This window comes from Phacochoerus africanus, chromosome 11 (genome assembly GCF_016906955.1).
Source record: "Phacochoerus africanus isolate WHEZ1 chromosome 11, ROS_Pafr_v1, whole genome shotgun sequence".
Classification (NCBI taxonomy): Eukaryota; Metazoa; Chordata; class Mammalia; order Artiodactyla; family Suidae; genus Phacochoerus; species Phacochoerus africanus.
Genome location: NC_062554.1, coordinates 44,807,133 through 44,872,579, shown reverse-complemented (window position 1 = coordinate 44,872,579; position 65,447 = coordinate 44,807,133). Strand labels below are relative to the sequence as shown.

At 52.4% G+C, this 65,447-nt stretch overlaps 2 protein-coding genes across 4 annotated transcripts; both read left to right on the top strand.

Moving 5' to 3' along the window:
* Positions 1-4,898: 4,898 nt before the first annotated feature.
* On the top strand, positions 4,899-39,329 carry FXYD6 (FXYD domain containing ion transport regulator 6). Of its 2 annotated transcripts, none has more exons than XM_047752524.1 (8): positions 4,899-5,210; positions 33,185-33,247; positions 33,823-33,861; positions 33,983-34,057; positions 34,617-34,653; positions 35,374-35,423; positions 35,950-36,000; positions 38,120-39,329. In XM_047752524.1, the coding sequence occupies exons 2-7, from the start codon at positions 33,190-33,192 to the stop codon at positions 35,976-35,978; spliced, it is 288 nt and encodes a 95-aa protein (XP_047608480.1). In that variant the 5' UTR covers positions 4,899-5,210; positions 33,185-33,189; the 3' UTR covers positions 35,979-36,000; positions 38,120-39,329. The 2 variants fall into 2 exon arrangements, with proteins under 2 accessions (XP_047608480.1, XP_047608479.1); XM_047752523.1 differs by having other exon boundaries at positions 5,086-5,210; positions 33,826-33,861.
* Positions 39,330-49,436: 10,107 nt separating this feature from the next.
* Positions 49,437-56,456, top strand: FXYD2 (FXYD domain containing ion transport regulator 2). 2 transcript variants are annotated; one of them, XM_047752522.1, is made up of 6 exons: positions 49,437-49,587; positions 54,017-54,055; positions 54,224-54,298; positions 55,773-55,806; positions 55,974-56,004; positions 56,265-56,456. In XM_047752522.1, the coding sequence occupies exons 1-5, from the start codon at positions 49,569-49,571 to the stop codon at positions 55,996-55,998; spliced, it is 192 nt and encodes a 63-aa protein (XP_047608478.1). In that variant the 5' UTR covers positions 49,437-49,568; the 3' UTR covers positions 55,999-56,004; positions 56,265-56,456. The 2 variants fall into 2 exon arrangements, with proteins under 2 accessions (XP_047608478.1, XP_047608477.1); XM_047752521.1 differs by lacking the exon at positions 49,437-49,587 and adding an exon at positions 51,943-52,076.
* Positions 56,457-65,447: the final 8,991 nt, after the last annotated feature.

The following is a 65,447-nucleotide window of genomic DNA, read 5'->3' as shown; positions in this document are numbered from 1 at the left end:
CCTCCTGAGTCTGTCTAGTTCAGGGCTCCACACACAGAAAGCTCTCAGGCCCTGTTTCTCAGGACTCAACCTTTCTGAGGCTGTTTGATCTCTCTTGCCCTGGGTGTCACAGCTTGGATCCACTGAGTTGGTGAGTCGTGGGGGAAGCAGCCATGGGGGTGGCGGTGGGGAGGGGAGACCCAACTCCCCTGAGTGCCAGGGAGGGCCTGTTGACAGGGCAATGCCCAGATTATTCCTGGAGAATCTGCTTCGTGGGCCTGGGGTGGGGCCAGTCACCTTGTGTGGCCACCAAACAAAATGCTCTCAAATCTTCTGTTGGAAACAACAACCCTTTCATTGACTCATGACCCGAGGAGCAGGAATTTGGGCAGGGCCCCACTGGGCAGCTTGTGGTCAGGGTGGCTCAAGGGGCTGCCCTCAGTTTGGAGCTCGGCTGGGCTGGGAGTGTCCATGGTCCCCCTCTCTCTCCAGGGCGGTCTGACTTCTTCCAAGGCAGCTGGCCTCCAAGAGCTGGCCTTTCCAAACATCTCAGGCAGGCGTTGCGGATCTTCTTAAGGCCCAGTCTGGAAAGTTCACAATGATAGTTCTGCCTCTTTTGTGGCTCAAAATAAGCCACAGAGCCAGCCCTGATTGAAAGGGAAAGAAAATAAATCCCGTCCTTCGGTGGGAGGAGTGGAAAATTTCACTGCTCAGGAGACCTTGCTGTGGTCCTGGCGTCTGTGGGATGGGACATATTACTGAGGCCCTCTTGGGAAATATGACTTACCATCATTTAAAAAACAGTCACCAGATGAGTCTGCCGTGCCCTGTGTCTGCAAACAGTGTCTCAGGGAGCCTGCTTCCCATCTCTCCCTTTCTCCTTTCTGTCAGACAAGGCTCAGCTTCAGATGACCTCATAGCGCTGATATGGGGACTAATTATTGATGCGTTGTGGTTTTCTCAGTCAATAGCATTTCTATTTTTTGCATTCAGCAAATACTGATTATATACCAATTATATCAGTAAGTGGGGCAGACACCCATCCCATCTTCAAAGTACTCACCCTGTAAGAGTAAACAACTTGGGGAGTTCCCTGGCGGCTTAGGGGGTTAAGGATCAAGCACTGTCACTGCAGTGGCTTGGGTCACTGCTGTGGCGTGGGTTTGACCCCTGGCCGGGGAACTTCCATGTGCTGCAGACATGGCAAAAAAAAAAGTAAACAACCCAGTCTATTCCCAGGGTGAAATCATTGTGAAGGAACTGTGTGCCGAGAGCTATAGCTGTCAGATGAATGGACAGAGTAGTGAGTGTTTACACTCATCACCTCCCTACAGCTACATTTAAGTTTCTATCTAAGGCCTGAAAATGAAAATCAATGGAGATAATGCTTTCAATGGCGGACATCCAGTATGCTCTGGTCTGAGAGGCACTTACGCCAACAGCACCATCAGAGAGACAACTGAACTACAGGAGGTCTGAGAGGGATGGAGAAGTCAGTGGACCCCAGCGTCCATTGTAAACAGAGAGGCAGCACCTCTGTGACCACAAGTGGACTGCTGACTGCCCCCCACCCCAGGATGCCAGGCCTCTGGCTACTGCCATGTTCCCCTTGGGAGAAATGCAGGTTAGTTTATAAGCCCCTGAGTTTGCCCTGGAATAACCTCATGGCGCTTCATCGGCAGGCTTCATGGGACTTCCTGATACAGAAGGTCAACACTTTCTCAGTCCTGAATCATTTTAATTTTTTTTCCTCATCTCCACCTTAGACTTTAGGGTCGGGGTGGGACCTGGGGATGCAAAAATTGTAAGTGAATTCAGATCAGTCATCCTTGCCCAGCAAACGTGCCTGGGCTAGTGGGTTATTGTCTAGTTGCGAAGCTGGTTTATAGACTGAATGGAGGTTCCTGCTGGGTCCCTATGGTTCTTCCTGGCCCCAAACTCAGCTACAGTCTCTGTTCTGAGCTTGGAACCAGTGGGTTAGAAGAAAGTGTATGAGGATAAACAGGTGCCTCTCTCCATGAATGCTGGCTCCAGGCACTCAGGGCAGGCTGGGGAGTTCAGACGCCTGCTTATGCTAACAGGCTGTCAGCTTCTCTGTGCATGAGGAAAACAGAATGCGAAGCTATTCTGGTCTTGTCTGGAGAGCCATTATATATTGAATTTCCAATGTCATTATCTCCAAAGGGCAACATCACTCAGTTTTCTCCCATTTGCATTCATTGGGAAGAGACAAATGGGTGCCTATTTGTAGAGTGGAAAGGCTGGGGGGAGAAGTGGTCACATGCTTCAATTTGGATAACCAGCAGCTCTGGAAGAAACGTGCTCATAATTAGAGATCAGCACCTTAAGGTGACGTTTCATGCTTACAAGTTTAAGTTAGTCAGACAGCAATTGGTTTTTAAAGATTAATGGGACTAGGGTGAATTTTCCACCTAGAAACAAATCTCACCCGTGCTTTGATTTCATGTCTTGTTTCCTGACATACATTATAGTTTTCCAGTGGGAAGACAGAGAGAAATTTTATTTCAGACTTCTCCCACCCTGACTGCCTTTGCTTTCTTCCTTCCCCCAAATCAAGACCTGGATATGAAGATAGCTAAGGAAAGGAACCATGTGGACCCACTCCAAGAAAAGAGGTGCTGGGATTTGTGTTTTTGATGTGCTGGCACGTGTCCAGTGTGTGCCAATGGGGCCGTCAGTGGCACATTGAGGCCTTTGGGGGTAGGAAGACCTGTGCCAAATTTCTTCTTCCTCATGATGAAAGGCTGCCCTCCCCACTTGTATCCATTAGGATTGTGTTGGCTGCATGGAACAGAAAATCAACTACAGCAAATTTATGTAATAGGAGTTGAGTTTTCTCATGTAACAAGAACACTGAAATAAGGTCATTCAGTGTTGTTGACAGCTCTTTCTAGCTTTCTGCTCTGAAATCATTTGTTGGAGACCTCTTTCTTCATGGTTGCAAGATTGCTGCTTCACCTCCAGGCATTGCATCCATGTTTCTGACCAAAAAAAAAAAAAAAAAAAAGAAGGATAAGATATAGAAAACAAACTTACCAAAGGGGAAAGGGGTGGGGGGAGGGATAAATTAGGAATTTGGGATTAGCAGATACAAACTACTATACATGAAATAGAGAGGCAGAGCTTCTGTGCCTGCCTGCTTGCATCTCTCACAAGCGTCCTATCTTAATAAATCTATTTCTTGCCTATCAAAAAAAAAAAAAAAAAGGAAACAGAGAATCAAGAATGTCCTGCTGTATAGAACAGGGGACAACATTCAATTTCCTGTAATATACTACAATGGAAAAGAATCTAAAAAAGAATATATATGTATGTGTGTGTATAGATGTATGTGTATAACTGAATCACTTTGCTGTACACCAGCAACTAACACATCATTGTAAATCGACTATGCTTTGATTAAAAAAAAAAGAAGGAGGACAAGGGGGAGGAAGAGGGGAAGTAGTGGAAAGAAGGGGAAGAAGAAGAAAAGGACAAAGGGCAAAAGGTACGTATTACTGTGTCTTAGTATTTTTCCTCAGTACCTGGGATGCCTTTTTAAATTAAATATTTTTTACTATTTAAAAATATTTAAGAATATTTAATATTCTGTTCCCATCTCCTTGGCCAGAGCTGGGTCATATGGATGCTCCTAGTTGCTGGGAAATCTGAACACAATGATTTCTCTGTAAGGATGAGGGTTCGATCCCTGGCCTGGCTCAGTAGGTTAAGGATCTTGCGTTGCTGTAAGCTGAACACAATGATTTCTCCGTAAGGATGCGGGTTCGATCCCTGGCCTGGCTCAGTGGGTTAAGGATCTAGCGTTGGGCCATGTGTTACAATAATTCAAGCACCTAGGGCTTGAGCTTGGAAGCAGGCTCTGGCTTACCTAGTTGTCTCCTTTACTTCACAAAGGAGAAAACTGAAGGCCAGGGCTGAGTCTCTTCCTGGCAGTACCCATGGTCCCAGGGTTCGGGGTCAGTGTGGAAGTCCCTGCAGCCCCTCTCAGGCTTGGACAGTTACAGTCTTGCTCAGGAACCCCCCACCCCTCATCCTACTGCTCTCCATCGCGGCTCAGGCTAGAAGCCTCACGGCCGACAGCAGGGCTTCCTGGCTACAACCGAGGGGCCAGCCCTTGCCGTGTCCATGTCCGTGCTTTCTGCCAGTGCCTGGCCCAGGGCCCTTCCTACAGGCCCCGCTCCCGCCACTTGCTCCGTAGAGATGCCTGCTTACCCAGCACTCCCTCTGAGAGCTGGGCTCAGCCTCCCGGTGGGGTGGGGGCTGGTCAGTGTTCTCACAGCCCTTTCACAAGGGAGGAAACTGAGGCTTAAGAGCTTCGCTCCATGATGTGCTCAAGGTCACATCACAGGTAGAGACACACAGCTAGCATTTAAATCTTCTAATTCAGTTTGTCGCCTGGAATTTGGACCTGAGGAGGGGACTGGGGAGGGGGAGGTACTGTGAGCCGGCAGGGACAGGATGAGGGGCCCTGATAAGGGGGATCTGGGCAGCGAATCTGTGGTTCCGGCAAGCCCCCGCCCCCAGCACCCCTCCTGGCTCTCGCTGAAAATGACAACTCCAACCAGAACCGCCTCGCGCCCACGACACAGCCATTCGTGCCTTAGGTGCACTTCCCCGTTAATTGCCAGGCCTCCCAATTAACGTGGGTTGCTGTGTCTGGTGCTGGGTTATTTTCTCGTATTTTTCTGTTCCCCCCAGTTTACTATCTGGGAGAGAAACTAGCTCTGCCACCGTGTTTGTCTCGCTCCCTCCCCACCCTCAGCCGAGGAAAAGCACGGAGCAACAGCTGGCGGCGGGTGCGCGCCGGGGCTGGCCCGCCCCCTCGCCGACGCTCTCCTGTTGCTTCCCGGAGCCCGCCCGCCCTTTGAAAAAGAATCCCTCCCGCACCCGGGAGCCGCGGCGGCGCGCTCGGAGCGGCGGGCGACGGGCAGCGCGGCGACGGGGAGAGGGTCCGCGTGCAAACGCTCCCCGGAGGCCAGCGGACGGTGACACCGTGGTCGCCGGAGCCCAGCTGGGCCGAGACCCCGCCCACCACTCCCCACCCCTGCAGGACGCGCCACTCCAGCCCGCTCCAGCCCTTCCTGGGAGGGGAGGCGGGAAAAAAGGGAAAGCCTCGCCCATCGCCCTGCCCCCAGCCCCGCCACTCCCAGGCTCCTCCGGACTCGGCACGTCCTCCTGGGATTGTCTCCGGAGGGGACCGCGTTGTGCAGGTAAGCGGCTGCAAAGGTGCCAAAGTTGGGTTCTTCCGAGGAGGGAGAGAGGCTGGGGTGGGGACGGGTCGTAGGGCGCCGGCATGCTGCTAGGTTTTGTTTGTTTCGGTGGGTGTGAGTGGTCCTCCCGGGGCCGCTGCCGCTTGGGCGGCGGAAACCGGGTGGTGGATGGAGACCAGGAGGTGGGCGTCGGAAGAGAAGAGGGGCGGAGGGGAGGCAGGCGGTGTCGGTGGGGACGAAGCTGTACTGGAAAGGCACTTGCTGCTGCCTGGAGCTTGTGGCACTGGTTTTGGGAGAAGGGGAAAGAGGTGTTGCCCTCTACATCCAGGGGTAGTTTTCCCTTTGTTACTTGGAAGCTCTGGACACTTGAGTGGCGTGTGCAGATGTGAAGACGGAAGGTGGCTGGCTGTGAGTGTGAACACAGGAGCCGTGCAAAATGGGCTCAGAGCTTTGGGGGGACAAGGGGAGCTGGGGCTGGGCAGTAGGCACAAGCGAGGGCGGGGGCGGCAGGTAAAGAAGGGCTGAAATTCCAGGGCGCGGGATTGATGAGAGTGTTTGCATCAATTTTTTTCCCCCCTTGTCTAACCAGCCCCAGCTTCTTCCAGGGGGCCCTGTCCCCTCCTCTCCTTTCCTAGTGCCCAGCCCTCTTTCCCCAGCGGTGCTGCCCCTGGCAGAGCCTTCCCCATTGTGTCTCTTGGGCGTCAGTGCAGAGATGGAAGGGCAGCCTGGGGCTCCAGGCACTTGCTTCTGGGCTCTTACAAGTGGTGGCTGGTAGAGGAAGCTCCCCAGGGTGGGAGCAGGGAGCAGCCACGGTGCAGAAATGGGCCTGGCCAGGCCCCTGCTGCCCACCTCCGGACTCAGGGGCCTGTGGCTGTTGGGGCTTCTCCCCATGAACGTGGCCTCTGTCTCCACTTCCTTTGTCTCCTTGGCGGAGGGCGCCCCCCAGATTTCCAGGTTTGGAGATGGATCAGTGGGCAGCCCCTGTCCTCTGTGGAAGGACCCCCCCACTCTGGGGGCCCAGCGCCCTCATTTTTTGTATGTGTGGATGTGTTTCCGCAACTTGGCCTTTTTCACGTGACCTGCCCAGTAGTTGCCATGGAAACTCCAATTCTCAGCCTCCCTCCTTTTCCTGCCCATGCTTTACCTCCATTTCCCCTCCCCTCCCCCCAACATGGTTGCCTAGATACTGGTTATCCCCGACCTCACTGGGTAGGAGACCCTGAGGAGCTAGCTCCCACCTCAAACTGATGTGGCCCCCACCCACTCCAGCTGCCCCCCCATACACAGCACACCTCAAACATGTACACACTTGCCACACCATGCACATACACACACACCGCAATCCTATTTGCCACACACACTACACAAACACATGTATCGACCACATATATACCACATACACACCTAATACGCCATACATACACCACACCACAACACACCACCCACAATGCTAAGTGTCCACCCTACCATTGCACTGTGTGTGCTTTCACAGACACCCAGAATGTCATATACCATTGCTTCCTCCAACACACACACACACACACACACACACACACACACACTCACACACACACGAGTACTTCTGAAGAGGTCTCCAGCTGAAAGAGAGAGGGCAGTTTCCTGCCTTATCTAGCTCTGTGCCCAGGTGCCTGTAGGGGAGACTCAGAAGGCCAGGAGGAAACATCTCCCCAGGAACCTCCCAGAGGAAGATGGAGAGAAATTCCAGATTCTCACAGAGGGCGCCTCTCCTAGGTGCTAGATGTAAGAGCCTGGGCATGGACCAGATTTTAAATCTCTCCACAGCTGCTTTCTACCTGCCTTGACCCTAAGAAAGCCTGAGGCTCCTGGCCCGGCCCAGGGGTCTTAGCTCTGCCCCTAGATCTTCCTGCTTATAACAGAGTGTCAGGCAGCTCCGGGACCAGCCGGAGGCTCTGCGCCTCCACTAGGGACTGCCAGGAGAGCAAGGGAGACAGGGAGAGGAGACAAAGCCTGGTGGGGGCTGGGAGGAGAGGGAAGCCAGAAGGACCGTGAAAGAGAGGGGCCAGGTGAGTTTAGAAAGTGTAGGTATGGTGATGGGCAGGAAGAGGGCCAGGCTATCCTGTCTCTCCCAGGCGTGCTTTCTTCATTTCTCCTTGGCTTCATCTGTGTGTCTAGGAGAGGAAGCAGGTTTGCAAAGGGCTCCTGGATGCCCAGAGCTTTTCCATGATCTGTAGCCTCTCTAGGGGTCTGGTGGCAGACACTGGAGGCCAGGGTCTCCTTCCTGGCCACCTGAGGACCCATTTCACCCAATCATTCAATGAATTGTTCCAAGTACCTACTCTGTGTTCATTGCTAGGGTCATGAGCGTGAGGGGGAAGGCAGAGTCCCTGACCTCAGAATCCTAGATTTCTCAGAGCTGGAAGGCCATGGTGTCGAGGTGGAAATGGTGTCAGAGGTCACACACCCAGCAGTGGCTGAGGCTGCCGACTCTTCCGCCAGGGTCTGTGACCCCACACTCCCCACCCCACATGTCTTGCTTTCTTTTCTCTAGTGCCCGCCATCTTCTGGGGCCTAGGCTGTCCCTTCCAAAGTGTGGGTGCCCTAGTGGTTGGGGATCCTGCTCTCTTCTGTTTTCTTGGAGGATGTGACCTGGGGTGGAGGGAGGAGGAACAGTTCCCTAGACCCAGGAAATGCCCCATAGGCACAGGGAAGCCAGCCCCCTAGATCCCCCATAAGTCAGAGCCCCACCCCGTTGGACCTAGCTGGCTGCCATCTGAATGGCATTCTGTGCCAGGCAGCCCCTAGGTCTCACTGTCTAACAAATCACCCACCAGCTTCTGCCTGGGTGCCCTGGAGGAAGCACACCAGTCCTGACAGGCCCGGCCCCTGGAGGCAGAGAGCCTGGAGCATAAAGGCGATGAACCTGGAGGCGCAGACACAGGCTCTAGTCCAGTCCAGGCTGCACTCCAAGGGACGTGCATTTATCCCACAGATAGCCTGTTGGATGCAAACTGTGTTTATGGTGAAAGTTGGAAAGGGTTCAGACTGATCTCCAGCAACTGAAAGCCTCCATGACCTGAGACGTCTGTTTCCACATCTGTGAGCAGAGGGGTTAAATCCCGTGATTGCTAAGGTGTCCCTTCTCCACATTTTTGTAGATGATACAATCTTGAAAGAGATCCCTTCGCCCTCCAGGTGCCAAATGGTACTCGGTATTTCATCACATAGGGTTGCAGCTGAGCCGAGTGGGAAGGGGCTTGCTGGCCGGTTCCTCTGGAGAAGGCCTCCCCCTGTCACCCTGTGGGATGGGATATGCTTAGGAAACCAAGAACCGTGCTGTCCTTTGTGGCCACAGGCCCCTCCCAGGCACCGTGTCTGCCTGGTCTCTTCTGCCAGGATGAAAACCAGGGCCGGGTGGAGTCTTGGGAGATGTGGCCTCTGGGAGCACAAGGTCCAGGGCCATCCTTTGGTGGGTCTCTGAAGTCCTCTGGACAGAGAGCCTGGGGCCAGCTGGAGAGCGTGATGGGAGATGCTGGTTGCTGGCGCTGATGAGAAGAAGGATCTCTCCCGGCCAAGACCAAAGCTCAGAACCAATTTGGCAGCATCTTCACCGCTCAGAATGGGAAGGAGGAGGGGAAACTCTGACCTGGGAAAGTAGGAAGTCAGCCTGGAGCCCACACAGGCACATGCTTGTTACGAAGATCCTCTGGGGAGCGGGAGGCTCTGAAGGAGGGCTGGGGGCCTTGGGGACCAGGCTGGGGCCGTGGGAATGTGGCTGCTGCAGTTCAGAATATCAGTTTGGGGCCAGGGAAGATGGAGGATCTGGTTGGAATGACAGTGACCCCCACACGGCTGGAGGGCAAAGCCAGGCGTTGGAAGGACCCAGAGGCAAGGTCTTAAATTCACGGACACCCCTTTAACTAGTGTTAATGGGGTCCCTCCCTCACACCAGCCTCCGTGGGCTTCTCCGGACCCACAGAGCTGGGAGATGATGGTTTCATTCACTGGAGCCTTCCTGCCCAGGTAGATCCATTGCTTTGCCCCGTCCCTTCCCCTCTCCCCTGCTGACCCCACCCGTACCTCCATGGGGAAGGCTCTGCAACTTCCTTCTTCAACAGGCAGGGCCCCACGCTCCCTGGCACGTGGCTTGTGCTGCACACACTCTCCGTTTCTCACACACACATCGTCTCCATCCCTGACACACAGGCACGCACTCACAGCTTCCTGCGCGCCCGATCACCTGCTCACCTCGCCTGTTGCAGTCTCTCACCCAGACCATGGTGACGGCCTCGGCCCCTCCGTGTTCTCAGCTCCCTCCTTCCACCCCGATCCTAGGGCCCGGTGTCTCTGGCCTCTCCATTGCCTGTTAATCAGGATGGGTGCCTGGCACTGGGCCTCGAGGCTCTCTGGAACCCTGCCGCAGCTACCTCTCCAGGCACCCTCTCCAGATGGTTGCTTCAGTTCTGTACTGCCCTCTACCTCCACTCAGGCCCTCCCAGGAGTGATCTATCTCATTCCAACCTGCTGAGTAGGCCTTTGGAGACGCACAGACTTGGGGGTCTCATCTGGGTGCTGGCACTTCTTAGTTTTCTTAACTCTTCTAAGCCTCAGTTTCCTTATCTGTCTAATGGGTATGAGGATTGAGTGAGGATAGGCTGTGTCCAGTGCTTCTTGTGGTGTCTAGCACATAGTAAACACTCAGTAGGTATTAGCTGCTATAATAATAATAATAGGAGTTCCTGTTGTGGCGCAGTGGTTAATGAATCCCTAATGTTAGGGAACATGAGGTTGCGGGTTCAATCCCTGGCCTCCCTCAGTGGGTTAAACGATCCGGGGTTGCCGTGAGCTGTGGTGTGGGTCACAGACGTGGCTCAGATCCTGCGTTGCTGTGATTCTGGCATGGGCCGGTGGCTACAGCTCCGATTAGACCCCTAGCCATATGCCACGGGAGTGGCCCTAGAAAAGGCAAAAAGACAAAATAATAATAATAATAGTAATAGTATGACATAGTTATTGTTATTTGAATGACATTGTTGTTGTTTAGCGTCCCCTGAGGCTCCTCTCCAGTGCTCCTTCTTTCAAAGAGCATTTTCTAATTCCCAGACAAGCTTTATGCCTGAAATGCTCTGTGGATTCTTCCCTTAGAAGACACGTCCACTGGGCCTGCTTTTAGCAACTCACGTCCATGCCTGCTGCTCACTCCCACTCGTACCTCTTCAAAGTTAAGGTCTGTTTGTCCCCCAGACAGGGCCCGGCACAGTGTCAGACATGGAGAAAACCTAGGAAGTATCTGTGAACTGAACATATGTGGGAAAAATCCTCACCCATCAGGAGATGCCAAGAGTACACCTGTCCCTGTAAGCTGGCTCCTACCTGTCACTCGTCCCCAGGTGCATACCACATACCTGGTATACTCCTTTATACTCGGGTTTCCTCTCAGTCTGCCTGGTCCTTTGGTAGAGTCTGAAAACAGAATCCCCATCAGAGGTCCGGGAGGTGCTTAAGGGCTGAAGTCAACGGCAGGAAGCAGATTCCTCATAGCGCTTTGGTGACTGGGATTTTGATGGACACCTGGAGAGCCGGCAGGAGAAAGTCAGGGAGGGAGGCCCTGAGAAAGTGTTAAAATTTACAAATTCCGGACTGATCCTCGGGTTGTCCTGAGCTTCGTTTGGATTATGACTTAAAGGGATAGTGCCAAAGCATCCATTCATTGTCATCAGCATTTATTGAGCGGCTATTATGCAGAGTGTCGGAGAGTCAGAGATGCCTAGAATATGCCTCTGCTTCCAGGAGTTCATAGTCTGATGGGGGAGACACACATGCTAGTGCCGGTGGTTCCCGGAGAGAGGTGTGGGCCGTGGCTCTGTGGGATGGGGGCAGTGAGGTGTGAGGCAGGAGGGAGGGGACAGCGCATTTTGGGAAGCAGAGATAAACGGGGTTGGGTGAACCTCCATATGTGCATGTGACCAGATAGGGCAGTTTTCCAGGTAGGCAGGCCCAGGGGTCCAGGTTCATCCCCAGGCCATTTCCACCCCAAAGCAAGATACTGTGAACACAGACAAAGCGCTTTGTAGGCTGCACTATGCTGGCCAGAGCTGGGCTTTTAAGGAGGTGGACTGTTGGGCAGAGAGAGTGGGAGGGGTCGGTCAAGCTGCCAGGTAGTGTGGTCTGGCTGCGGGCGGGGTTGCATGGGCCTGGCCCCTGGGCTTCTGGCCTGAGCAGCTGCTCCAGGCTTCTCTTTCTGCTGCTGGGACTGTTCGTCTGGCCTCTCTTGAATGGGCCTTTGTCAGCAGGCGTGGGAGGGGACTGATCCTGCTGCTGGCGCAACTCACTCACGTCCGCCCAGCCTGCTGGGGCCCTGGCCTGGGCTTCTGTGTGGTGCTGCCCACCACCCAGAACTCCTGGAAGTGGACCGAGATCCCCTGGGGACAGGCAGGGCTGGTCCCGCTCCCTGACTCACTCTAGGCAACTCGTGTCAACAGCCTGCGCTGGAGTTGGCCACACAACGCTGCCCCTTGTGCCTGCCTCTCAGGGCTGTTAGGAGAGGCCCCGGGGGTGATGGCTGGGATGGCCCTGCAAAGACTGTCACAGTCGGCAGTGATGGGAGGAGAGTGGCAGCAAGGCCCTGTGACCCTGCTGGTGGGCCAGCTTGGGGTCTTTGCGGGGAATCTTTTTTAGAAACCAGGCCTGTGTTTATGATTTGTGAATTCGCTGTGTCCGCGTTTAAGGAAACGGCCTTAATTCTTTTCGTGGTCAGTTCTTTTCTTCCTCTTCCCTGTAAGTCAGTCCACATTAAAGGCACCTCTGAGTTGAAATGGCAAGTTCTCTGCTACATGTAGAGGAGTTTTGTCCCCCTACCCTTCCAGCCAGGTTGGATTGAGCCTGGGCTCTAGAGAAACAGCTTTAAGTCCTGGGGACCAGTGGGCCTGTCTTCCAGCCTCCCAACTGATGGGGGGCCTTCCTCCCAGATGTGGGGTGCCCTCCTCCCAGCTGATGGGGGGTTCCCCCTCCCAGCTGGGGGGGTGCCCTCCTCCCAGCGTGGGGTACCCTCCTCCATGAATGAAGGATGGTGAGGCAGACCCAGAGATGAGGCTGCTCAGGGAAGCCTGGCCAGGCCTGAGGGCCCTGTAATGAGAGGGACCAGGTAGGACAGGGCCACCCTGGAGGGTGTCAAGAGTGATGATCTGGGCCAGAGGCCGCTGCCTTGCTTGCAGGCTGTCAGCTGCCTTGGGGCAATGCAGGGAATTTGGTAAAGTGACTGCAGCCACTGTGAGCTCCTGGAATGTCACCACCCTTTGTTCTCTCCTCAGTCCCAGGCCTTGAGTTCTCTTGGTTCTAAAGCCCTTCTCTGGAATTTTGAAAGGGGTGCCAATAATTTCAGCGCAGGCTATTAAACAGAATAATTGATGTTTAATGCTTATTTGATGGGCACTTAACTTGCAAATCGGGGAAACTGGTTGCATTTTCCTCTGAAGGCCACAGATCCATTGGTGACCTCTAGTTGGACCCAGAGCATTTGTATTAAAAGGCAGCTTTAAAAGCCTTTGCTAGATTTTGGCTCTGTGATCCTGAATCAAAGAAACCCAGCCCCTATGACAGAAGCATTGGACACCATCCACAGGGCACAGGACTCCACCCTACTTGCCAGGAAGGTGAGCAGATGTGGGAGTGATGGGATGGGTTTGGGAAGCTGTTTTAACTGAATTAAAATTTTTAAAAATTGTTTTTACTAGACTTTTTAAAGTCCAACTTTAGATTTACAGAAAAACTGAACAGCTAGGACAGAGAATTCCAGTATAACCTTCCTGCACACAGTTTCCCATATTGTTATTATTTTTATTTTTATAGCCACACCTGCAGTGTGTGGAAGTTCCTGGGCTGGGGGTTGAATCAGAGCTGCAGCTGCTGTTCTACACCACAGCCACAGTAACACTGGATCTGAGCCACATCTGTGACCTACACCACAGCTTTTGGCAACGAGGGATCCTTAACCCACTGAGCAAGGCCAGGGATCAGACCCTCATCCTCAGAGAGACAGCATTGGGTGCTTAACCTGCCGGGCCACAATAGGAACTCCAGCTTCCTATGTTATTATCTTCCATTAGGGTGGTACATTTGTGACAATTGATGAACCAATATTAATATGTTGTTATTGACTGAAGATAATGTTTTATTCAGATTTCTTTAGTTTTTCTTTCATGTCCTTTTTCTGGGCCAGGATCCCACCCGGATAGCCACATTACTTTCTGTTATTTCTCCTTAGGCTTTTCTTGGCTGTGACAGTTTCTCAGACTTGCTTTATTTTTGATGAGCTTGACAGTTTCGAGGAGGACTGTGTCCTCTGTGGTAGGATGCCCCTCAGTGGGGGTTTGTCTGATGTTTCCTTGTGATTAGACCGGGCTTCGGACTTTGGTGGAGGAAGATCCCAGAGACAAAGCATGATTTTCATCCCATCCGTTCGAGGGTACGTCCCATCAGCGTGATTCCTCACTGTTGATGTTGATGGGACTGGGTTTCCAGTCCGTCTTATGCCCTCGCATTCAGCACAGTTCCGAGGCCTGGCGATGGGAGCTGTGGTCCTTCCACTCCTTGAGATGAACATCGGCCTGTCAACCAGCTCTGCCCGGCTGTCAGCACTGCCCCAGCTGTCGCAAGTCATGGGTAGCACTGAGACTTTGCAGCCAGGAGAGCCTTATTAAAGAGCATAAACAGAATGTGCCACATGCCACAGGTGCTCTTTGAGTCTGGAGAAAGGCTGCAGGTCAGCCCCTGGGCGGGAGTGGGAGATGGTCAAAGACAGCATTTCTCAACCATGGCTGCGCGTTAGAATGAGGGGGGAGATTCTAAAAATTACTGATGGCTGGGTCACACCCCCTGAGTTTGGAATTTATGAAACTGAGTTGATTCCTAGGCATTATTATTACTTTTTTTTTTTTGCTTTTTTTAGGGCCGCACCTGCAGCATATGGAAGTTCCCAGGTTAGGGGTCGAATCGGAGCTGTAGCCGCTGGCCTACACCACAGCCACAGCAACACGGGGTCCAAGCCGCATCTGCGACCTACACCACAGCTCACGGCAACGCTGGATCCTTAACCCACTGAGCAAGGCCAAGGGTTGAACCTGCAACCTCATGGTTCCTAGTGGGATTTGTTAACCACTGAGCCATGATAGGAACTCCCTATTACTATTAAAATCCTCAGGTGCAGCCATGGTTGAGAACTGGAATGAACAGGGAAGGGGAAGGGCATTCTAAGCAGAGGGAACAGAATATACAGTGGCCTGGAGATCAGTACACACATGGCAGGGGACAGAAGTATACCATCTTAGCTGTAAGTAATGGGAGAAAATACTAGAAGGGTAGAAAAGGAATAGACTTAGAGGTATTTATATGCCAGAATAAAAAGTTTTGATTTTTAGAAAATAAATGGAATACGGAAGCACCAGGAATACATTTGAGTTTGGAAGAGAAGTAATCTGAATACATGTTGGGTAGATTAAATCATGCAGTAATCCATGTCCAGGACAGATAGGAGGAGGTTAAACATGGAATCAGCTGCTGCAACAGCCCAGGGACATGATAGTGAGGGTCTGAACTTGAGTGAGCAGTGGAAGAGGCGATGATAGAGGTACTGCAGGCATAAGCGTGCCTTGGACTTGGCCATGGATACGATATGGAGATTGGGAGGGAGGAAGCCCTGTGAACTCAGTTAGACTGTAAGCTCCATGAGGCAGGACCGTGTGGCTCTTGCATCCCTGGTCATGGCTGAGTTTCCGGGCCACCGTAGGCCAACAATAAATGTTTGTGACTTTGGTTATGGAAAGGATAATGATGCCGCTCTTTCCAAAATGACACCTTGTTCCAAAATGACTCTCCTTTTCTCTACCTAATTGCAGGCAGATCTCAGCTGTTTGGGAAGCTGTCTGATTGATTAACTCAGGCCAAGGCATAACTGACTGTTAGAGTTGGATGAATTTACCTTTTAAGAGAAGAAATGGTAGAATGAAGAACTCTGTCCTTGGGAGAATGTGGGTGTGGATGTGTTTTTGAGTAGAGGTGGTCTCTATTTCAGTTCTACACCCGAATCTAATTCTGAGCCATACTGGGGGAAAAAAAGGGGGCTTGGCAGCCCCCACTGAAGGGCGGCTGAAGTTAAATAAAGCTATTTACCTTGGGTTATTCGCTCACCTTGATTTTTTTCCCCTCGCCTGGGTACGAACACTCCAGACCAGGGAGCCTGCTTGGTCTTGCGTCAAGGTCAGCATGTTCATTTCCCTTAGTTCCCACGCGTTGCTCCACTTGCCAGGGAGGCAGCAAGGAGGAGCGGGCAGAGCCTCGTGTGTGGCATCCACAGAATTAGGAACTAATGCCAGGTGTGCCAGTGTTAGCTGCGGGACCCCGGGCCAGTGACGTCACCCTGAGCCTCACCTTCTCTAATCTGTAAAATGGCAGTGCTCCCCAGCATCGCCAGCCGTTGTGCTTGATGCTGATGCGCGTGACGTTGTTGGGTGAGCAAGGGGTCCTCCAGGTGTTGAGTGTTATCAGCATCACCATCACCACCGTCATCCCCTTCAGCCGCCCTGGGCAGGGAGCAGGAGCAGGCTGGGGTGCAAGTTGGTCCCCCGGTGCCTTACAACAGCCACAGGTAACTCTCAGGGTCTGGGGCTGAAGAGTCTCTGATGACTTATGAGAGTCCTGGGGACTTAAGAGTCCTGGTGTATCTTACAACATCCTCCCTTAAACCCAAGAGGTAGGGGCCCAGCTTCCCAGTCGGGCAGAAGTCCACCTGGCCTGTCTAGGAGTCTCAGGGCCTGGCCCTCCTAGGGAGACACACTGAAGGGGCTCCTTGAGGGAGACAGTGGCTTCTCCAGGAAGGACTCTGGGTTAGGAAGGAGGCTGGGTGTGCTGGCCAAGGGGTGGGACGCTTGAGGCCCTCCAGGTCCAGGCCTCGGGCTCTTGGATCCTGTCCAGCAGGTGCCTTGGACAGCAGAGACCCTGTGTCTTCCGTGGGGCAGCCTCCCCACAGCCAGGCAGGGCGTGAGATGTTTTTTCCCAGGAGTGGCAGCTGCCTGTCGACTCTCCTCCCCACAGTCCTGGTGCATGTTCCTTTCTTTGTTCTCCAGAGCCGCCAGCCTGAGTGGGGCAGGCGGGGTACCGTAGACGCGCTCAGGCGGCGAGGACAGAGGCCCAGCTACTGCCTCACAGGAGGACAGCAGCGAGGAGGGTTGCTTGACGCTCTTCCAAAGCAGATTTCTTTTTTCTTTTTTTCTTTTTTGCCTTTTCTAGGGCTGCACCCACGGCATATGGAGGTTCCCAGGTTAGGGGTCCAATTGGAGCTGCAGCCCCCAGCCTACGCCAGAGCCACAGCAACGCAGGATCCGAGCCGCGTCTGCGACCTACACCACAGCTCAAGGCAACGCCAGATCTTTAACCCACTGAGTGAGGCCAGGGATCGAACCTGCAACCTCATGGTTCCTAGTTGGATTCGTTAACCACTGAGCCACGACGGGATCACCCCAAAGCAGATTTCTTTTCTTAGCAGTCTCCACCTCTCCTCGCTTTGTCCATCTGTTGCTCAGTTTCTGCCGAGAACACCTCCCCTCCACCAGCCTCCCTTATGACCTGTTGCCTCTTCCTTTCTCTTCCCTTTGCCTGCCTCTCCTGCACTGTCTTTGGGCCCCTGCCCCATGCAGTTTCTCCTCCTCTGGGATCTTTTTCCTATTTTGCTGGCTTCTCGGGTTCTCTCTGTCCCTTTCTGTGTCTCTTGGCTTTTGTTAGGGAGGTTGTGTCCGGTCAGGGCTGCCTGTTGCCAATCTGTGCTCTTCATGCTGCCCCCTGTCTGCTGCCCTGGGTGATGCAGCCTGTTTTCTGGAGGCAGGCAAGGGCAGTCGCCCTGGGAAGCCTTTTGCATCTGTGAAGCCCACCTCTGCCTGCTTCCCCATGGGCCAAGGCCTGACCCTGCGTGTGTACAGGGGCACTGAGGCCTTCCAGAGGTGAGAGAAAGTGAAAGGAGAGGAAAGGGAAGAGTAGGGAAGCAACTGGGGCCTTTCCTCACCTGCATTTCTGTTTCTCTTCCCTGTTTCCCAAGAGAAGCTAAAAAAGGAAGGCAGAAACTGAGGAAGGAGTTGGGGGAATGATAATAGTATCAGCAGTTGATGCTTAAAAAGCAGTCGCAGAATTCCTGCTGTGGCACAGTGGGTTAAGGGACTGGCAGTGTCTCTGAGGCAGCTCAGGTCACTGCTGAGACGCTGGTTGGATCCCCGGCCCAGCGCAGTGGGTTAAGTTTCTGTTGCAGCCGCAGCTGTGACGTAGGTTGCAGCTGTGGCTTAGATTCGATCTCTGGCCAGGAACTTCTGTATGCCGTGGGTGCAGCTGAAAAAAAGAAAAAGAAAGAAAAAGTAGTTGCTGTTCACCAGGCAAAGTGCTCAGCTCTGAAGTGATATCTCTTTATTGCAAATGACCCAGGCGGAACTGCCTGTGGTTGGGCCCAGGCAGGGATGTCTGGTTCCTAGAGGCAGCCTGGGAGATGGGCAGGGTCCCGCTGGGCTGGGACCAGCCAGGACCCTCTTCCCGGCTCTCCTCCCTGCTTCTCCCTCCCCCGCCAGCTCTTCACCTGTGAGCTGCTACCTGACTTCTCGCCAGATCCACCCACCTCCTCATTTCACATCATGGCTGCTTTGACCTTTCTTCCCTTGCATCCAGACGATGTGACAACTCCGGAGGGAGGGGGCGCCGGGGAGACACTGACATCTCAAACCCAGTCCTTTTAGCAACAGGGAAGGGGCTGTGATTGGCCGCCCCCAGGAGACCTACAGGATTGGAGGGGAGAAGCCGTCTTCCTTCTGAAAGGAGGTGCGGAAGAGGTAGAGGTGGGCAAATGATGACTTCCGTGCACAGAGGCTATTTTGTCTGGTCCTCATGGCTCCTGAGGTACCTGTTACTCCCACTTACAGATTCAGAAGCAAAGCCTCTGAGAGGTGGAGTGATTTGTTCAAGACCCCAAAGCCCTCGAGTGGCAGAGAGGCAGGATGGTGGAGTGGTTTAGAGCACGGTCTCTGGAGCTGGATTGCTTGGGTTTAAATCCAGGATCTGCTACTTTCTGGCTCGGACGTGAATCAAGTTGCTTAACCTTTCTGGTCTCAGTTTCTCCATCTGTAAAATGGGAACGAGCATAATCAGAGCCACTTCCTAGAACTGCTGTAAGGACTGAACATGTTAGTATAGGTAAACCACTTAGAATTCGCCATGCCATGAAGACCTAATAAATGTTAGTATTGTTATCACAGCGCTTTACAGTTTACAAAGAACTTTCCCATGTATTCTCTCACTCAACTTTTATACTAGACTTGGTAAAGTGGTCGGGGAAGTTGGCTGACCCCCCCGCCCTTGCCACTCCCCTCTGCCATGCTCTCATCTCTGGCCTAATCAGCTGTACAAGTTCCATAATCTGATAATACAAAATCAGCCTCTGGAGTGAACAGCTCTCTGTCCAACAAGGGAATAGAAATTCTCTTGGAGTGAGTTGGCAGGCACTGTGCATTCCACTGTCTCTTTATCTTGTGAGTGTGTAGGAAGCTAGCAGTGTTAGGGGCTTAGTTGGTAAATGTTCGCCCAGAGGCAGGAGCCCCCCCCCCCCCCCCCCCGTTTGCAGAGGTCATTTGACTCTTGGGTGGCTGAGCCTTGCAGCCTAAGCCCCCAGACTGGGACAGGAGCAAGGAACGGGATGGCAGCTGCCTGGAAGGTGAGCCTTCTGGGAGCAATGCCGGTGCCATGTCATGGCCCTTTGCTCCTGAGTGGGTGTGAGCCCTCCCCTGGGATGGGGGGCCCAGGCCTGGAGTCCAGGGCTCCCAGCAGGAAGCCTGCCCCTCCTCCCCCAGCAGGGAGGCAGGCTCAGCTGGGCAGAAGCATGGAACCCAGCTCTCACCTGCCAGGGCCCTGCTCTTCTTCTGCCTCGATCGCTTTCCCTTTAAAATGGGTTCGATGGTAACACATATTTCATAGGCTCTTTTTAAAGATTAAATGAGAATGGATATGTAAAGTAGTAAGAATAGCACCTGATCTGTGTGCTGTTTGTCTGTGATTGCTATTATCATCTCATAGGCAATCCAGGCCCCAACCTGCTCTTCAGATCTGGGCTTCCCATCCCAGAATTTTCATTTCTTCTCCTTCCTTTCTCTCTAGTCCATAGAGCGATTCCAGTGCTCCGGCAGAGCTCTGTCCCTGTCCCCAGACTCCCCGTCACCAATACTTTGCGTATTCCTACTGCCCCCAGGCTCCTGGGAGTCTCACCTAGAAAACTCACCTGTCTTGGCTCCACTTCCCTTTCACACTCTGCTCAAGGTCACTGCCCCCTGAAGTGTGCACTGTGAGTGGGGCTGGGCTTGTGTACCTGCAGGAGCTCCAGCCCTGCACATCCTCTAGCTATTGGCTCCAGGGTCCTGCCTCACATGGATGAGCCTGGGGTCACGGGCACACTGGCCTGGGCAATGGCATTGCACTGAGGCTTTTACAGTCAAGGAGGCTGCGGCTGCATCTTGCAGCTGTGTGACGAAAGCTTTCTAGAGCTCCATCACTTGCCTTCCCAGAAGCCAGCACCGCCTCCGCTACCTCTGACCAACCATGGGGGGTCTTCTGATGGAGAACCCCCTGTCCTCACCCTGGCCGCCCTCACTCCTCTAGTTGCTGTGTCCTCTTTCCTGGCCCTCCAAGTGGCCCAGGGACTCTCAGGCATGGTGCAGCCTTCTCTGCAGCCCTCAGGGTCACCCGCTCCTCCCACCCTGGCCTGCCCAGCCCCCGATCCTGGCACACCAGAGCAGCAGACAGAAGACAGAGGCCTGGGTTCTGGGCCCGGCTCTGCCCCTGACTAGCTGGATGAATTGGCTACATTACTTCTCTGTTAGGGCCTCAGTCTCCTCAAATAAAAAGTAAGAGCTTTCATCTCAGTCATTCAAACTTCCTGGCATTCTGTGATTCGAACTCCATCTGGTAAACCTCACGTCTTGGTTATATCCTATTTATACACGGCAGAATCTTCTTTGAACAAGCTGCTTTGTTGCAAAGATTTGGATACATCATAGGCTAAATCATGTCCCCTGGCATATGATCACAGTCCCTGGTAACCAGTTAGCCTAAGCAATGTGGCCCAGGCATCCTGTGACCCCATAAAAGCTTCCCTTGCAGTATGTCCTGTGTGCAGAGGGGGGCCTCATCTGTCTTTGGAGATCCTGCCAGGACCCAGGCCCTGGTGATCCCTCTGGGCTCGTTTTTGATGGGCTGAACGTGAAGGAGCCAAGCAGGTGGGGTGCAGGGGAAGGGAAGCGAGGCATTGGGGGCTGAGTGGCAGAGAGGAGGGTCAGGGAATGAGATTCCACTGTAATTCGGAGCCTGTGCCTTTTCAAGGGAGGTCGTTTCTGAGTTCTTTTCACAATAGAACTGGGTATTCTGATCTACCTCACTGCTGCATGGCATCAAAAATAATATAGCGTGAGGCTGTATCCTCAACCAGTGGCTCCTCTCTCTGAGCAGCTTTTACCCAGCAATTATGTGAAATTATGTGACTCAGTATAGAAAGATAATCACCAGAGAAACTCTTCTGATTGCTTTCTCCGCACATGCCGAAAGCAGCCTCGCAAACAGCAGGAAGATTGGGGAGGAAAATTAGCATGGACGTGCGGCTGCCCCCCTCCCCCCCCCCCGAAGTGTCAGCTGTTTACCAATGTAGAGATAGATGAGAACATGGAAAAGGAGCAGAAAAACGAGTGGAAACTGAATTCTTTCTCAGAAGATGCTGCAGAGGAAGCAAAATGTGGCTGATACCATTTTCCAGATGGGGACGATGATCTAGAGGTTCAGAGAGCCCCATCTCGCAGTGATGACTTGGCCAGAGCACCCTCTGAGGGAGCCAGGAGTCCAGGGCCTCTCGTGCATGGGTGGCTAATGTTCCTGAGCCCCCCTGCCAGCTCCATCCAACCCGGCCTTGCTTTTTCCCTCTGACAAAGATCCCTCTCTCCTCTCTTCCATCTGCTAGACTCTGGCCTGGAAAAGAGACCACTTCCCCCACCTGTTAACCCCCCACCCCCCAGGCAGCCCCAGGCAGCCCCAGGCAGCCCGGCTTCCTTTCTGGGAGAGAGGAATGAGTGGTACCTGGCAGGGTGTAGGACCCGGAGGGACCGTCTCGTGTCGGGGGAGGGGAAGCAGAGATGGCGTTTCTTGGTGCAGCAGGGAGAGAAAGACATTGTGTGCCCCTTCAGAGGCTCTGTATGTGTACTTGACCCCTCGACTTGGGGCAGTGCCAGTGGTACCAAGGGGATTTTTAAAAACGGCTGCAGGGGCCAAGAGGCCCCCTGAGGAGGCTTGTGATGAGGTGTGGCTGGTGTAGCCCAGGCGGCAGCTTGAAGGAGGGAAGTTGGTCCCCCTCCAGATCTCTCTAACAGTATTTCTTTCAGCTCACTGTAACTTGATCAGAAATGTTTTCTTTAGAAGACAAAGACCAGTCTTTACTCTGCAGCCTGGCATTCAAGATCCTCTAGAGACTGACTCCAGTCTTATCAGAATTCTCACCACCCACACCCTCCTGCTTTCCACAACTAGATTATACACTGTTTGGGAAGGTATCTTACTCTAGAAATGGCAAATACTTGGCAGATGGCTGTCACAGCCCCCTCCTGTGCTATGCAGACATTTCTAATGGATGGAGGCCCTCTCTCCTGCCAGACCTCATTCAGAATCCTTCTGAGGCAGCTGCTTCAGGTGGCCCCTATTGAATGAAGTACCTTGAAGTTCAACTCGAACTGAACTTGAATACTCTTTGTTACCCCTGCTTCCCATTTTCCATCTCACTGCCTTCGCTCATGCTGTTTCCTCTGCCTGGATGCCCTTCCTTTTCTCTCTTCTTACCCTCTCCATCAAAATCCCATCCTGCTTTCAGGGTCCAGCTGAAAGGTCAGCTCTTCCATGGAAACGTCCCAGGTCCCCTGTTATAGTCCCTGTTTCCTTTTTCCATGCCTTGCTGGATGCCTCTTGAATATAGTCTCTACCTCTTGTGATGCTCTCTTCACCTTTGATGATAGATCAGAGCCCTCTGCTTTCAAACCCTGCCTCCCTGTCCTCTTCACTTGTGTATCCCATGTGGATCTCGGAATTGTATGGCCCCGACTAGGAATTCATTGGGTGTTTGTAGGATTGACTTGAACTTGAGCATCTATGGAGGTGACTCGGGGGAACAGCAGGGTAGGTGTAGCAGTGCCTTGTGGCCTGGAGCCTTTGACACATGCCCTCCCTACTCCCACGAGGGCGATGCTTGCTCTCCTGGTTAGAAGCACTTCCCAGCCGCTGACCCCGTTCAAGGGGAGGTGATTACACAAAGGCTTGAAGACTAGAAGGTTGGAATGATTGGGAATCACGTTGGAGTCTGTGCACCAGACGGGTGAAATGCTCAACAAAAACTGAGTTTATAGCTAATAGATCGCCATTAAAGAACATTCCAAAAGATGTCCTCCAGGAAGAAAGACAATGGCTTGATGGATGTCTGAGTTTCAAAAGGAATTATGGACAAATCAGTTAGTAAATGCATTGTATTAGTTATGTGTTGCTACATAGCAAATCACCCCCAAACTCAGTAGCTTAAAAACAGCAGTTATGTTCTCAGGCAGTTTTTGAGGGTCAGGACTCAGGAAGCAGCACAGCTGGGTGGTTCTGCTCAGGGGTTTTGATGACAGTGCAGTCAAGCTGGCAGCTGGGTTGGCAGTCAGTGAAGGCAGGAAGACCTGCTTCCAAACTCACTTATTTACATGGTTCAAGGCAGCCTTATTTTCTAGTTGGCTTTTGAACTGAGACCCTCAGTTCTTTGCCATGAGGACCTCTTCCCAGGGATGCCTGAGAATCCTTAAGACGAGGCAGTTAACCATGTCTTGTTCTCTCAGAGAGGAAAAGCAGTCTGGGGGGGTGGGGAGGAAGAGAGAGAGGGAGAGGAAGAGGGAGGGAGGCGGGGAGGGGAGAGGGAGAAACAGAGGAAGAAAAGAAAGCTGTGATGCCTTTTATAATCTAATACTGGAAGTGACCGACCAGTTCTGCCATATTTTATTGGTCACACAGATTAGCCCTGGTATGTGTGGAAGGGGGGCCGACAAGGCTGTGACTACCAGGAGGTGTTGGGGGCTGTCTCGAAGGCTGGATGCTGTACACAAGAGTAAATCTAACAGATGCTACTTCCAAGACATACAAATACCAATATCTATTTCATAGGATTAAGAAAAGAGCTGTAATTTTGTACAATAATAACATATAAATCAGGAAGGGGGTGATGTGTCATTTTCAAGAAGAATATTTTATCTAATAACTATTATATGTTTTAACTTCAGACTTTTAAAATCTTTTTTAAATCGACTGCTATCTGGGTCTGTTCAGAGGCTGTTGTAACAGAACACCATAGACCAGGTGGCTTATAAACAACAGATATTTCTCACAGATCTGGAGGCTGTGAAGTTCAAGATCAAGGTGCCAGCAGATTGTGTGTCTGATGCGGCCCTGCTTCCTCCTTCATAGACACAGCCATCTCCTCACTAAGCACTCACATGGCAGAAGGGGCAAGAGGGTTCTTTGGGGCTTCTTTTCCAAGAGCATTAATCCCATCATGAGGGCTTCCCCACCTCCCATTGGCCCACCTCCAAGCACCATCATTTGGTATTTGGATTAATCATTAAGGATTAGTTTTCAGTGTTTGAATTTTGGGGACACAACATTCAGTCTATAGCAAATATAAATGGTAAAATTTCAAGGGTAACCGCTCAATAACTAGAAATAGCTTGTATAATTTCTCAGCCAGTAGAAGGAGAAAAACAGTAAGAAAAAGTCAATTAAAAGTCAAAAGAGAGATATGTTCAAGAAAACCAGGGGAAAAGCAGATGGTAGAAATTATACCAAATATGTCAATAGTCACAATAAAGTTAAACAGAGGAAACTTGATAGTTAATAAGTTAAATTTTTAAAAAATTCAATTCATTACTGCCTGTAAGATACAATGCATAAAGACACAAGAAAGGTAGAAAGTAAAATAGGATTTACGACAATTTTAAACTTTCTGTTACAATATTGTAAGAAACACAAGGATGAATTTATAAATCTTTCCTCACAGTGATAGATTTTAAGGTACCTATCCCAATTTTTCATAATTTATACAGTCAAAAAAAAGAGAAAATATATAGAAATGTAAATAATAGGAGTTCCTGTCGTGGTGCAGTGGAAACGAGTCCAACTAGGAACCATGGATTGTGGGTTCGATCCCTGGCCTCCCTCAGTGGGTTAAGGATCCGGCATTGCCATGAGCTTTGGTGTAGGTCGCAGACATGGCTCAGATCTGGCATTGCTGTGGCTCTGGCATAGGCCGGTGGCTACAGCCCTGATTAGATCCCTAGCCTGGGCATCTCCATATGCCCCGGGTGCAGCCCTAAAAAGCCAAAAAAAAAAAAAAGAAGAAATGTAAATAACACCATTAATAATATAAAGGACATATAGAACTTTCTTCCTAATAATGAAGGAATTCATAACCTAATACATAGAATATAATTTTTTAAATAAATAGCCACACTAGGTCATAGAGCAAATCTCAATAAATTTCAAGGCATTGGTATCTTATAGACAACATTCCCTGACCATAATTTACTTACATTGGAACTCAATAACAAGAATAAGCTAAAAATCATTATACTTTTGGACATTTAAAAAACATATTTCTTAATGAACATGTCAAATAATTTCTAAGTAAATAATTTACAAGTTTAAAGTACTACGAACTAAACAATAATCAAAAAGCCACATTTCAAAGCTTCTATTTGGAATGAAAGTGGCACTCGAGAGGGTTATAGTCTTAACTGCTGATATTAGAAAACAAGAAAGGCTAAATGTTAATAAACTAGGCATCCAACATAAGAAGATAAATCTAAAGAAAATACAACAGAATAAACCCAAAGAATATAAAAGAGCAGAATTAAGACTAATTTAAAACACACAGGCGTTCCCGCTGTGTCTCAGTGGTTGGCGTATCTGACTAGGAACCATGAGGTTGCGGGTTCGATTCCGGGCCTTGCTCAGTGGGTTGAGGATCCGGTGTTGCCGTGAGCTGTGGTGTGGGTCGCTGACGCGGCTCGGATCCCTGCGCTGCTGTGGCTCTCGCATAGGCCAGTGGCTACAGTTCCGATTGGACCCCTAGCCTGGGACCCTCCATATGCCATGGGAGCAACCCAAGGAATGGCAGAATGAAAAAAACAAACAAACAAACAAAAAACAAAAAAAACCACACAGAGAGGATTAATAAAACCAAGAGTTGGCTCTTTGAAATGACTAATAAAGTAGTTAAATCTCTAGTGAGACTGATCAAAAAAAAAAAAAATGGAGTTGTCACAAATAAACGCTATTAATAAAAAACATAACTACGAATCCAACAGAAATTAATGATTTTTAATGATGACTAGAAAATACTGTACAAGTTCATGGCAATAGACTTAAAAGCAGGAAAGGGCAAATTTTATAAAAATGGTAACTCTAAATGTACTCAAGAAGAAACCTAAATCTTAAGAGTATCATAGCCATTAACTAATTGAATAGGCTATTTAAAATTATCTGACAGGAGTTCCTGTCTTGGTGTAGTGGAAACAAATTCGACTAGGAACCATGAGGTTGTGGGTTTGATCCCTGGCCTCACCCAGCAGGGTTAAGGATCTGGCATTGCTGTGAGCTGTGGTGTAGGTTGCAGACGTGACTCAGATCCGGCGTTGCTGTGGCTCTGGCGTAGGCTAGAGGCTGTAGAGTAGGCCAGCGGCTGTAGCTCCAATTAGACCCCTAGCCTGGGAACCTCCATATGCCGTGGGTGCAGCCCTAAAAAAGACCCCAAAAAAGACAAAAAATAAAAATTAAAAAAATAAAATTATCTGATAAAGAAAATACTAAGTAAGATGATATTTACAGTTTAGTTCTACCAACAGTCAAAGAATAGATTTCCAGTCTTCTGCAAACTTTTACAGGTCACGACAATAGATTTGTTCTGTGAGGCTGATACTACCATGATGCCAAAACCAGGCAAGGCCAATATAACAAAATAAAAATCACAGGCCAATCTCACTCATGCACATAAATGCAAAAATCCTAGACAAAATATCAGCAAACCAAATCCATAATGTGGTTTATTTAAAAGATAATACAGGAGTTCCCATCGTGGCTCAGTGGTTAACGAATCCGACTAGGAACCATGAGGTTGTGGGTTCGATCCCTGGCCTTGCTCAGTGGGTTGGGGATCCAGCATTGCCGTGAGCTGTGATGTAGGTCACAGACGCGGCTTGGATCCTGCGTTGCTGGGGCTCTGGTGTAGGCCAGTGGCTACAGCTCCAATTAGACCCCTAGCCTGGGAACCTCCATATGCCCGGGAGCGGCCCTAGAAATGGCAAAAAGACAAAAAATAAAATAAAATAAAAGATAATACATTGATTTTACCCCAAAATGTAAGGATGATTTAACATTAGATAATCCATACATACAATTTATGTTATTTATAGATTAAAGGTTAGAAACCATAGATATAGAATACTCAATCATAATTAATATAAAACAGAAACATCTTAGAAAACCAGGATTAGAGGGAAATTTCTAGAACATTAGAAGAAATCTATTTAAAATCAGTAATTTCTTTTTTTTATGGCTGAATCTCTCCCTCCCTCTCTCTCTCTCTCTCTCTCTCTCTCTCTCTCTCTCTATATATATATATATATATATACACAAACGCCACATTTTCTTTATCCATTCTTACCATACGCAAACAAAAGATAATTACATAAGGTGATGGACGTGTAAACTAACCTTGATGTGGTAATATTTTGCAATATACATGTATCAAATTGTCACACTGTACAACTTAAACTTATACAATGTTATGTCATTGTATCCCCCCAGTAAAGCTGGGGGGATTAAAAGTTAACACAAAAATAAAATTGATCACGACTGTATGAGTGTATTATCTATTACAGGCTGTTACCTATTATCACTGCTCTGTTGCACATCTTACTTTCGGGCCTAGCAGTACAGTATGACAAGAAATAGAAATAAACAGTGTAAAAACTAGAAAAGAAGAAGAAGCAATTCTGGATCATTTACAGATGATATCTCCATAGAGAAAACCCAAAGGAACCTATAGGTAAATTATTAGAAGTAGTAAGAGAATTTAGCAAGATTATTGGGTTTAATTAAGATCAACATATACAAGTCATTTGCCTTTCTCTATACAAGCAAAAATTAGAAAACCCACATAAGAGCATTAAAAAATAGCAATAAAAATTTTAAGGCACTTAGCTATTGCTTAATCTAACAGAATATGTGCAAGACCTGTATGAAAGCATTTATAACACTTTAGTGAAAGTGAAAAGGACCTAAACAAATGATTTATTTATAGATAGAAAACTCAAAATCACAAATGTGTCAGTTCTCCCCAAGTTGTTCTATAGATAGATGCGTTGCAATTCCAATGAAATTCTCAACTGCTTCAGATGAATTCGACAGGCTGATCCTAAAATTTATACATACGAGCAAAGACCAAGAATAGCAAAGATATTCCTGAAGTAGAAGGCAGGAGAGGCAGAGAAGAGAGGAGACCAAGAAGAGGAAGCTTCTCCCAGCGCAGGGGAAGATTACCATATGGAAAGATTACCATAAAGCCTTAGTAATTGAGATGCTGATTTTGATGCAGGTATAGACAAACCAATCAGTAGGTCCAAAGAGAAAGCCCAGAAGCATACCCACACGTGAGCAGAAATCAGATACGCAACACAGCAGCCCTGCATGTCGGGAGGAAGAGGTTGACAGATGGTGGCCAGGACCAACGGTTGTCAGATGATGGAAGAAGCAAGAATTAGATCCTGATCTCATGCCTTTCATAAACATCACTTCTGGATGGAACAAATATTTAAACATAAAACACAGAACGTGAAGATGTTTGAAGAAAATTCTTTCTGACTCAGGGTGACAAGGAACATCTTTAAACAAGACACAAAGATCATTGCTTTCAGTTACATTAGAATTAAGAAATTCTGTTCACTGAAAGACAATAAAAAAGTAAAAAGAAAAGGCATTAGTTGGGAAGAGATATTTGCAATACTTCGTGACAAAGATTTCACTTCAGTAATAATGATAACGTCAACCCATTTGAAAAATGAGCAGAAGGCATGAAAGGCACATGACTGCTGAAGAAACAGCAGGAATGGCAAATAATCAGAAGCCCAATTTCATTGCTAGGTAATAAGATTAAGACTGTATTTTTTACCTCCAGATTGGCAGAAATTAAGCAGTCTGATAATAGGCAGTGGGGTTTTTTTTTGTTTGTTTGTTTTGTTTTTTTGAGGTCCGGGTGTTTATTAAATGCCTTCGAGGTGCCTGGTGTTCTCATTGTCACTAACAGAGTGGAAGGAAAAATAGTCCGCAGGGAGAAAAGCAGTGCAGAAAAGCTGTACAGAAGCCAACTGCAGGCTGACCTGATGGGTGAAGGAGTGTACGCTCCCTGGGGTGGCCTTGTGACCCAAGGGCAGGGACCTCATTTCAAAGCTGGTTTTCTCTGAGGCCTTTTTCGGGCTTGAACCCCCCCCCCCCCAGCGCCCCGCCCCGCCCCCCGGCTGCCCTTCCCAGGCTGAACTAAAGTGATGCTGGCAGAAGGCAGACACCACGTCAAGCATGGAGCGCAGGGTGCCCCGGGGCCTTGGGGAGGTGCCCCAGTGCTCTGTCCCCACGGTCATGTGACCCAGTGTGGTGGTTCCACGTGGCTCTGGACAGCAGCCTGACCTGGGGACTTGTTAGTGCAGATGCTGGCTTCTGGCCCAGGCCCCCTGGGTCGAAGGGAGGCGGCTCTCAGGGACTTCCTGACGCAGGCGGGAGTTTGGGGGCGCCAGCCCTGAGGTACACTGACCTGAGCTGGTCACAAGTTCTGTGCATCAACCCACTCTGTGGTTGGCGTGGATGAAGGCCACCTGCACCTCTCCTCTGTCCTGCGGAGAGACGCGGGGCCATGGGTGGCCACAGAATTGATGAGCTCCCTCACTGCCCACCCACCCCGGCCTCCTGACCCCCGCCTCTGTCCTCTAGCCTCTGCTCCCCTGTCCCGTCCTCAGACCACCGGGTGCTCTCGACCTGAGCCTTGAAGATCACACACTGCTCCCTAGAGTCCTGCTGTCTGTCCAGCCACTTCATCCCAATGCCACATCCGCAGCTGCTGTTGTGATTTGTTCAAGAAATTGTAATGTGGCATTTCCGTTGTGGCTCAGCGGTAACAAACCCAAAGAGTATCATGAGGACGCCGGTTCGATCCCTGTCCTCCATCAGCAGGTTAAGGATCCGGTGTTGCTGTGGACTGTCGTGTAGGTCAAAGGCGCAGCTTGGATCCCACATTGCTATGACTGTGGTGTAGGCTGGAAGCTACAGCTCCGATTCAACCTGTAGCCTGGAAACTCTCATATGCCCCAGCTGTGGGTATAAAAAAGTGATAGAATCAAATTTTTAAAAACCAAAGCAGGAGTTCCCGTCGTGGCACAGCAGAAAGGAATCTGACTAGGAACCATGAGGTTGCAGGTTTGATCCCTGCCTCGCTCAGTGGGTTAAGGATCTGGCGTTGCCACTAGCTGTGGTGTAGGTCATAGACACAGCTCAGATCCCACGGGTTGCTCTGGCTATGGCATCAGCCGGCAGCTACAGCTCTGATTTGACCCCTAGCCTGGGAACCTCCATGTGCCTGGGGTGTGGCCCTAAAAAGCCAAAAAAAAAAAAAAAGCAATTGTAATGACTATGTTTGGCTCTGTGATGACCTAAATCAATGGTTGCCGATCTGGGCTGCTTGTTAGGGGTTTAAAAACCTGAGCTTTAAAGAAATCAGATGCCTGGGCATTGGGAATATCCAGTGTTGATAAGAGTAATGGGAACAGTCCTATGCAACTGGTGGGATTTTAAAGCGGGGGTGGCCACTTTGGAAAACAGTTTGAAATTTTTCTGCAAAGGTGACAATTTGTATACTATACAACTCAGCAACTTCACACCTAGACTTATCTCTAGAATATAATTTTTCCAAATGTGGCATGTGACCCATTAATTAATGGGCCTAGCTATTAATTGGCCTAGCCTTTTTTTTTTTTTTTTTTTTTGTCATTTCTTGGGCCGCTCCCAAGGCATATGGAGTTTCCCAGGCTAGGGGTCTAATCAGAGCTGTAGCTGCCGGCCTACACCAGAGCCACAGCACCTCAGGATCCGAGCTGCATCTGCGACCTACACCACAGCTCACGGCAATGCCGGATCCTTAACCCACTGAGCGAGGCCAGGGATGGAACCCTCAACCTCATGGTTCCTAGTCTGATTCGTTAACCACTGTGCCATAACGGGACCTCCTAGCCTTTTATTTTTAAAGAAACAAAGTAAAATAGAAAATATCAGAGAGCATCTTTCTTTTTAAGGCTAAGTATCGTTTAGTGATATTATTGTTTCTGGTTTACAAGAATGTGTATTTGTATTGGGTTCTAATGTAAAAAATATTTCATATGAAAATGGTAGTCAAAAGATTTGGAAAAAAGTACCCTTGGAACTCTTGCATATGTACACTGCCTGACAAGCAGAAATATATTTAAAAATGGCATTATTTATAATAGCATGAAATGGGGTGGGGGAAGATAGCCATTGATAGGAGAATGGGCCAATACAAGACAATTTACCTGCACCATGAAATACTACACAACACTGAAAGTGAATGAACTATATTTGTGAATGAATCTTAAAAATGTAGAACAACAAAAGAGCCAGTCCCAGAAGACTATACAATGTGATATCATAATTTTAAAGCTGAAAAAAGCTCCACTGAGCATTATCTTATTTAGATATATGTAGGTGAGAAATGTATTTTTAAAAAGAAGACCAAGGTACATATCCATACAATGGAATATTATTCAGTCATAAAAAGTCCTGGTACATGCTATGGTATGGATGAACTTTGAAACCTTTATGCTAAGGGAAAGAAACCAGATACAAAAGTCCATTTTTTTTAATGATATTTTTTATAGGAAATGTCCGGAATAAGCAACTCCATAGAGACAGAAAGTAGATTAGTGGTTGTCAGGGGCTGGGAGGAGGGGAGAGTGGGGAATGACTGCTAATGGGTACCGGCTTTCTTTTTGGGATGAGAAAATGTTTCTTAATGGTGACGGTTGCACAGATTTGTGAATATACTAAAACCCATTGAACACTTTTGTGATGTGTGAATTATATCTTAAACATCTTTTTGAAGAAGAGCAAGGGACTGATGAAAATATGTATATTTAGGATACTGACTACCTCTGGGAGTGAGGCAGGGGGATGGGTTGGAGGAAAATGTAGCTAAATTTAGCAGTACTTGTAAAATTCTATCTTTAGTTACTTCTTACAGGTATTTCCTTAGTACTATGCTTCCTTATATGGGTGTTACATATGTTTTTAGACGTATAAAATGCAATGTAAAATGTAAAAGAAATAAGAGTATTAAATGAGGTAGCATTAAAAGCAAATGACTGCCTTTTGTTAAATGCTCCTTGAATCACCGAAGTCCAAGTCCTGACTCTGGATGGAGCTGTTCTGCCCTCTGCTGGCTGAGAGGTGAAGGGCAGCTGGAGGCTGCTGGCAGCTACCAGAAAGGAATAGGGTGGGAACCCTCAGAGCAAGCGAGGTCCTGGCCGCTGGACAGTGGTCAGGTTGCTGCCAGTCTCACCTCAGTGAGAACCAGAAAGCAGCTTTGGGCTTCCTTGGTTCAGGTTTCTTTCCCCTTTTCATCTCTGGCTCTATTTTTTTGTCTTTTTCACGCAGCACCCATAGCATATGGAAGTTCCCAGGCTAGGGGTCTGATCAGAGTTGTTGCCACTGGCCTACACCACAGCCACAGCAACGCCAGATCTGAGCCGTATCTGCAACCTACACCACAGTTCACGGCAATGCCAGATCCTTAACCTACTGAGCAAGGCCAGGGATTGAACCCGCAACCTCATGATTCCTAGTGGGATTCATTTCCACTGCACCACAACGGGAACTCCCTCTCTCTGGCTCTTTTTACCACACTCCTTTAAGCCCAGGAATGGGGTATAATGCCACTGAAATCCATTCCTGGGAGGGCTCAACTGGCCCTGTCCTCTGCCTCCATCCAGATGGCCCATCCAGGGGCCACTGACCCCAGACACCAGGGGCATGAGCTCATGAGCAGAAATCTCGGGCAGCTGGGCAAGGAGAGGCCAGGGCGCTGATGCTCAGAGAACCCGTCTCCACATTCCCTTTGTTGAATCAGACCACGTTTCTGGAGGATCATGAACCAAAGTCTATGGGAAGGGTTGACGTGGGCACTTTAGAGGTGGGGGCCTCCTTGAGGGAGGGCTGTCAGCACATCAGCGTTTACTGTAGCGTCCAGCACCCCAGGCCTCCTGCCCCCACCGCTGGCTGGACTGGAGGGGCCTGGTTTACCTGCCACATTGAATCTGATAGAAAGAACTTTGCCGAGGGGCTTGGGTATAGGGAACCAGGCCAGGAAGTCCCAGACATCTCGATGAACCAGAGGTGGCCATGTCTGGGTGGCCTGGAGAGGAGGACACAGGTGAGATTACCTCCCGAGCCCCTGGGGTTTTATGGCTTTGGCACCAGAGAGGCAGCATCATGGCGGGGTCAGGATCCAGGCTCTGCCTCTTGCCACCGTGACGGTCCTTCACCTCCTTAAGCTCAGGCTCTTCACCTGCAACGTGGGTTAGTCACAGCGCCTGCCACTCAGGCTGATTGAGTTATAATTGAGTTCATGCCTGCAGAGCATGCCGTAAAGAGTCTTTAAATGCCAGCTGTGCCAACTTTGTTGTTGGACCTCGCGTCGTGTGGAGCGAGCTCGGCGCAGAGGCGGGAATCCGACAGGCGCCCCGGCCAGGCCGAGGGTTGGAGTGTGGCGTCTCCTGCTCCGGGAATCATGTTCCTCCCTCTGTCCCCAGACGCCATGGAGGTGTTGCTGATGTTCCTGTGCAGCCTGCTGGCCCCTGCGGTCCTGGCCAGTGGTAAGTACCCCTTGAGGACCTGGCTCTGATGGGGTGGCAGCCACAGCCCTTTCCAGTGGAAGGTCCTGGCCCTTTGGGACAGGGGGTTGGGCGGCTTTCAGATTCTACATGTCTGACTCACTCCCCTGCAAAGAAAGTCCTAGACGGCAGCAGCTAACCCAGACCCTAATCCAGCCTGCCCCCCTCTCCCCACAGGCTCCAGCCCCCCAGGCCTTGTAGACTTTGGACATGAACTTTGGGAGCCAGGCTTGTGCATTAGTCTCTAAATTGCGCAAGTTACATGTGCCCCCTCTTGGTTTCAGTTCCCCATTGGTAGCAAGACGGAAATGAGGCCCTGCCTTTTTGGGGATAACGTCAGCTAAAAAGGGCAACAACGTGGATGCTGAGAGCTCAGACTCCACCGGGGCCGGGGCTCTGAGCCGCACCGGCCTTCGGCTCCCAGGTCGGCCCTGGCCGGCAGGCCCACCTTTCCCTGCTTCACGGGCCCAGAGAGGAGTGAGGCCTGGGAGGCAAGATACTTGGGAGCCAGGATGCGTAGCTGTCTTCCTCTTGCCCACGCTTGTTTGTTTTTCCAGCAGCTGAGCAGGAGAAAGAAAAGGACCCTTTTCATTATGGTGAGTGGTGATGGCCCCGCCAGGTGCGGAGGGAGAGGCACCGTGTGTTGGGGGGTCGGGGGACAGACACGCTCTCCCTGGCCCCTCCCGTCCTCCATCTCTCACCCCGATCCTTTGGCAGATTACCAGACCCTGCGGATCGGGGGATTGGTGTTTGCTGTGGTTCTCTTCTCCGTGGGGATCCTGCTTATCCTGAGTGAGTCTGTCCCTTTGTTCTCTAAGGGCCCCGTCTGCAGCTGTGAGGCAGGCGGTGTAAGAGCCTGGCCGCGCTCTGTCCTGGAGACGGAAGGAGCCTGGCTGTCCTGCTAGTTACCGCCAGGACCTAATGCACTGCTAGGCACGTTAAGAGGTGCTCAGCGAAACCGTGTAGCGTGAAAACAAGCACAGCTAAGAAGGGGTGGGGTGCCTGCCCTGGTGCTGTGGGCATGGGGTCGGGGGACACAGGAGGTGGGAGACAGGGGCTGTCCTTAGAGTTCTCCGAAGACTGTGCCCCGGGTTTGTTTCCCTCGTGAGCCCAGGCTACAGGGAGCTCTCTGCTCTTGTGTGGTTCAGCAGACGGCAGTGGCTTAGCTGCTGACGTTCCACGCTTGGCCTCAGAAGAGCCCCACTCCGACCAAGGGTTGCACGTACTGCTGTGTAAGCTGTGCGCTGCCCAGGAGTTGGGGCTGCTCTTCACGCAGCCACGTAGACTCCAAGCGCAGCCTTGCTCTGGCCAAGTCCACAGCATGGCCTTGGATGGGTTCTTTGCCTTTCAGGTCGCAGATGCAAATGCAGTTTCAATCAGAAGCCACGGTAAGGGTGCCACGGTTGTGAACATCTGGGGTGGCACTAGGAGGGGACAGGTAGGGGCTGTGGTGTGTGACCCCGCAATGGGTATGCATCTGGATTCTTAGAAGCAGGCTGGGTGTGTTGGGGGAGGGGTAGAAGTGTTGAGAATTTCCAGGCAGCCTTTGGGGCAAAGGAGAGGTCCAAGCATCAGGGTCAGCCTGTCCTTCTTCCTTCTGATGTGTGTGTGGGATGAGGAGGGGCTGGGATGCTGAATCCTTACTGGAGGCTCTTGAGACAGTAGGGCTGCGGAGAAGGAAAACAGAGGGCCTGGGGCCTCTCTCGAGGTCTGTTTCCTCTCTATAGGACCTGTGACACTACCCTGCCTGTCTCCTGCTTTGAACTTTGTGGAAACTTGGGCTCCCTTTCACTCTGCCTTCTCCCCTGACATAAGGGCACCCCCACTAGTCCACCAGGGCAACGCAGGGCAGCCCTGGACCTCAGAAGTCCCAAGGCCCCAGGCAGCCCTAGGCCATCCTTCCCAGTACTTAGCTCTCTCAGGGGCTGACACCGAAGTGGCCTGTACATCCTCTGATCTCGCCCTGCCCCGTGTCCCCCATGGTGGAGAGAGATCCACCGTGACTTGGAGAAGACAAACCCCCGGGCCCTGCCCCCTGCAAGTGAGTGGTGCTGCTCTCTGGGTTCGCCTGGAGACCTCTGATGGGCTTGCCTCTCATCCTCTTGCAGGGCCCCGGGCGACGAGGAGGCCCAGGTGGAGAACCTTGTCACTGCAAATGGTAAGTGTTCAGGACCGCCTGCGCAGGTAGCATGGAGAGAATGGCCAAGGGGCCTCACGCGGTGTGGGGGTAGGGACAGTTGCCAGGTGCCACGGTCTCTTGAGAGGTGATCAACCAGATGTGCTTCCAGCGTGCCAGAGGGGGGTCCCCAGGACCTCCGCTCTTCATTGCCCCCTCGCCACCACCAAAGCGGCTGCTGCTCCTGACAGCTGCTGTTTGTGGAATCTACTTACTTAGCAGCGGGCACCATACAGCCTGCTTCCCTTCTCGTTTAATGGGCACACAGCCGCAGGAGGTAGGCACCCCCCACCCTTGTTTTACAGACGAGGTTGTAAGTTAAGGAATGCTCCAAGCCCTCTAAGGAGCGAGTAGCGGGACAAAGATTTGCACCCACGTAGGTCTGACTTGAAGTTCCATGTGAGTCACCTCTGCTGTGTGAGTCAGGCACAGCTACAGCTGCTGCACGGGGGTGGCCCGCTGGGGTGAGGGGCTTGTTCACTATCCTGCGATCTGGTTCTCTTTCCAGCAACGGAGCCCCAAAAAGCAGAGAACTGAAGCGCAGCCCTCAGGCGAAAAGGTAAGCTGCTGCCTGCCTGTGTCTGCTGTCACCGTCACTGTTCTGACCGAGGTCTGGCTAGGGAGTCACCAGGGAAGAACTGGAGCCCAGCCTTTGCAAGGCTCTTGGCTTTTACACCGAGCTGTGCTCAGAGGAGGCTTGTGTCTGAAGGTGATGAGACAGAAGGACTGAACCCTCCCAGGTATACCACACACGCCCAGAGTGAGCCGGTGGGAAATAGGGCTTGCCTGCCACGCAGCGGTCAAAGTACCAGGGTGTCATCTTAGCTGCCATGTGGGCATGACTTGGGAGAGAGAGTTAGTGAAAGACTCCTAACAGCAAAGTAGCATAAAGACAGTGGCTTTCAGGGATGATTCAGAAAGTACCTTTGGGGCCACTGTTTATGTTAACATTTTATTTTGAACCTTTTCAACCCTACACAAAAATAGGAAGACGAGTATATGACCCCACCGCCACTAAGTACCAGCATTACCTGTTCTCCATGTTTAGGGGCATTGGTTTTTTTAAATTATTTTATTGAAGTATAGTTGATTTACAGTGTTGTGTTAGTTTCTGCCATACAGCAAAGTGATTCAGTTTTATATACATATTGTTTTTCATATTCTTTTCCATTATGGTTTAATCACAGGATATTGAATATAGTTCCCTGTGCTATATAGTAAAACCTTGTTTTTTTGTGTTTTTGCTTTTTAGGGCCACATCTGTGGCATATGGAGATTCCCAGGCCTGGGTGTGGAATTGGAGTTGCAGCTGACAGGCTGTGCCACGAGCCGCAGCAATGCGGGATTCGAGCCAAGTCTGTGACCTACCTCACAGCTCACAGCAATGCTGGATCCCCAACCCACTGAGTTAGCCAGGGAGTGAATCCACATCCTCATGAATACTAGTCAGGTTCATTACCACTAAGCCACAGTGGGAACTCCAAGACCTTATTTATCTATCCTATATATAATAGTTTGCATCTGCTAATCCCAAACTCCCAATCTATCCCTTCCTGATCTCTCCTTCCCCTTGACCACTGGAAGTCTGTTCTCTTTGTCTGTAGGGGCACTGTTTTGGGTATCCGTGTAGTATCTGTTTTCACTGTTCATTATAGTAACATGGTAAAGTAATAACTTACATGCTTTAAATGCTGCCACATGGAGTTCCCGTCGTGGCGCAGCGGTTAACGAATCCGACTAGGAACCATGAGGTTGCGGGTTCGGTCCCTGCCCTTGCTCAGTGGGTTAACGATCCGGCGTTGCCGCGAGCTGTGGTGTGGGTCACAGACGCGGCTCGGATCTGGTGTTGCTGTGGCTCTGGCGTAGGCCGGTGGCTACAGCTCCGATTCGACCCCTAGCCTGGGAACCTCCATGTGCTGTGCGTGTGGCCCTCAAGAGCAAAAAAAAAAAAAAAAAAAAGGATATCTGGATGCAAAATAGCCGATACCCCAACTGTTACTGTGATGGAATAACACAGGGTACTCTGACTTGCGGAGTGTTGGAATTCTTCCCTAAGCGCTTTGCTATCCTCTCGAAGCCCCGTGGGTGGGCAGAGCGGGGTTCATAGCCTCCATATTCTCGCTGGGCCTCGGGAAGGTCAAGGATGCTTAAACTTGATGTGTCCATAGACCCCGTCCAGGAGGCAGGCTTCCAGCTGCAGCTTGGTGCTCTGTCCGTCTGTGGCAGCTGCCGCTCAGAATCCCAGGAGCTCCGTGGGAAGGGGAGTGGCCTGGAAAGGCAGGGAGGAAGGCTGGAGCCAGCAGTTGTCTTTTTTCACTAGAACTTTCTCAGAAACCCTCTTCTCCTAAGTCTCAGGACTGTGAGCAAGGCTTGGGGGTGTCCTGATAGAGAAACCCTGGTTTAACGATTTCCTTGCCGTGTCCACCAGCTTCCACCCCCTGAGCGAGCCCCTCCCCTGAGCCCCGCCCTCTCCTCCGCCTCCCTCTCCTCGCTTGCTTCTCAGGCTCTTCCTCCTTGATTTACTGAAAACAAGGCACTTAGGATGGGTCTCCTCCGGGCAGTTTCTGTGGGCAGAGGGGTGGTCCTAGCTAATGGCTGGGAGAAGGGCATGTAAAGAATTTTGAAAGGAAGCCAGGGTTCTGTTTTAATTTAAACTCTCTTCCTGCTTCAACCTCCAGAACCTGAAGGCAGCTGCTCCAACCTTTAGATGCACATGCTGATGCTTAAGAAAACCGACCACTTCAGCAACCAATCTTTCCCCAGGAGAAGCCAAGAACTTGTGTGTCCCCCGGCTCTTTCTCCAGCTCCTCAAGCACCTGTTCCCAACTTAATGATGCAACCCTGCCTCCCCCACCTGCAGCCTGTGGTCTTGTCCATCTCCTGTGACATGTGTGTGTCTGTGTGTCCGATGACTGTGATCTTCGTGGCTGCTTATTTGTGAATGATGTTGAGTTTAGTGCACCTGGCCTCTCTTTCCTGGGCAGGAGCTGGGCCGTGTGGCCGTCAGCACCTCCCTGCTCTCTGTGGCCCCATCACCTCCCAGTCCTCGGAGTCTGCTTTTCACCTGAGAGACCTGTTCCCTCTCTGGATGGAGGGGTGGGTGTAAGAGTCGGGCAAGGGTGGGAGTCTCCAGTAGCCTTGGGCCTTGGGAAGGTTTGCATCACCTTCAGGGTCCTTCTGCATGGCCCCTCTTCACTCCTCTTATAAGACCCTTGCTTCCGTATTCCTCCCTGGACCAAGTCTGCTCTGAGGTCTCCTGGCAGTGGGAGGTTCCCAGCAAGGAGCTGGTGAGACCACTTTGCCCTCAGGCAGCCCCTTTCCCTGATCTCCATCTGCCCTATCCTTCCCGTCCCCTGCCCTGGGGACATGCCCCTTGCATATCTTATCAGCAATAACCCCATGGCTATGGAACCCTCCCCTCTCTCCAGCCTTCTCTGCTCCCAAGACTCCCGTCTGCAGCTCATCTGCAGCCCAGCTCCCCTGGACTCAGACTCCTGTCCCTGACTCGGGTCTCTGGCAGGCGAGAGTGGAAGGGATGCATTCCGCTGGGGCCAGTGCTCTGGGGAGGGACAGCAGGGAGAGGATCCTTTGCCTCTCTGTCCATGCCCTGTTGGCTGGGCAGCAGTGTGGCTCCTGTGCCCTTGGCTTTGCCCATCACTGGCCAGACAGCAGATGCAGCGGCTATGCTGCAGGTTAGAGCCCAGGCAGGGCTCCTCGCAAGCCCTGCTGCAGAGGGATCAACATGAAGAAAGTGGAAAATCGGACCCCCTCCCCAACCCATCGTGTGCTTGTGGAAAGTGACCAAACTGTGCTGCTGTGACCAGGACTGCTGTTCTCCACGTCGTGATCTCTCAACAACAAGAGGAATAAAATACCATTTGTTTCCTAGTGGCTCTGAGGTGCTTTCCTTTCTGTGAAGGAGCTTGAGTGTCTTGTAGGCCTGTGGTTCTTGAAGGGTCAAAGGGACTGTGTCCTTGGTCCGAGGGAGGAGGTGATGGCTGCAGGGGCAGCCAGGTGATGTGTTTATTTCAGCAGCTGGAGCACTCAGCTCCTCTCCTGCTTCGTCTGCCCCCCCCCCCCCATTTACCTGCACCCCTCCTGCTCACCTGTTCCTCCTTCTGCTTCCGCCCCAGGTCACTGGGCTCAGGCTCCATCCATAGCAGGACCCGTGCCTCCTACCTGTCCTGGAGAGAAGGGAGTCACAACTTGCTGGCCTGGAATGAAAGGTTCTAAGCTGTCCTTTCGGTCAGTTCTGCGGCTGCTACCTAAGGACTCGACAGAAAGGGGTGTGGGTGGGTCGACTGGGTTATGATCAAAGCCCTGACCCTTTCATCTTTCTCTAAACCCAAATACCCCCTCCTCTGTGAAGGCTTCTTGGATTTAAGGTAGATGAGTTCCTTCTTTTCCAACTGTAAAGGCGGATAATGTCCATTTTGTAGTGACACACAGATAGGGCATAGAGGCCCGGAGTCACCCGAAGTAGCCTCCCAAAGACATTCCAATTCAGCTTTTTAAATTCTTTTTTGTAGGGCCACACCTGTGACATATGGAGGGACCCAGGCTAGGGGTCAAATCAGAGCTGTAGCTGCTGGCCTACGCCACAGCAACACCAGGTTTGAGCTGCATCTGCAACCTACACCACATCTCATAGCAATGCCGGATCCCTAACCTACTGAGGAGGCCAGGGATCAAACCTGTGTCCTCATGGATACTAGCCAGATTCGTTTCCACTGAGCCACGATAGGAACTCCCAATTCAGCTTTTTTAAAAAGTATGGTTGGCCAAGCAAACACGGCTGCGGGCCGATTCCCTTGGAGGGCGCCCATGTGTGGCCCCTACCTCTACGTGCTTTGTGTCTTTATCATGAGACACGGTTCCTAGCAGGCAAGGACTATGTCTTATTCTGTCGTGGGAATGCCTGGAACACCTTAGGGTCTCAAAAAATCTCCACAGTCTGTTTAGATTCTACAAGTCGTTTGAAGCTGCAGAACCACAAGGCACAGACCCTAATGGACACGGTGTGGGGGGCACACCCTGGCCACCCTTTGGGCCATGCATGTGCTTGTCCTTCTGTGCTGCTCGCACCCGCCATCCCCTGGGTCTTTGAAAGAAAAACATGAGGCTTATAGTTGCAATCAAGCTCCACTTTGTCAATTCAGAGATCGCGGTAGTGGAAACATCTCTGGTCGTGCTTTCACTTTGTACATAAGCTGATGCCCACCATTCGAGGAACACTTACTGTGTGTCAGGGAGTTTAGAGGCTCTGCAGCAATTTCAAAGGAAGGCTGAATGAAGATCCTTAGAGGCCCCTCATGCACAAAAGTTGGTGAGTACCTCCCCACACTCATTAATAAAAATAAAACAGTATAACAATAAATGTTGGGAAGTCCAGTGGGGAGGTTCTGATTTTTCTCATAATAATTCTACTAACAATAGAGAATGGTAGTTCTCTTCTCTAGCATCGACCATAAAACGGCTCTCCCTCCTCTGCCAGGCTTGGCACCCGGCGAGTGTTCTCTCCCGGTGGTCCAGCATGGTCTCTGAGCTAGATGTTCACATTCTACAGAGTTTCTCTGATACATTGGACAGATCTAGGACCACAGAGCTGGCAAGTGGAGGAGCTAGGAATGGAGCCCGTGCTGTTTACCCCCAAAGTTCTTTACAGCACACACGTGGCCTGGCTTCCCTCTTCAGAAGGCTGATACCTGGATGGACACAAGATTGTCTGGGCTGGTGAGACTACATCCGGTGCCTGGTGGTCCCTTCAAGGCATAAGCTAGCTGAGCTGTGCTCTGAGAAGGGTTTTGTGGAAGGTGAGTGGTCTGGAAATAAGGCACATAAAGAACAAAGAAACGGGTGATCAAAATAATAGTAAATGGGAGTTCCCATCGTGGCTCAGTGGGAACGAATCTGACTAGCATCCATGAGAATGCAGGTTCGATCCCTGGCCTTGCTCAGTGGCTTAAGGATCTGGCGTTGCCATGAGTTGTGGTGTAAGTCGTAGATGTGGCTTGGGTCTGGAGTGGCTGTGGCTCTGGTGTAGGCCAGCAGCTACAGCTCCGATTCGACCCCTAGCCTGGGAACCTCTGTATGCCGTGGGTGCGGCCCCAAAAAGGCAAAAAAAAAAAAAAAGTGAATGAATGAAAGCAGCTAAGTAAGTTGATCAGGCACTTACTATGCGCCAGATGATGGGCTGAGGTCTTCCCATATACCAACTCATTCAGAACTCATGCCTCTATGAGGGCACTTTGATTTTACAAATGAGGCAACCGAGGCTTGATGGGATTTGCCTGAGTTTGTACTGCTGTCTGGCTCTAAGCCAGTGTGACTTGTGCGCTGCAGAGGAAAAGACCCAGGCCCATCAGGTGGATATGAGAACAAGGCAAAACTTGGCCTAGTGTGAGCGAGCCCTCCAATCTCCAGCCATGGTGACCCAAAACTGGAGTGAGCTCCCCATCACTGGAGGTGTTCAAGGGCAGGGAAAATGACCCACAAGATGGATTCCGAGACCCTCCCCAGGATGACCTACATGTCCAGCCCCAAAGTGAGGACCCCATCAACCCCCAACCAATGGATGAACTGCTTCTTCCTCTCTGGTCTAACACTTCAGAGTCAGGGAAGAAGCATCCAGAATCCAGGCATGGGTGGCTGTTAATGTGTCTTCCTTCTGGACCAGCACACCCAGGCAGGCAGGACCATGTCTGCCTGCTCAGCCTCCAGACACGTGACTTACATTTGTGATTTGACCTATGGGATAATACAAAGCGGGCCAATCTACGCATAATAGGAATTCCAGAAGGAAAAGATAAAGAACAAGGGGATTGAGACTATATTTGAAGAAATTGTGGCTAAAAACTTTCCAAATCTAAAGGATATTGATATCAAGATACAGGAAGCACAGAGGGCCCCAAACAAGTTGAACCCAAACAGCCCCCCCCAAGACATATTATAGTAAAAATGGCAAAAGTTAAAGAGAGGATTCTAAAGGCAGCAAGAGAAAAGCAAGGCATTAATTATAAGGGAAGCCCCATAAGGCTATCAACTGATATATTTGTGATTTGGTTGAATGCAGCCCATGTGACTTGGTTGTATAGGAACGCTCTTGTGCTGCGCCATCTCCCAGAGGAAGGCTGAATCCCCTGGTCTCAGAGCTCTCAGGTGTCCTGCACATGTCACCTCCCAGCTACTCTCCCTGCCCTACCCCTGCCCCCATGAATTCTGCTCCAAAGATTTTCAAGTCTATTTGCATGGAGCTGTTTGTGCTACATAGCACTGCATAAAAACAGGTCAATCTGCCTTCTGCATCCCCCCCCCCACCAGGCTGTGGCCTCCCCATTACTTTTTTTTTTTTTTCAGGTCGTGGATTGGAATTTGCCAAATTGTTCTTGGAAGAGAGTCAGAGGCAGAGGGCAAGCAGCGGGGAGAGAGGGGTGGGCAAGCGGGATGCCAGGCTGAAGCATACCCCAAGGTCACCAGGTTCCCTCTCCCCTTCTTTTGGGGAGGAGGGCTCTTGCCCTCCCCAGGATCACAGGCTGGCAGGGGTGGCTGGCCGAACTGGGGTGGGAGAGCTGTCCAGCTCGGTCTGGTTCACCCCACCTTGTCCCCAGCTGCTCTGCCGCACCTGGGCACAGAAAAAGAGTGTGAGCCAGAGAGGCAGGAGGTAGGTCAGGTGTGTTTGCCTGAGCCAGGGGAGGAGCCTTGGAAATACCTGTCTCCAGGCCACAGAGAGGAAGAACGGCCACCACTCACCATTAGTGTGATTCATTGCTGTCACAGTTGAACTCCAGGGGGCCAGAATCAGCCAGCTCAAGCCAACCGGCTATTGATTTTATGGAGCCAATCCCAGCCCCGTGCCTGGTTGCACAATAGTGGGGCACCTGCCAAGGCAGTGATGGCAGAGCAGGTGATGCTGCGATCAGGTGTCCTGAAGGACTTGGGGTGGTAGGGGCTATTGGGGGGTGGGCCCCTTGCACCGGCTAGAGGGGTGGGTTCTATCTCCCAGCTAGGCTTGGAGGTGGTCCAGTGGGGCAGAAAGAAGGCTTGTGTTTCCTCTAATTGTGTGAGCTGGGGCAGACCTCAGCATCTTTGTCAGTTTCCCTCTCTGCAAAGTAAAGTCCTTCTTAGGCATCCGAGGATGGGTGGGCTCCTGTATAACCCTGGAAGTCTTGGTTTTCTCAACTATACAACAGGTCCATCAATCTTTCCTGTACCTTACAAGGTCAAAGTGATGCAATGGACATAAAGACATTGAAAAATTTACATGTAGGTCTTATGCTATTGTTGACTAAAAAAACCCTTACACAACCTAAACATTGAGAATTATGTTTTATTTGGGTTATAACCCAAGAGACAGCCTCCTGGATAGCTCTGAAGAACCGTTCCAAAGAGATCAGGGAGAAGTCGAGATAGATCGGTGTTTTTACTGAAGCAAACAAACATGTAGCTGAGCAGGAAAACATTACTGCTGATCACAAAAGCCAGGCTCCCAAGTTAATGATTTTAGTGCCTTTCTAGGTAAGGGAAGATGCCAGAGTCTGGGCTCATGGAAATGATTTCTTTGCTATGCATCTTATCTAGGGCTGGTATCCTGTTTTTCTCCAGCCTGTATTTCCCTCAGAGGCACCATCCCCAGCAGTAGCCACTGGTTTGATGGTGGGCAGCATTAGCTGTTTACTGGAATGGCAGACAACATTCTTTGTTTACTGAAATGGCAAGCAATTTTATTTTCATCCACATTGTTAATATTTATATTATCCTCCATTTCCTTACATGCTCTTTCTTTGATAGCCGGGTACCTCTTCTGTCTTTTTGACCTGGGTTCAAGTTCTGGGTTGTCCTCATACCATTGGTGTTTTCTCCTAAGATGGGTATCACAAAACCTGCTTGCCTGAGTCGTTGGGAGGAAGATAGCAGATCAAAGAGGCAAGAGCACTTTGGAAATACTGAGAGCCATAGAATGGATGGAATTGTCAGCAAGTAAGGAGAGATGGACACCAGACTCCGTGAAGACAGACATTTAACAGACCCCATGGTCTGTGTCCTGGATGAAGCCAGAATAGACCTGGCAGTCTGTGAAATAAATGGCAATGATGGTTACAAAGCCAGATGTGAGCCATTTGGGCCACATCAGTGGACTCCAGAAGGTCAGGAGGAAGGGCAGGAGCAGCGGGGGGTGGGCTTGCTCCAGGACGTGGTGAGCTTGGAGCTGCTTCTCAGAGATAAGGAGAGAGGTGGTTACTGAAAGAAGAACTGCAGCTGGAGAGAAACAGCCTCCGCTCTAGTTCAAGCCCAGACGTGAAAAGTCAAGAATGTATTTCTCTCCAGGGTATTCACTGCAGGAGAGGTGGGTCAAATGGGTTTGCCCTTGTCACCAGCTGTAGAAACAGAAGACGACGTCCCCCTCTCCTGCCTGCTCAGGGAGCAGAAAAGCCTGGGTGACCTTGACTCTTGAGTACATTGCCCTTTGGCAGCTCCCAGGACCTGAGTGCCCCACAGCTCGGGCCATCTTGAAGCCAAGAATTAAGGAATGGACCCTCCAGGGCTCACCTCCTCCCAGCCCTGCCTTATAACACCCCAATGACCCTGGCATGTGCAGCCACAGCAGGAGCCAGGAGCAAGCGTTCCTTGGGGTTCAGGACCTCCGGGTGGCATGGATGGGGCCAAGAGCCACCACCTTCCCTACCGAGTGACCACGTGTGTGCTATACAGCCGAGGATGGAACTGAGCCGGGCATCACGGCTTTCTAGGGACTTCCGGCTGCTCTCCAGCTGCAAGCCAACATCAGGAGGATGGACTGGGGACCTGGAGTCCATGACTGGCCCTCTGCTGGGCAGCACCCCCGCAACACGCCTGGAGCCAGGAGAGGGGGAGAAGGATCCCTTCTCAGGGAGGCTGGTGATGAGGGCCTTTGCCTCGTTGCTGGTTCTCAAGCATCAGGGAGACAAAGCTCAGCTGCTGTCCCAGCCTGTCAACTCCACCAGCCCAGCAATGACCACCCAGATGGCTGCCCAAGGCTGAAGAGTCAGGGGATGAAGGAAGCTGCTGGGATTGACGGGGCAGTCGAGGCATAGCGACTGAGGGCTCTGTCCCTGTGGATGGGACAGTGCTGAGGGGAGGCCTGGGAGTGGGGACTACGCCTCCATAGCTCCAAAGAGCTCTTCGATGTCTGGCTCTCCTTGAAAACAGAAGAGCAGCCCCTTCCTCCAGCCTGGAACCATCAGACAAAGGGAAAGGGCTTGGGGGGGTGGGGTGGGTACGTCTTTGCCCTGTAGTCCGTCTAGGACAGAAGAGTAGTGCTCCTGCCCCGTTGGCCCCACATCCCAGAAAAGACCTGAAGAACAAGAAGTGGGGCCGGATGCCAGCAGGGGACAGCCATGTCGCATGGCTGGCTGCTGGGGAGGAAGGGAAGTTTGAGGATGCCGGATGGGTGAGAGGCTGGCAGAGACCACGCCGAGGGTCAGGGACAGAAAGGTGCTCCGAGAGGCTGCTTTAAAGATCACCCTGCAGGGAAAGGGATTATCCCGAGTGTCCTTGGCTCCTGGCAGGCCAGCTCGGGGGGAGGGTAAAGAAGTTGGCACTTATCTGGCTCCTCTTGGCCAGGCCTGCTCCCTATATCATCTCTATTCCTGCAACAATAGAGACACTTGCAAGGTAGGTGTTGTCATCCCATTTTTCAGGTGGGAAAAGGGGACTTGGGGAGGTAAACTTCCCCAGCATCACACAGTCCCTAGTGAAGAGTCAGGATGCAGAAGAATTTAAGCGTGGGTGCATCTGCCTGCAGGGGCCCCAGGCCCTGCTCTCAGAGAGGTGTGGGGGGCGAGATCCCCCTTGGACTTCTCTCCAGGGGATCATGGGTCATGATCCAGTTTGAAGGAGCCAGGGTTTACCTGGAAGAAAGTAGGGTGTCTCTGAGGGAGGGGTTCCATATCCCTGGGGTCAGCCAAGCTGCTGACCTCAGTCAGGAGAAGGAAGGACTTGGCTGTGATTGAGCTGGAACAGGCAGGACCCTTTAGGTCCAAGAAAACTCCTGGACTCTTTACATCTGGCTTCCCTTAAAAGGACAAATGGAGCACTTTTATGAAAATTGCTGAAAGGCTCTGGGTGAAGCACTGGGGTTGGGGGCTGGGGTGGGGGCAGGGATGGGGAACTCAAGAAGGACTCTGGGGGAGCAGGCAGCAGGTATGGGGGTGGTGCTGGCCACCTGCTGTCTCTCTGTGGGCACAAACTAGCTTTTGCTACTTATCATAGGACAGGCGACTTCATGGGAAGAGGCTGCGTTAGGCAAGTTCTCGGTCTGTCTGTGCCACTGGTAAAATTCTTTTCACCTCTGGAACTGAATTCATTTATTTAACAACATGGGGTTCCACTGAGTGCCGGGCCCTGATCTAGGCCCTGGGGATCTAGGGGTGAACATAACCCAAATCCTTGTTTTCCTGAAGCTTAAATATTCATTGGGAGAGAAATGAAATAGGGAAAGGAAGGAAGGAAAGGTAAGGAAAATATTTTTCAGATATAATAAGTGCTACAAAGAAAAGCTAAGGAGGAATTTGAAATGTTGTGGAGTGTGTAAAATTTAGACTGGGAGGCAAGGGAGAGTCTTTGGAGTTCAGGAAGAAAGACCTGAACTTTAAGTTTAGTTAAGAAGTTCTCTGGGAGTTCCTATTGTGGTGCAGAGGAAACGAATCCAACAAGGAATGATGAGGTTGCAGGTTCAATCCCTGGCCTCGCTCAGTGGGTTAAGGTTCTGGCGTTGCTGTGAGCTGTGGTGTAGGTTGCAGGTGTGGCTCATATCTGGTGTGGCTGTGGCTGTAGTGTAGGCTGGCAGCTGTAGCTCTGATTTGACACCTAGCCTGGGAACCTCCATGTGCTGCGGGTTCAGTCCTAAAAAGCAAAAAAAAAAAAAAAAGTTGTAGTTCTCTGGATAGAGTTCCCATCATGGCTCAGTGATAATGAGCCCAACTAGTATCCATGAGAACATGGGTCTGAACTCTTGCTCAGTGGGTTAAGGATCTGGCGTTGCTGTGGCTGTGGTGTAGGCCAGCTGATACTGCTCCAATTTGACCCCTAGCCTGGGAACCTCCATATGCTGTGGGTGCGGCCCTAAAAAGACAAAAAAAAAAAATCTCTCTGGAGGAAGGGTACCCAGGAAGCGGGAATAGCCCGTGGAAAGGTCCTGAGGCAGGAGTGTCCCCAAAGGGCTAGAGGAAGACCAGCATGGCTGGAGTGGAGAGAAGGGGCAAGGAAGTCATTGGAGACAAGGTCAGAGAGGTCATTGGGCCAGACGAAGGCTTCTAGAAACACAGAAAGGGCTTTGGCTTCACTCTGAGCCCTCAGACAGTGTGAGCAGGAGAGTGAACAATTTATAAAGGGAGGGGGCTGGAGGCCCTTGCCAGTTAGTCAATGACAAGGGTCTCCATTCGGATGGAGATGCCTTTCTTCACAGCATTAGTGTGAGTGTGTGTGTGTGTGTATGTGTGTGTGTGAGAGAGAGAGAGAGAGCGAGAGAGCAGAGCTGGTTCTGGCCGAGGTCTCTACTTTTAGGACCACTAATGTTTGGGCCAGGCCACCTCCAAAGGCCCCTCCAGCCCCGAGATTCGGGAGCATCTCCAAATGGCCAGCCTCGGGAATTTCTGCTCGGTGGCTCTGGGCCATGAGGGGGCAGGTTTCTGCTTGGGAACATGTGACAAGGCCTGGTCTCGTGGGCAGCCGGGCCCCGGGGCAGGTTGGCCCCTGCCTCGTGGGTGGCGGGGAAAGGGCAGGGAGCCTGGGGGCCGGGCTGCTTGCTGGGGGGCTGGCGCCTCAGGACAGATCTCAGCCCAGCCAGAGAACCCCTCCAGGCTTGCCCTTCTCCATTTCCAGAGTGTTTTCCAGCCCCAGCGGCTCCCAGGGGATGTCGTTAGTTATCCTCTAGGCAGGAAGTGTTGCTAAGGAGGGACAGAGTTGGGGTGTCATCTAACCGGGCCCGGGATCAGAGGCTGGGGCCAGACCAGTGCCTCCCAGACCCTGCATTTCAGTGCCCCTGTTGGGCTGGCCGAGCAGGGGGTGCCCCGAGGAACCTGAGGAAGATCCTGTGGTTCCAAGTGTGCCGCTCAGACGGCTCTTTCCCAGGCTTGGTCAGGGAGCGGGGGCTCGGCTGCCTCCTGCTTCTCCGGAGCGGGCTCCTGGCTCCAGTGGGGAGATGGCCCCACACCTGCCTTCCCACCAGAAGGGCCTTCTTTTGGCCCATCCCCCGGGGCACCCACTGGCAGCCCTCAGAGGCCTCATTAAGCTGCTGGAGTCTCTGGCTGGGGCCCTGAGGTGCAGCAGGCGGGCCTGACTTCACAGCTGAGGTAAGTCCTTGGGGGCTAAGAGAAGGGTCTCGGCTGTGGAAGGGCAGGTGGCACATGGGCTCCCTCTCCCAGCCCCAGCTGCTCCCCACCTCTGCCCTGCTATCTGGTGACACCAGGGGCTGCAGCTGGTGCCTCGGGCCCAGGGCCATGGTCTGAGAGCATTCCCGCCCCACCCAGGGCAGCTTCCAAGGGGCTGCTGCTGTTCTGAACAGTCTCAGGGGACTCCCGGCTCCAGAACGGGCCCCTCGAGGCAGGACACAACAGGGCCAAGGCCGACGGGGCTTGAGGAAGAAGTGGAGCTGAGGAAGGGTTGGGGGGACCCCCACATGCCCCTGAGTGTCTCCCTCCACTGGTACCAGCCTGGGGGCAGGTGGCAAGCTGGGGCTCTGATTCCGCTGGCTCTGGCTAGTGCCCTCCTAGCTCCTGGTGACCTTTGCAAGTACCCTGGGCCACATGGAGGCTGCCGGCTGTGGCATTTCTCCCCGCCACCCCCGAGGTGGGGGAGTGTGTCAAGGGCCAGGGGCCAGGGTGGGGGCTGCGGTTTGTTTGCGGGGCTCTCAGCTCCCCCTTCCTCAGATGCCCTCGGAGGTCAGAGAGTGCCCCCCACTCTCACATGGATCCCATGGATCTTGGCCCAGCCCGCCCTCAGGCAGGCGGCCCCTCCTTCCTGCTTTGTCTCTTCCTGCCCGTGGGCTTGGCCGGGGCGTGGAGCCACGAGGGCACTCCTTCCATCCCGGCCCTTGGTCACCAGCACCTCCCGACTTTCCTTCCACTGAGGACACAGCCAGCAGCTCCTGCCATGGACAGGTGGTACCTGGGTGAGTCCCCTGATCCCCGTCCCCCCACCTTCTCAGACTCTAACACAGGTGTCTGCCCTGTCACTTTCCAGTGCACCCCCAGCTCCCCAGAAAGGCAGGAAAAGCAGAGATGAGGAGAAGCAGGATCTGTAAACAAGGGCATCTCAGTACAAAGTCCTGGGCCCGCTGCCATCTCGGCTCCCAGCATCTCTGAGCTGCAAAAAGCTGGGAAGTCCCCTTTTCTGTCTGTGTGTTGATCCATCTGTCTGTCTGCAGGAACCTGAAGCCGGACTGCTGGGTTCAGACCTTGGATGCCCCACTTCCTAGGGCACGTGACTGAACTTCTCTGGGCTCAGTTTCAGTTTGTAGTTTATATATCACCTGTAAAATGGGATGAAAATAATCCTTTCTTTGCCTCGTAGAGTTGTTGTGATTAAATGCGGTGCTTTTTGTAAAGTGCTCAGAACAGTGCCTGGCACATAGAGTTAAAAAATGCAGCTATTGTCTTGTTTTCCCTGTTTCTCTCTTCTCCTCTCTGTCTGCCTATTTATCTATCAATTTATCTATCACCTCTCTTACCTGTCTATCTACTTTCCACCTATTTTTATATTTCAGAAAGAATCCATGATGGCTTACAAAAAGAGACAAAATATGCTAGGATACCAAGAAAATGAGTGAAAAGGGGCAGCAGTGTCGTGTGGAGAGTGGCAGTGGCTTTGGAAGCACAGCCGTGGGAGTCTGGCTTTCCAGCCCTGGTTTTGTCACTGACTGGGTGTTTCAGAGAAGTCCCTCAGCCTCCCTGCCCTCAGTGTTCCTATGCTGCCCGGTGGGGTCACAGCACTTCCCTGGCCACCTCTAGGAAATCGTGACCAGCTCAGTTTCTTTATCTGTGCAAAGGGGCAAAGATGCGGGGGTTAGAGGGACCGTGCATCCAAGAGCCTGACACGTGCTCACCCCCGACCAAGTGTGAGCTCTGTTATATTTTCATGAATAGTCATCACTTGGCCCTGAACGTAGAAGAGCCGAGTGGGTGTCACGGCTCCTGGTCTGAGGCCATGACATTCTCTTTCCTTGTCACCCCCGTGCTCATTTTGCTGGAGGGTGGTTGGCTTTTCAGGGTCTGACAGTGTATAACAGTAACAACAATGGCACTTAGGATGTGCCAGGCCCCCTGCCATGACTGTTACTGCACTATCTCACTTTCTCCTCACAACAACCCATTTTACAGATGAGGAGACTGAGGCACACAGAGGTTAAGTAACTTGGCAGAGGACATATACTTAGCAAGCGGGGGAGCCAGGAAGTGAACTCAAACCTTGATCCCTGCCACAGTCCAGGAGATGCAATCCTTTGAAAGGACTAACCTGCCCTTGGTGGACACTGACCGCTGACATTGGCTCTTTGGCTACCATCTGTCTTTTTGGAAGCTGATTCAATTAATTAGAACTCAGCCAGGATCACGAGCATCCACGGAGTACCCAGTGCGGGGCTGTCCGAGGCAAAGGGGGCCCCAGCAGCGGGGGAGGAGGCCTCCTGACTCCTGCAGCCAGGGGCCTGGCTGTCCGTCTCCACTGCACCTCTCATTAGCTGTGTGACCTCCAGCCACGGCCCTAGCCTCTCTGTCTCAGAGGCCTCATCTGTAAAATGGGGAACTAACACAGTGTGAGGACATAGTTAGGGACATGCTTTGGAAACCTTAAAAGCCAGACCCTCTCCCTGTCGTAAGCCTCGGCCCCTCCCCGTATAGGGAAGGAGTTTAACGTGGGAAAAGGCATAGCAGCACCTAGACAGCTGTGCTCCACGGCTGCGGAAGGGAAGTGCCAGAGGCCTCAGGGGAAGAGGGATGAGTTAGGGATCATTAGAGCCTTTCTGACCGAGGTGTGGGCCGTTACATGCGGCCTGGATGGATGAAGAAGACAGCAGAGGAGAGGTATTCCCACCGGGCAGTGAGGGTGTGGGGGTGAGAGCGTGCATGGGGGCTCAGGTGGGCTGGGAGGTGGGAAGGGGCCAGGTTCCTGGGGACCAGCTTGGGGAAGCCTGGAGTGCCAGGTAAGACACATCAGTGGTCTCCACAGTGCTGGGATTGGGGGTCCCCATGGGACCCCTGACCTTGCCGCCCAAGTGGGACTATATAGTGACTATACTAGGAAGCTCTCCACGTTCCCATTGTCACGGCCCCGGGTGTGACTTCTCCAGCTGGTGGGAGAACACCACCGCCAAGCTGTCCCAACCCTTCTCTTTGGAAATTTCCTTTGGGAGGGTCTGGAGAGCCAGCCGGCTCCTCCCTGCCCCTGCGCTTCCTCGGCCACAGCGGGAGCCCCGCCATCCACACCAGGGCTTTTCTTGTGACCAGGGTAAATATTACCTGGCACTGTTAATGTTTAATGCCCCCACCCCATCCCCGGCCACCCCACGGCCAGGCACTCTCCCCGCAGCAGAGGCAGCAGGAAGAGGACAGTGGGGTCGAGCCTGGTCTGTGGGGGAAATGGCAGGGTTGTCGACGGACGATGGTGAGTGTGTGTGTCTGTGTGTGTGTGCGTGCGTGTACACGTGTGTATGTGTGTGAAGCAGGAGGTAGCCTCTGCTTGGACTACTTTGGAGGGTGAGCTGATCCCCTTTTCTGTCTCCTGGCACCCCTGCCTTCCAGAATACCCAGCACCCTTTCCCCACCCTGTACCTCCTAAGAAAACGTGCTTTTCAAAGAGGATTTGCCTTCGCATCCACGCGCCCAAGAAGTACAGCTTGCCTGGCGCGTGGCGGAACACTGGGTGCCCTTTGGAGCTGGTTAGGGTGGGGGTAGTGCCTTGACTTTCTGGCTCACGTCTGTCCTGGTTCAACGTATTTTCGGGACTATCTGAGCTCAGAATAGGAAACAGGTCGGGGTCAAGGTGAGGGGGGGCAGGCCTGTCGGGTCCGCCTTCTCAGGCTGGCTTTGGGGTGAGAATCCCCGAGTTTAAAACACATGCCCAGAAGGGATCCTGCAAACTAGGGTGATCAGGCCTGGGATCCAGCGGGGCCTCTGTTGGTTGTGGTCTTTGAGGCAGATCTAGAAACGATGAGGGCTTTGGGAGAGGCGGGCTCATCTGGTGGCTCCAGGTGAGGTGGTCAGGGAGGAGGCGGTTTGCTGGTGTGTTGAGGGGACCCGTGAGTCTGGTCCTGGCTCTGACATTAAAGGCCCCTTGTGACCTTGAACAAGACCTGAACTGAATCTGGAAAGACAACCTTGGAGGCCTTCTGCCTGGGGACAGGTGTCTGGGCCCCTGATAGCCTCCCCATGGCCTCAGGCCCTTCAGACCCAGGAGCTGACCCCTCTGAGCCCATTCCCTCCTGGCACAGGCAGTGTGTGGCCAGGACAGCTGGGCTCACGGGCCCCGAGGCCTCCCACCGCCCAGGGCACAGTTCAGCACAGCCTGGGGGGGTGCCAACTGGTGCATTCCTTTGATCTTAACACTGCTTCTCTAGAGCCAAGAAGGGGCTCAGGCCAAGCAGGGGAGACAGGCCACCCCTAGCCTTGGAAGAAAAGCCCAGGCCGGGTGCCCTCCGGCTGCCCAATGGCAAGTATGCTCAGTTTACAGGGCTGGAGACTGGGTCCAACCACTTAGTCTTGACATTTCAAGAGGGAGCACGCAAAGGGGTTAAGCACCTAGATTGTTAACGACCTATTGCCTGGATCCAAGTCCCAGCTCTACTCTTCTAGCTGTGTGACTCTGGGTGAGTTGCTTAACCCCTCTGTGTCTCCATCTTCTCATGATTACACTGGAATCGTAGTAATGCGTCGTAGGGTCGTTAGGATGGTTAAATGAGCTAATGCTTTGTGAGCCTCAGCCTGGCACATGGGAAGCACAGTATCTTAATGTTTCTGAAATAAATATACTTACCCCGAGGATAGAGGCATAGGAGAGAAGAATCTAGAAACATGGGTTCAAGACCCAGTTCTGCCTCCAAATGCCGTTGGGACTTTAGACAAGTCTCCAAACTGGACTCCAGTGTTCTCCTTCTGTTCAGTGAATGTCACAGTTCTACTTATTCTTTCATTCGTTCATTTCACAAATACTTGCGAAGTCCCTTGCAGTCGATCAGCCACAGGGAGGCAGGTTGCTGGTGAGTCTTATGGGTGATGCCTCTGCTGGCCTTTCTTACTTTTGTATGAGGCCAGGAGAGGAGAGAACCAGCCCCTCCAAGAGGTGCCAGAGGCCCCTGCAGGCAGCGTGGGTCCCTTTGGATCCTCAGGGCTGGGTCCCCTAGCTGACTGTCAGAGCCACCTAGGGCAGATGCCCCCCATGGCAGTGGCATTGGCAGAGCCACCAGCCCTCCTCCTGGGATCCCTCTTCATGCCACCCCCACCCCCTTAGACTCCTGGGGGTGCTGGGATGGGAAGGACGGGGCTGAACTGTTTCTGTGGCAGAATCACACCCTGTCTGTGACCCTCCACCTCTGGCTCTCTCCTCAGGCGGCAGCCCCAAGGGGGACGTGGACCCATTTTACTACGGTAAGCCTGGCAGGCCCATCCTCCCCCTACTCCTCAGTGCCCCCCACGTCCCCAGGTCCTGGCCTCTCCCAGCCCCGTGCCCTCACCTCCCCCAGTTCCTGTGGGGCTGCTGCGGGTGGGCTGCTGGGAGGCCTGCTGGGGTCACCTCCTCGCCCTCTCCTTCCTCAGACTATGAGACAGTCCGCAATGGGGGCCTGATCTTCGCAGCCCTGGCCTTCATCGTGGGGCTCATCATCATCCTCAGTAAGTGGGGCCTTCGTGCTGGAAGGGGGGTGCTGATGGGGTACCTCTCTTCTCAAAGTCCCTGAGGACACTGGCTGCCCAGGTAGGGGTGGGGAGAGCCTCTCACCCCCTTCCCAGATTCCGGAAGCAGCTCCCCTCTCCCACACAGGAGGTGGGAACTGCCGGAGACCCTGGTAGACAGCGGGGTTCCCGCTCCTTGAGGGCGCCCTCTAGTGGAGCCAGGGAGCTGCAAGATGGGTGGGCCCATTGCGCTGGCCCTGGGAGGCTCCTGTGTACCAGGGGATGGAGGAGAGGGAGGGAACCAGCCTCTGTGGACACCCTCTCCTCCAGACTTGAGTACTTTCTTGGTTCGAGCTACATCTTGGCCCATTGAACCCTTTCAGCAACACTGAGGGATGGTCTCCAATGTCACCATTTTCAGATGAAAAACCAGACCCACCTGATAGGTGCAACAGCTTGCCTGAACTTCCACAGCCCCGTTGGAAGCAGAATAGGTTCAGCTGCACTGGGGTGGGGTGTGCACCACCACCAGTCCCACCCCTACCCCCTGCCGCCTGCTTCCAGAAGGCACGTGTGCCTGGGAGCTGGAGGCCCTGGGCCTCCTGCAAGTTTACTGTGGATGCCCTACTCCCTGGATCTCAGTTTGCCCATCTGTTAAATGGGAAGGATCCCGCTTGCCACCTAAGGGCTGGCAGCCAAAGACAGAGCAGGCAGGAAAGTGGGCAGGGGGTGTTCTGGGGAAAAAGGGGTCCTTACCTGACCCCCAGCCCCAGTGAACACACAGCAGGGACTTAATAAATGTTCGTGGACTTGTTTTGGTGCAACCAGAAGAAACACACAGACACACACCAGTGAAAAGAAGACAGAATATAGCAAATACACCTCTGTGTCCTGGGATATAACAGGTCCATGGGTGGTGGTGCTCCAGCCTGCAGTCGTGGCCATCTCCCAGATTCCCCTGGAGGCTCCTTGGGGGTGGCGCTGTGCCGTGGTTGAGGGCAGCGCTGTGCCATGGTCGAGCACACAGGTGTGGGAGGCAGAGGGGCGTGAGCAGAGATCTTGGCTCCGGACTTACTGCCCTTCTTCTCTAAGAGCTGACTGAGCAGCTTCCACACACCCAGCATTGCTGGCAACCAGAGACACAGCAGTCAAGAAAGTGGGCAGGGGGTGCTCTGGGGAAAAAGGGGTCCTTGCCTTACCTTACGCTGGCTTGGGCGTGGCACCACTCTCAATGCACCCACACGCAGCCCCTGCAGCAAATGTTTGTTGACTGACCAACAGACCGACTTGGGCTCCTGAATACTTAGGCTCTAGCCCCACATAAAGAGAGAGACAGTCAACTGTGGCCTCCAAGCCAGATACACTGTGGCGCTGGCAGGAGGTTGGGGGGTGCTGGTGGGGGACACCATAGAGCTGAGTCCTCAAGGGCGGAGAGGACTTTCTTTGAAAAGTTAACCTCCTTTCTCTCTTTAAGGCAAACGACTCCGCTGCGGGGGCAAGAAGCACCGGTGAGTGTCTGCCTAGGTGACGGATGGAGGTGGGTGGGGTGGGGTGGCAGAGGGGGCGCAGGCTGAGGAGTGGGTCTCTGAGGCCTGTGAAGAGGGTCCCTAACCTCAGGACCCCTGGACTCACCGTCCCCCACGCCCTCTCTCCTGTCTTCTTTCCTCCATCCCAGGCCTGTTAATGAAGACGAGCTGTAATGAGAGGTAGGTTTGCGGGGGGCAGGCAAGTGGAGGGGGGATGGCTGTGGGACAGTAGTAGGGAAGGGCTTGGTACAGGGCTGGGAAGGACAGTAGGGTCTCCCCTCCACCAGCCAGGCATCTGTCACCCTCATGTGTTTTTAAATGATGGCCAAGTGCCTGCTGTTGTGGGTGTGGCCAAGGAGGGGGACAGAGATGCCCCAGAGAAAGGCAGGAGGCATGAGGGACGGAAGGAAGGTCTCCTGGTCCTGCCTTTGTCTTTTCAGAGTCGGCTGTGCCCCCGTTGCAGTGGGGCTGCGTGGGAAGCCTTCCCTGGGCCGAGGACCTTGGCCTCCAGCACTGCCAGGCCCTCGGGCTGAAGGATGCTCCAGGCTCCCGGGACCCCTGGGTGGGCACCACCTCCTCACACCCCGTGCAGACAATAAAGCCAGCCTCCTTCTGTCCTGTAACTGCCACCACTCACGCCTCCACACTGGAGTAAATACAGCCCCATCCATTGTTTCTGGATTATTCGCTCAGGTGCCCACGCCTATTGATGCCAGAATAGGCATTGAGTCCCACCATCCGCAGGCCTCTCCTCACCCTCTGAGCTGCCAGGAGCCCCAGGGACAGAGGCCAGCCAGCCTTCTTAATGCCAGAGAAGGTCACGGGTTCAAAGCTGTTGGGTCTGCTGGAGCTGCTGGCCCTCGGCCCAGGCCCTGGGGGCTGCTGTCAGAGCTCTCCGCTGGGAGTGGCTGCCCAGCCGCCCTGGGCTGCCCAAGCTGTAGCTGTTCATGGCCACATAACATGCTCTGCCATCTCCCCAAATGCACCAGCCGGCCAGGATGGGGGTCTGGGGGCCCTGGGTTGAGGGGGGGCAGACCTCAGCACAGGCGCTTTCCCTGTCCCCCTCCTGACCCTGGTGCTGGGCTCTAGCCACACCCTTTCCACTCTCGGGGCCAGTGGACCTCAGCCAGACCGCCTCTCATCCTCCTGTTTGGGTGCTGGCTTGGTTAATGCCAGGGCTGGGGCCAGAGAGTGGACAGCGACAGTGGGCCTTTGTTAACTACTTCCTCCAGTCCCTGTCCATTCCAGACAACCCAGGACAACCTCATCCCATGGTTGTGTCGGGCTGGCCCTCCCACCAGTGCCTGCTTCCTAACGCCTGTGGCCCCTGGCACACAGCACACTCCCCTGGGGCACTTCCTGCCAGTTAGGAGCCCATCTTCCCTCTGCCGCCCTTCCCTGCTGGGGATGGTGGGATCATGGCGCCACCTAGTGTCCACTTTCCTCAGCTGGGTCTGAAAGCCTCAAGGGAAGGAGGGGTTATTGACAGGGGAACCCCAAATAGCAGCCAGTTATGGGAGTTTACAAAGGAAGGGGAGGGTGCATTTGGGGACCAGAGGCAGGGAGGGCAGCATAAGAACTGAATTCTTTGTCCTAATCCACGGCCCCCAGACCCTCACAGGATCACAAGGCTTGCGCACTGAAGACTCTCAGAGAGCAAAATAGACAATCAATTTTTAGGAAGGGAGACTGAGGCCTTGGGAAAGGCAGTGACTTGTCCAGGTACACAGCCAGTCTTTCGGAGCCAGAGCTACAACCCAGGTCTCTGGCCCCATTCCCGAGTTCTTCTCACTGACCCCGCAGGTTGGGAGGAGACGCTCCAGGGAGATAGAGCGGGGAAAGCTGGGCTCTGATAAGTCAGGGCCAAAGTCTCTGTGACGCACTGCCCCAGATGGGCTCACCGATGACAAATACAACGGACAGGCCAAACCCCTAGATAGAATTCAGTATTTGCATGCACTAGACACTGGAGCCGCCCACAAAAGTGGGAGAAATGAACAGGAATGGAGCAGGTCCAGCCAAGGGGGCTTTCAGGACGCGAGGAGAGCTCCTGAAATTTCTTGGGTGTAGCAGCATGGCAAACAGGAAGAAGGGTGTTTCAAGTCTGCTGCTCACCTTGGGAGAAGAAAGAGCCATGGAGAGGAGTCACGTTTCTAGAAGGTTCCATATACAGGCCTCGAGCCTTCCAACCCAGAGGGGAACTCCAGCTGCCCTGGGCACCCAAATGGGCCTGGGTGAGTCACCTCTGCCTCTGCCTCTGCTGCAAGCCCTCCATCGTTGCGAATCATGAGGCTCCACTGGGTCCCATCTATCACTCCGGAGCACTTGGGGTGCTGTTCAAACCACCAGCTACCCAGAATCCCCTTCAGAACTAGTGAATATTAACCTTGGGGTGCACCCATGTCAGCTGATACCTAACCAGCTCCTGAGAGAGCAGCCAGTGCTGGAAACCACGGACCCAGGTGACATTCACAGCCTTCATGAACACTTCCCTTTCTCTCCGCATTAAGGTCACATGGACTAGGGGCTACTGAAATTTCACTTCACTTTGGGATTTTCCACAATTCATACCCATAAATTAAGTCACAAATAACAACCAAGGCTGGGAAGTGACTGGATAAATTACTTTTCATTGGCCAAGAGTAACAGTCTTAGTCTGAGGAGTGCAATGCCCCCTATCACCACGAGAAGGAGCATGTGTCTTACTCCAAGTTCTTTTCAAACGTGTTTTCCACTCTGTCTGAGGGCTGGGGGCCCTTTGCTGGGAGGAGGGGCTTCCTGGCCTGCCAGGTGCCCTGGTTTCCCAGGAAAGCCCTGAGCTCTTCTCATTCTGTTTGCACACACCTCAGCTGTATCACTCACCCTGCTCTGGGGTACTTCTTGGCTGTAGCGTCTTGAGCCCTCACTCCTTCTGGAAGGCCGAGCGCGTACGTGGTCTGACCATTTTCCCCGGGGCTCGGGGTAACCTTGAAGCCTCCGCCTTTGAGCTCATCGACGTCATGAGCAGGACCAGAGAGAGGTGGGCAAGGAGGTCCCCCCCCCCCGAGAACCCATCCCCACGGGTCCTTCCTCATCAAGGGAGGGGGTTCCTTGGGCTGATGAGGAGGGGGAGAAGGTTGGGGAGCTTAGCTGCGGAGGGGCCCAGGGTAGAGGGGGTGCTGAGCCTTCCCCCAGGCCCTCCTGTGCTCAGCCCTGCTGGAGAGATGAATGGCTTCCCTGTTGATCCTGCGGCCCCAGGCAGCTGAGCTCTGAGCTGCAATTCAGCAGGGCCTCGGCGGCGATGACCTGCTCCTTGCCAGGCGCCCATTCCTCACCCTCTGCCTGACAGACACCCAGTCAGGAGAGACCAGAGGCCAATGCTGTGGCCACCCAGCTTCGTCCTGTGGTCAACCCTGAGTCTCTAGCTGGCAAGATGGATCGGGCCTGGGCCTCGGAGCCAGGGCCACAGTCGCCCCGGTGGTCAAAGGCCTTGGGAGGGCAGCGGGGAGCCGGGGCTGGGGGGGGGAGAGGTGGCGAGCCAGGGTGGTGCCTGAGTGACCCAGCCTTGGAAGAAACCCTCCGCTTGGCCTCAGTGTCCCCTCTCACACCGGAGACAACTCGATGCAGTTGGTGCTTGAGTGATTGAGGGCTTGGAACAAAATCCTCTTTAGGACTTGGGACCTTGGTGGCAAGACCTCAGCCCTATCCTTGGTTGGGGGTCTAGGGGAGTGGCCACAGGAGACCAAGACAAGGGTTTTCCCCCAGGTATGGACGGGCCTCGGGCCTGGAAGTCACCAGAACCCGTTGCATCTGGGGTGGACGCTCTGGGCTCTAATTCAGCTGCTTGATTGGAGGCCTGTGGGGCCACCTGTCCCATCTGACCCTGAGTGACGTCCTCCACCCCCAGGCTCCCAGGCGCTCCTGGCTGCTGCTGTCTCCACAGCTTTTTTTTTTTTTTTTTTTTTTTGTCTTTTTAGGGCTGCACCAGCAGCACGTGAAGGTTCCTAGGCTAGGGGTCAAGTCGGAACTGTAGCTGCCGGCCTACGCCAGAGCCACAACAATGCCGTGGGATCCGAGCCACATCTGCGACCTACACCACAGCTCTTGGCAGCACCAGATTCTTAACCCACTGAGCAAGGCCAAGGATCAAACCTGTGTCCTTATGGATGTGTGTCAGATTCATTTTCCACTGAGCCACGACGGGACCTCTGATGTGTCCACAGCTCTTAAACTTGGTTCTCCTTTCAGGAAACTCACTGTCGCTTACCCGAAGGGCTTCCTTGGTGTCACCAAGAGGAATTCCCCAGGTGAGGTGGCAGAGGGAGGTTGGAAGAGGGCAAGTTCCGGGCTCAGCAGCTATTGGAGGCCCAGCATCTCCCCTGCAGCTCAGTGCTGTCTGTGCTGGAGGAGGTGGACGCTGGCCTCCCTGCCAGCTTTGCCCTCGGCCTGTGTGTGACGATGAGACGGCCTTCCCCGTCTCTGGACTTGGCTTTGGGAGAAGCAAACAAACACAAGACAAACATTTGACGAGTTGGCTTCAAAATCAAGGGACTCTGGGAAGGGGGAAGGGGGAAGGGGGACCTCTAGCTTGTTCCCTCCTGCCCCCAGGGGAGCTGTGCTCAGGGAGGCTGGGTGTGGGTGCATGTGTACACACACACACACACACACACACACACACACACGCACATGCACACGCACGCACTCCCTCCCTCCTAGCAGTTAAAAACAGAAGCTCCCAACAAGTGATGAAGGCAGACAAAAAGACACACTTGACAAAGCAAAGGAGATGAGGCTGGCTTGGCCCAGAGCCAGGAGCGTGTTGAATTCTCCCGGGATCTTTGTTTCCTGAAAGGCCTATCAGTCAGGAACAGAGTCCTGTCCAACGACTGCATGGGCACAGAGTGGCCCCTGCCCCATGTAAATATTTCAGGTCTCCTGGCCTCAGACCGTATGCTCGTGCCGCAGTGAATCACGGCATCAGGGAGCCTCCTCAGTCCTTAGATGCCCGCCCCGAGCTTGAGTGGGGTGCCCCCCACCACCCCCAGGCCTCAGCTACTCTCAGGCCCTTCCAGGCCCCTCCTCCCAGGACCCCTGGGGACCCGCATCTTCTGGGATTCTGACCATCCCTTCCTGTCTGTCTCCATGGCCTGCCAGCACCAGGGGGGAAGCAGTGATATCTGATGGTTTACCCCCAATGCCCAGTGCCTAGGCCATCCATGGCCCATAGTATGTGCTCAGTAAATGTTTGTTGACTGAGCCCATGACTGGCTGACCAGAGGAATTGATGGACCTACCCCTCGCCCGCCCAGCTCCTCCGGGGGCAGGGAGAGCTGTGGGGTGTCACAGTCTGGGCACGTGGCTGGGTATCTATGTGCGCTCACGGAGCATGAATGGGGACAGGGCTGTGAGGGGCCCATCCCAATGATAGCTGGCATTTTATCCCTGGCATCACAGTTAAGATCATAGGCTTTGGAATCAGCCAGCCTGGATTTGAGCCCTGACTGGGCCAGCCACAAACTCCAGGACTGTGGGCAAGTCTCCCGCCCAGCCTCCGTCTCCCCACACGGAGTCTAACTCGTGGCGTTCCTGCCTCCGACCAGTCCTCAGTGACTGGCGGCTCTCGAAGATTCTCCCAGTGAAGCTGTTGCCAACCTTCTCCCAACCTTGCTGTTGCCTTTCCCGGGACCCCTCCAGGCATTCTCACCACCCACCTGTCCTTAATGCTTTACTGTCTGGTGCGTGCTTCTCAGGACACTGTCCAGGGCCAGGCAGAGGCTCCCGAGTCCACCCTCAGCCCCAGACCCTCCTTCGCACCATTTGGGCCACGATGTGGACTTGGCCTGGCCCACCCTGGGGCGGCCCCACCCCTGGCCCTCTGCCAGCTGGGCCGAGGACTCCCTGGTCCCCTTGAGACCAGTGGAGAGGAGTCTCTGGCTACCACACTGGGGCCAGGCAGGGTTTATGGAGAAACTTTCTTGTGCATGTGCTGTGCGTGTGAGAGGGTGTGTGAGGGTGTGTGTGTGTTGGAACTGGGGAGGACCTGGACAGACCAGGCAGCAGGGAGGAAGGGACCGCGCAGAGGGTGCAAGAGGCTGGCCTCGTGGACCTGGCCGCTCCCTGCTGCCTCCCTGCCCGCTGCTCTCTGGACCTCCACCGCCTCAGCTGAGAATGGGGCTGGGTCATCCCTCCCAGTACTTCTCAGAGGATACTGAGGCCACAGGGACAGACGCAGCCAGGCAGGGACTGAGCCCAGACCCCAGCTTCACCCGTGAGGCACGGGGTCAGGTTGGGGCAGCCCTGGGGTGGAGCATCTCAGCTCTGCGGTGGAGCAGCCTGCGGCTGGCTGGCCTCTGGCACTAGGGCAGGTGGATAACCAGATTCCCTGCACAGGGGCCTGGGAGTGGAGGCGTCCGCAGGGGCCTGGACCACAGCGAAGGCAGTGGGACGACCCCTCCGTGGAGCAGAGCTACACCCCTTGCCCAGAAAGGGGGGGTGGAGGAGGAGGAGGCAGGCTTCTGGGCTTTCAAACTGCCCCCTCAGGGACTTCTGGAAGAATCACTCTCTTCAAGGTCTGCTGTTTTTCCTCCTCTCAAACCACGTGGTGAAAATGCTCCGAAGCAGGAACAGTGCAGCCGAAGAGGCGCTGGAGGTGGGGCAGCACAGACTTAGGGTTGGAGCTCGGCTCTGCCACTGACTGGCTGGGCAGCACTGGGCAAGCCCCTTAGTGTCTCTGAACCTTAGTTTTCTCACCTGTAAAATGGGGACCACAATCCTGACTCATTAAACAGATTGAATGAGATCATGTGTATAAACAAGAGCTGTAGCCATAAAGCTCTATGGAAGTGCAATGCGGGTTTTTAAAATTTGAACTAGAGTTGATTTACGATGTTGTGTTAATTTCAGATGTACAGTAAATGATTCATTTATATACACACACACTATATATACATATATATATACACACACACACTTTTTTTTCAGATTCTTCTCCCATGTAGGCTTTTATTATTTATTTATTTATTTATTTGTCTTTTTGCTATTTCTTTGGGCCGCTCCCGCAGCATATGGAGGTTCCCAGGCTAGGGGTCGAATCGGAGCTGTAGCCACCGGCCTACGCCAGAGCCACAGCAACACGGGATCCGAGCCGCATCTGTGACCTACACCACAGCTCACGGCAATGCCGGATCGTTAACCCACTGAGCAAGGGCAGGGACCGAACCCGCAACCTCATGGTTCCTAGTCGGATTCGTTAACCACTGTGCCACCACGGGAACTCCCGCTTTTTTTTTTTTTCATTTGAAGTTTAGTTGATTTACAATGCTGTGTTAATTTTAGGTATATAGTAAAGTGATTCAGTTATACACATGTACATACACACACAGATATACCTTTTCAGTGTCTTTTCTCATATAGGCTAGCAATGTGGTTGTTTAAATTTGAAGTTGAGTTGATTTACAGTGTTGCATTAATTTCAGGTATATAGTAAAGTGATTTAGTTACACACACATACGTACACACACACACACACACACACACACACTCTTTCAGATTCTTTTGCCATATAGGCTAGCAATGTGGGGGTTTAACTGTGGAATGAAGCAATGTCAACCAAAGTTTTCACTGCTGTGGGTGATTGACTGCATGCTTTTCAATATAATCCAGCAAAATAGGTATTGAATATTTGCATATCATGTATGTGCCAGGCACTGTGTTAGGTATTTTGATGGGCTTAGGTGGAAACTGCTGATGAAACGGCGGAACATAAACCCAGAGACAATCTTCTGGTCCTGTGTTTTCCAAATGCCAGTCCTGAGACCCGTGCTGAGCCGTGTCCACTCAAATTACCTGCTTCTGTAGCCTGGGATCTCTGTCTCCCTGTCCCCATGGTGTGTGTGTGTGCCTGCAGTTGTATAGCTGAATTGGGAACCTTTGCTCTAGTTCACCCCCTTGCTGTGCAGCAGAATCTGAGCCCCAGATGACAGCATATCACAGGCCAGGGGTTTTGGGAGCAACCATACTGTCTAGATTTTTCCAGCCAGTCTCAGCTCCCCTCAAAGCCTTGGCCTCTGAATCTGTGCCGCACTGAGCACCTAGAATATGGAAGCAGAAGACTTGTGCTAGAATCTGAGCTCTGTAATTTAGAGGCTGCTTAACCTTTAGCAGGTCACTTGCTTCCTGCAGCCCCAATCCCCTCATCTGTGAAGTGGGGGAATTGATGCCTGTCTCACTGTGAGGTCTTCCTGTGAGCATGCTTTGAAGCCTAGACAGCGCCACTTTTTAACCTTTGGGTAGAGCCAGACCCAGACTGACTTTTCTAAGAGAAATATCACAGGCTGAACTTTCTTCCACTGCCCCCATGTCCGACCGGATCTAACATGGAAACATCATCTTCTCAATGGAGCAGCAGCCACCCTACCTCACCCCACCCCACCCCTACCCCAAGGTTCCAGGAGCTAGTCTTTTGGCAACACCTGCTGGCCATGTTTGGTACTGCACCTTCCTGTAGCCAGATAACTCTGTGGGGAAAATGAACTCACCCCTCTCCTTGGACATTCACAACCACACTGCGAGGGGGGTGCTGTGCTCCCATTTTACAGATGAGGAAAGTGAGACATGACCCTCCCAGTTCATGATGGGCACCGTGAATCTCTGATTCCCTGTGCTTTGATTTCATCTCTCCCGTACCTCTTGCTCTTGGACTGAACAGGGTGGGAGGCCATTCCCTCATAGGCAGAGGAGAGCACCCCGAATCACCCTGAAATAGGAACTGGGGTGAGAGGCATGGCCGGAGTTGGTCCAGACTGTCATCCTTGTGGCAACAACCCCCTCAGGCAGAAGACCTGGTGTTCCTCGTCTCCAGAGGCAGGGCTTCAGCTGCAGTAAGACCCTCTGAGGAGGCTCAGGGAAGATGTTTGGCCAGGCCATGAAGTGAGGGCTTTGGGACAGGCTTCCCCATGAGCTCAGCCATTTGGGGTACTGGCTGGCTGGGAGCCCAGCAGGTATGAATGTTGGGGGAGGCGGGGGGGGTTGTGCCTGGTCTAAGCTTCTTCTTGATCAGGATGGCATAAAGTGTAGGGATTGAAAATGAGGATTCAGCTTTATCTTTTAGAGATGCACACTAAAAAATCTATAGATAAATGTATATAATGTGTGAGATTTGCTTCAAAAAATTCCTGGATGAGGAGTTCCCATTGTGGCTCAGCAGATGCGAATCTGATGTGAGAACAACATGTCCATGAGGACGAGAGTTTAATCCCTGGCCTCGAATCTGTGGGTTAAGGATCTGGTGTTGCCACGACCTGTGGTATAGGTCACAGACAGGGCTCAGATCCTGCGTTGCTGTGGCTGTGGTGTAGGCTGGCAGCTGCAGCTCCGACTGGACTCTTAGCCTGGGAACCTCCATATGCCGTGGGAACAGCCATTAAAAAAAAAAAAAAATCCTGGGTGATGGAAAGTGGGGTTGGTAGGAAATACAGATAAGACAAAATTGGCCACACATCAACAAACCGTTGGCCCTAGAGGATGGGGGCATGGCAGTTCCTTACACTCTTCTCACTACTTGTGATATTTTAAAAATTTTCCATACGAACACCTTTGTAAAAACATGACAGCAAAAATATGACCAACCACCACCAATGGCAACC

What these genes read in the sequence shown, in the direction of transcription:
- FXYD2 (XM_047752521.1), top strand. Translation starts at nt 51,944, where the DNA reads ATGTTTAATGCCCCCACCCCATCCCCGGCCACCCCACGGCCAGGCACT. An exon ending in AGGGTTGTCGACGGACGATG is followed by an intron (nt 52,077 to 54,016) that starts GTGAGTGTGTGT and finishes CTCTCTCCTCAG; the next exon opens with GCGGCAGCCCCAAGGGGGAC. An exon ending in CGTGGACCCATTTTACTACG is followed by an intron (nt 54,056 to 54,223) that starts GTAAGCCTGGCA and finishes CTCCTTCCTCAG; the next exon opens with ACTATGAGACAGTCCGCAAT.
- FXYD6 (XM_047752524.1), top strand. Translation starts at nt 33,190, where the DNA reads ATGGAGGTGTTGCTGATGTTCCTGTGCAGCCTGCTGGCCCCTGCGGTC. An exon ending in AAAGGACCCTTTTCATTATG is followed by an intron (nt 33,862 to 33,982) that starts GTGAGTGGTGAT and finishes ATCCTTTGGCAG; the next exon opens with ATTACCAGACCCTGCGGATC. An exon ending in GGGGATCCTGCTTATCCTGA is followed by an intron (nt 34,058 to 34,616) that starts GTGAGTCTGTCC and finishes TTTGCCTTTCAG; the next exon opens with GTCGCAGATGCAAATGCAGT.